Source organism: Zea mays, chromosome 1 (assembly GCF_902167145.1).
Source record: "Zea mays cultivar B73 chromosome 1, Zm-B73-REFERENCE-NAM-5.0, whole genome shotgun sequence".
In the NCBI taxonomy this organism is placed as follows: Eukaryota; Viridiplantae; Streptophyta; class Magnoliopsida; order Poales; family Poaceae; genus Zea; species Zea mays.
The window spans coordinates 1,464,330-1,536,418 of record NC_050096.1 but is presented as its reverse complement, the minus strand read 5'-3'; the positions used below and the strand labels follow the sequence as shown (position 1 = coordinate 1,536,418).

Here is a 72,089-nt window from a genome sequence, read left to right as displayed (position 1 = left end):
CTACATAGCTTTCATATAGTAATCTTTCAGTAAAGGCAGGGGATTAAATTTTTTGTGCCATACTTTTTGCAGCTACATGTGACATCGACCCAGATGCCTAAAGAAGGCTTTTGATGCGCACACTTGCCATTCTTTTCTGACATTCATGTAATCCACTGGGTGATCATCAACATGTTAAAGCAGCTGAACATTGGAATAAGTCTCTAATTCCTGTTGTGCACCAACAACTCTGAAATTTTGAAGGGGGTGTTTTGAGGTGCATACAGTTTTGGTGTATTTTTTCCTTTCATCTTAGCTCTGTATAGGGTCATCTACTGAACCTCAGCTACAGCAAAGAGGGGCTTCTGTCATATGTTATTGTTTAGCCTAATCATCTGTCGAATACCATTTTAACAGTATCTACACTATAGTTAATATATATATTTTCATTCTAACAGCATTGGATATCCCAGTGGTTGTATATTAAGGAAAGGTGAGCAATATAGTTCGATACTTTTTTCTCTAAGCGATTAACATCCTGATGATTTAGTCACAACTTCACATTTCTGAGAGGTGGTCCAATATAGTGACAAAAAAAATTTTGTCATTAAAATCGTCATAGTCTAGAACAACAAGCTGAAGGTGATCTAGAAACTTAAATATAAAGACCTTAAGATCTGAAGGTAGTAGCTTGCTTGCTTTTGGATGATGTTTAGGATGTCCCCTAGCTACACGCTATGCATTCAAATGAAAAGAATTCGACCAAGCTTCTGCAGGATGCTGTAGGAATCGCCGCCCCCACCACACCACAGTTCACAGATGATATTGGACCAGTTTAAAGCAGACGTGTAGACGAACCCCCAAACTCAAATGTATCACAAGACTAAAATAAAGGTTCTCTGACCTCTCTCCAGTCTCCACATTACAAAGCAATCCCTAACTCTTCCCCTTACACTGCACCTGCACAGATTTATCTCGACTGCACAACAGCACAACCAAAAAGAGCAGGGTACTATCTCCCAATCTCAGCCGACGATCCAGACTTCCAAATGGAGTTGTTAATTCGCTCCTTCCACCTTTGCTCTGGACCATACCATCATATTGCTTTGAGAGTTGGGTTTGATCTACATCTACTAAATGTACAATACATGCATCTGTACTGTTGGTTCAATAATGACTGAGTTCAGAGAAGCCATGTTATAATTATCAGTTTTACTTCACTCCTAAGCAGTTTGTAGTTTCATGAGTTTCCTTCTGCGTTTTGATTTTGGTCGACAGTTGATTGAACCACTCTACAAAAAGGGGATTTTGAGTGATAATACTCGATTATTTTGCTAACTGTTGATTGAAAGGTAGGCTGATAGGTGGATTTTGAGCAATAACTCTTAAGCCAAGTGTTCAAATAACATAGCCTGTCACCATACATGTCAAGTTTATCTTTTGATTCAAGAGCACTTGCCACTGGATAACCTTAAATTTATGGACTATCATGTCAATTTGAATAAAGCAAAACACTTATTTCCACAAATATTGTTTGGTTGGTACACTTCTATTTATGCAAGTGAGAAACTGAGAATGCAATTCATTGTTTGCATTTTACTTAACTTTTGACGTTATCCAGGTTCACGTGCAAGATTTTAACTGCGCTGTCCAAGAAAATATTCTTCTTCAGTTATTTCTTACATGATCGTATCCATGACATTACGATAAAGTATTCATTTATCTGTCATCCATTATATTTGGTGAAAATTTATACTCCTTTGCGATCTCAAATTGTTCATGTGCACGTCCAGAATCAACAATGAGTATACAGTGGTCAGATAATTCTATCCAAGTATTGTGCTGATTTACCTTTTCTTTTCCTGGTTTGGTCAAGACTGGCAGGCCAAACTTTTGGCAGTCTAGCATAGCATCCGCTAGTTGCATAGGATATGTATGCACAAAAGTTATTCAGTTGAAATTTGTTTTTAAATAAACTATTACATGTTCTGATGTCTATCACATAGACCTTTTACGTCATCCACCAACGCTTAATCTTTTTCTCTCTCGAATGACACAAGAGAGCTATGTGTCATTAAGATAAGGCATCAACTCTTAATCTCATGTCGTAAGAGAATTTGCTTTTCCTATGCTGGTTTGGCAAACCTAATCTTCTCCATATAATTAGAAAATCTCTGAAGAGCACGTTTTGCAGAAATAATTGGATGTACTGATTGCATGATGCCATGTTAGTACATCTTTATTGAAAACATAATATGAGTACATCCTCCTATTAAATTTGCGTTGTTTTTTCCTAAATGTATCTCCTGTTAACCTATAGTGAAATAAATGAGCAGGTTTTGGCCTTGTAAAATTTTAATAAATGAGTTTGGCGTGTTTGAATGTAGCAATATTTCTGCTCGAAACCTTATGATGAAAATGAATACTTCTCCATTTCTGAAACATCAGAACCTTCTTAATACTAAGGTCATCTGATACCCTTGCTACCTTACATGTGTTCCTTTTGTGCTTCATGCATTATTATACATTTCTCTTTCATCAATGTTAAGCCAGCGCCTTGTCTAAAAATCTACCAGGTCATCTTAACACTTCAAAATCGTTTGAGTTAAATTGCACACTTATCTTTTTTTGTTAAGGGAATAAATATAATACTTAAAGTTATCATTCTTAGGGTACTGTCTCCCAATCTTAGCCAACGATCCAGATTTCCACATGGAGTTGTCCTAACCTAACCAGTGCCTCCAAACTGTACAACGAGAATGTCCGACCACAAACCAAGCCACGGGCCCCATCCCCTGGCACGAGCACCCATTTCACGAACCAACCGCGTGTGCATGGCCAAAGGCCGAGAACCATCGAGCATACGGGGGGATCGCGCAGCGATAAAGCAGTAGTGGCGCCAGCGAAATGCTGAGGACGAGAGGGGAAGGGATCGGGGTTACCCTGTACCGTTGTCGATGACGATGGCCGGGCTTGCGGTGGCGTCCATGGCTGGCAGGTCCGCCGAGTCCCCGCCGGATCATGCCTCCGCTGCCGCCGACGTCGCCGGAGGGGCCGGAATGCGAGGCATCGGGGTCCGCCGCGATTGAGGCCTCGCTCCCCTGGGGCGCCTGATTTGAGACGAGCCGAGGCGGGCGGTCGTGGGCGGCGGGCTAGGGTCAGTCTGATTGATTAGGGATCGGAGGCGTGGCGAGCGGGCGGGCGGTGCTTGGCGCGTGGGCGTGGCGACGGGGTGGGTGGGGACGGTTGAGGTCGACGACCGGTGGGGTGGTGGTCTGGTGGAGGCCGCCGGTGGGAGAGGAGGAGGCCGTTGTGCCGCGCGTTGAAGAGGATGGGGAAATGGAGGCCGTCGGAGTTGGAGGATGTCGTTGTGCCGCGGTAGAGGAAGGGGGTTGGGCTGCGCGATGTGCGCGTGACGCCTCACGAACGCGAGCATCGCGGCGGTGGTAACGGCAGTGGGGCGCCGGGGCCATCGCTCGCACCTCCAACCTCTGGGAGCGGGGGCTGGGCGGCGGGATTGGACGACTGGCGGCGGTGAAATCGGGGAAGGAAGAAAGGTAGGTTCGTGGTGAAATCGGAGTCCGGCGGTGGGATCGGGGGGTGGGATCGGGTGGCAGGATCGGGTGGGATCGGGCGGCTGATTGGCGAGATCCAACAGTTGAAATTGCAGTACAACGGAATGGACGGTTGAGATTGCAGGATGGCAGAACGGCAGAACGGCAGAACGGCAGACTACTCTTACCTTCTTAATAAGTAGTATAGATATCTGTATCACACATGAGCCTGTGATAAACCAGTATGATTGAACCTCCACACAAAAAAATAAATTTAAAATTAAAAGTGAACCCTCCCCACGTAAAACAAATTTAAAATTAAAACTGTACATATGACCCACACACCGAATATTAGATAAATTAAAGTGGATCATCCAAAAAAATAAAATTAAAGTGAACATAGGTCCATATCAGATATTAAACTACATATATTGCACTTTTTCTGAGCCAAAAGGACGAGAAAAGTATGAGTTGAAAAGGAGATATATCTCTTTTTTATAGGTCGCTCGTCCTCTTTCAGCTAGTGAGGTGGTACTATTCAAGAGTGTTGCGCTGTGTGTTGCTTCATGTTATAACACAAAAAATAAATTTAAAATTAAAAGTGAACCCTCCCCACATAAAACAAATTTAAAATTGAAACTGTACATATGACCCACACACCAAATATTAGACAAATTAAAGTGGATCATCCCAAAAAAAATAATATTAAAGTGAACATAGGTCCATATCAGATATTAAACTACATATATTGCACTTTTTCTGAGCCAAAAGGACAAGAAAAGTATGAGTTGGAAAGGAGATATATCTCTTTTTTATAGGTCGCTGGTCCTCTTTCAGCTAGTGAGGTGTTACTATTCAGGAGTGTTGCGTTGTGTGTTGCTTCATGTTATGTTGGGCTTGGGTCAGGAGTAGGTCTAGACTTTCCTTTTTTATTTTATCTGCCATCTCGAGCCGTCTAGATATGGCAACGGGGCCTCGATCCCCGATTCCCCACGGGGAATTCCTCCATTAGGGAATGGGGATGGGGAAGGTTCTTCCTCCGCGGGGATGTAAACGGGGAAAAATCCTCCCCCGATAGGGCAAACGGGGCCGGGGATGGGGAAACATTCCCCATCCCCGTTCCCCGCGGGGACCCGTTAAACTTATATATGATGACGTTTTCATGTAATATATAATGATAAAAATAAATAATTACATTGTTAATAGATAACTCGTTGTACAAATATATTTATTTTGATGTACACATAATGAGTTCTAACATCTGACAATGCATATAAGTGACAATGTTTTGTATTAATAACATAGAAAGTATGTCATAATTATAATTTAAGCGGGGACGGGGATTCCCGATGGGGATTTATCCCCGCGGGGAACGGGGATGGGGAAGAAATACCCCCACAAGAGTTCGTGGGGATCCCCGCAGGGAATTTTTTTTGTCGCAGGGACGGGTACGAGGAGCTAAAACCCGATGGGGATTTCCCCGTTGCCATCCCTAGAGCCGTCACCTCCGTGCTCGATTCATTCGCCTTGTGCTCGTCGTTCCGTGCTTCTTCCCTACCTAGTCCTACATCACCTCCCATTCCGCCTTTGGCCCGCAACCGGCGTCCCTCTCCGTTGATGGACTCCTACTCCTCCCCCTCGGCGGTACCGCCGGCAGCTGCTGAAACGGCACGGTACTCATACCGCCCAAGGCTGCGGTGGCCGCCGGATGTGGAGGAGTACTTCATCATGGCGTACGGCCGCTCGGGTGGTGCTTATGTCCGCATCGGGGGGTGATGGGTGGCTGGACGGCGGGGAATTGCTTGCTGTAGCCGTGCGAATCTGCGTGCCACCATCCGACCACCGGGAGGAAGCCGCCGTTTGCCAAAATTAACCCAGTCGTCGCCTCCATTGTTGGTAAGTGCTCTGCACGCGTGGCCGTTAATGTTCCCTCTTCAGTTTGGCTTGGTCAAAACGTCGGATTGTGCAACTGGGGGCGGATTAGGCTTGCGCTGGCGCCTGCGCCGTCGCGGTGGAGTCCTGGCCGTGGCGGGTCTCAGGGAAGAAGACACGCTCGGGTCGTTAGATCGACATTGGGCGACTGCGATTAGTATCCCCGGAAACGAGTCTGGATGGTTAGATCGGGATCGGGCGACCCAGATTAAGTCTAGCATACCTCTTCGTTCAACAGGATCTTGGCCGTAGATTTATAATCTGATGTATGTGAATGAATCCCGGTATTATATGATCCAAGCCGTTGATCTTGATCCTGCGGCTCAGATCTAATTCCAGCCCAACCTTCCCTTGATCTGTTGTGGACCGTATAGATCGAATCCAATGGCTCATCTCCACCAGTACCCCTTCGCAGCACATTGTCTTAAAGAGTCCTGGAGTTTAGATTAATCAACCCGCCGTCCACAGTAGCAGTTATAGGTGTACATTTGGGCCGGGCCTGGTGGGCCGGCCCGAAGCACGGAAAAAAAGCATGGCCCAGGCACGACACGGCCCGAAATAATTTAGTGTCGGGCCGGCACGGCCCGTTATATCGGGCCGGGTTTGGGCCGAGGTCACGGCCCATGGGCGGGCACGAGCACGGCCCGTTTAAGGCAGACACGAAATGGCCCATATAGAGGCACGAAAAGGCCCATATATGTAATAAAACTACACTTCATTCCACACTTTCATATACTTGATAAAGAACACAAAGCTAGAGATAATGCTAGTTAGATGTTTTTTGTAGCTTTGAATTAGAGTGTGTGATGTAATTTTGCTTTTGTTATGAACATTAGACAATAAACTGAACTTACGAACTTTGTATAGAGCTGATTATACTCTTTTTCCTTCTAACAAAATAATTTATAAACGAGGTAGTCATTGCATAGCTGTGGTAACTTTAATACAAATATTAAGTTTGATTTTGTTCAAATTTATTTGTCTTATCTTTTATTTGTTTTATTATTTTTTGAATTTAGGGCTCTAATGTGAATTTTGGGCCAAAAATTGAATTTCGGGCCAAAATTGAATTTCGGGCTGTAATGTGAATTTCGGGCTTTTATAATTTCGGGCCGCCCGAAATGAGCCCGGCACGTTTAAGCATTTACGGGCCGGGCCGTGGGCCAAGGGCTAGGCCCATGGGCCGGCCCGGCACGGCCCGAAATTCAATCGGGCCGGGCCGGGCTGAAATTCAAACAATACGGGCTTTTTCGGGCTTAGGCCGGGCCGGGCCGGGTCGGGCCGGGCGGCCCGAATGTACACCTATAAGCAGTAACCTGAGTCTGCGAGACTTTTGCGATACTAACCTCGGATGTTTTAGTATTTTGTTGCACTATCCAGAGCTCGTGAAATCAAATAAATAAATTCAGAAATTGATTTTTAATACGCAAATAATTCTAGAAACTTGTATAATTCATATTAAATTCATTCTAACTTCTTTTAACTCATTCTAGTTCCTATAATTTTATAATATTATTGTTTATCACATAGTACCTTTGTTTTGACATGAAAGTCAAATTAAAATTTTATATTCTAGTTAATCTTGTACAAAACACATAGAATCTTTAGAAATTCATAACTTAAAATATTTAACTCTGATTTGATCCGTTCAAGTTGTGTTAGTCCCGTATAAATATTTACTATGCAATAACAATATTTATTGTATCATATCTCATTATTTTATAATTAGATCTTTATTCAACTTATGTGGGTTACTCTTGTTAATCTGCTTATCATTATAATCTACCAAAAATATAATTTATGGTCAATTTATAACTTAGGCTAAAGTTGAGATAATTATTTATAGGATAACCTCTTATATGATTTATACTAATCAATTTATAATATAGTTTAATATTGTAATCACATAAATCCTCTATAAAATCATAACTCCTTAATCGTAACTTCGATTTTAGTGGTTCTCGTTCTCACGATCTCGTAGCAACGCGTAGATTACTATTATTCAGTTTGTACTTATGTTTGGTGTGATGTTAATTTTATCTATACCATGTTTGTTTATATTGATATGACTAGCGTGAGGTCACGAGGATCTGAAGAATCACCCTGGTAACTGGAATCTCAAGTGCGAGGCAAGTTGTGCCCTTGATCACTTTTGTTACCCAATAATATTCTTTATTATCATTATTCAATGCATAGGTTTAATTTTTATGGGACCCAATAGGTCACCCTAGTCTGTTTATCCATTTTACCTTGTTATCTTTGAATCACTTGGGTAGTTTTGCTACTGCTTTGCATGGTTTTGGGATAATATTTTATTATATCCATGTTCCAATTATTTTGTTATTTTATTTATGTTCATGTCAAGATCATTAATGTTAATTAGAACATTGAGCTTAACTTGAGAAACACGTGCCACCACAAGGTGGAATGAGACACCTTGGCTAACTAATTAGGAAAGCTAGTGGAAGACTACCTTACCCGAAAAGGGCAAAGGCAGTAGGGGAGTTGCATGCAAGGAGGTTCTCGGGTTGATTTTGCTGCGATGGCAGTCAGACGAGGGATTCTTGCAAGTGCTCTTCCCATAAACTGTAGTGGGTTTTCGAAAGCTAGTAGAACTTTGTAAAGGCCTCGTAGTGGATCCCTAGCCATTCACCTCGGTAGTGTCTAAGGGTCTAGCTAACCCTGGTGACATGGGATACACGACTTGTGGGTACAGGGTACAACCTCTGCAGAGTGTAAAACTGGTATACTAGCCATGCTCGCGGTCATAAGCCGCTCAGGACTCTCGCATGATTAATTTATGGAACCTAAATTCAATTTGTCATTTGCATTGCATGGGATTATTTATTAATTTTGTTCTATTATTTTATTATGGTTTGATATTTACTTACATTTAGTAATTGCTAATAAAATTTGATCAACTTATTAAAAGCAATGCTCAGCTTTAACCCCTATTGTTGATCAGCCTTACACATCACATGAACTCCCACCTTTGGTGAGTTCATGCCACATTATTCCCCACAACTTGTTGAGCCATGATCAGGTGTGAGCTCACCCTTGCTGTCTCACACCCCCCCCCCCAGGAGAAGAATAGGTGGTTCAAGTGGAGCCACGTATCGAGGAGTTTGATTCGATTTACGTGGCGTCTCCCAGTTGACTTTCTGGCGCCAAGGATGGATTTTAGATCCTGTTATATTTATCTTTTATTTTGTAGGACTTCCGCTATGTAATAAATACTCTGATTATATTGTGACATTTATCTATATACACTCTTTTATTATATATGTTGTCTTCTTTAGCGCATGTATAAGATGCACCCGACTTTGTTCCATAAAATCGGGTGTGACATGCTCAATCCAGTCTATTCGAATGCCCTCTTTTCGGTGCCCCCGCCCCGCTCGTCATCATTGCCACACTAGACTGCCCTGTCCAGTAGCCCCGATCTTGCTCGTCGTGACGATGTGACCCGTCTATGATAGCCGACGAGCTAGAGTGGACCAGCAAGCCATGTCTCTCAACCGAAGACATAGTGTGACACTGCCCCCTTGCACAGTGCCACACCCTTCGAGGAGATAAACATTCGACAAGGTACGCACGACTTTGATTCAGTCAGTAAGAATTTAGTGATATGTTTTCTTATTTTATTCATATAGTTTTATTCTTTAAATTTATATCGTGTATTAATATGAAACTTGAATTCAAAGCAAAAGTAGTTTTTACGATATTACCTTATTTTGTCATGCAGTTTTCTTGGCCCTCCATGAATTTGGCCCGAGCAATTGCAATTTGTCTATCACGACACCAAATCTAGCTTATGCCACCACCCCTTCCTCTCCTCACTACCTGGTTGCCACCACAGGAAGCAGCCGAAAGTCCTGAGCGACTTGCAAGGATGGTGATGACAGGGTCCACCTCACGTCTTCGTGACTTTAGTCCTCGCAAGCATGGTGGCGACGGCACCACGGCGAGTGCCTACATCGGTGTCTCTCTCCTCCTCAAAGAACTACATACTCGAATCGAATTTAACTAATCCTAAATTTACCAAATCAAAAATTGAAGTACATCAATCGATGACCTAATAGCGCTGTTGTGCTGGCACCTGGTAGTCTCGTCTGCACGGGCCATCGTCTTGCTTGCACTGCTATATGCTTGCGTGGGCACATCAAAGAGTTGGGCATGTTGGGTGACCTATGGACCGACACGGTTTAAGCCTGGCCTAAGCACGGTCTAGCCTACTGTCCACTAGGCCCATGCTGGCCCAGACGATCACCTTGTTGAATCTAGACCTTAGGCACGACACACGGGCTAGACTCGCCACAGTCTGGTTTTATTTTTTTCCATATAATTTTGTAAAAAATATTTGCTTAAGTATAAAATATAAGTACAAAAACATGTGTGTTTTGTTGGCTAGGTGGGTGTGAATGTGGTTTTTGGAGCCAACAACCATGGTTCAAACTCCTATTTGTGTACAATTGTCTTATTTTTACCATTTAAATGTTATAGGCTCGTCAGGCTGTGGGCCAACCCACAGAAAGCAGAGAGGACCAAGGAGAGATGCACGGGAGTAGTTGTGCATCATTTTATCTTTTTACCATTGAAACATTTTAGGCCTATGTGGGCCATGGGCTGACCTGCAGAAAAGCGGAGGGGAACAGAGAGAGATGTACGAGGGTGACATACGAATAGAGATGTAAGTGGTACTAATATTATCCGTTTGTATTCGAATTAGATCTGTCTAAGAGGGCTGAGATCTGATCTGTGTTCGAGTTCGAGTACACAGTATCCAATCTGTATTCGTATCTGCAATCTCAAAGTTGGATGTTTAATATGTCGATATCCATTCAAATTTTATCTAACACAACTTGATAATATATGTATCTGATGTGAATCCATAGAGGTAATATGAAGACAAATACGAAACGAGTAATATATGTTTGTTTCCGATCCGATTACATCCCTACATATGGAGAAACTCTTGCATTATAGGAGTAGAGATTGTTGTGCAACACTTATACTTGTAATTGATATAAAATGATAGGTCTTGTTTGTATGCAAAATTTGAAGTCTTAAAAGCATTTGTAGACACCTAAGTGGCAAGCTTTGTCACATATATTTGTATAAAGCATATGCATCATGTGATGATACCATATGGAAGATAGTAACATATACTCAATGAAGGGTGTCCATGTGTCTAGAGATGTCAATGGGGACCCGATACCCGCTAACCCGTGGGGAATTCTCCTATTAGAGTTAGGGTATAGGATAAGAATTGTCTCTATGGGTATAAATATGAAATAAAATCATCACCCATTGGGTAATCGGGTATGGGTTTAGGAAGCAATCAACTGAAGTCGATTACCCATGGGTAATAGTCACCCGGTAAAATTTGATGTGCAGTCTAATAGGCAATAAGCACAACAACTAACCGAACCTCTTCCAACCATTTTAAGCATCCATTCACTCAACCTGGCGACCAACCACCAGTCGTTCCATAACCACCAGTCTGTGTGTCACTTTGTGTTTTGCTTTTTTGTATGGTTAAACAATGTTTTTTCTTATTACATATCAGATTTATTAGTGATGTATTGTTGTTTATTATCGTGTGACTCTTAATGTCATATAAAATATAATATGATAATGCTTTTCTTGTTGGGGATGGGGACCCAATACCCGAATGGGGATGGGTATGGGATGAACCTTATACCCATGATAGGTATGGGTATGGGGATGAGGATGGGGTGTCCAAACCCAATGGGGAATTTCCCATTGACACCTCTGCACGTGTCACACAAAGCTACACCTTGAAGTTCCTCTTTCAAGCATATCAGGGTCTACCTATGGGTTAAGTGTGTATATAACAATAGGTCGATGCATGATAGATATGTTACTAAAAAGCAATGATTATGTAGGGCCTACTTTTAGGTTTGTTAACTCATGCAGGTAGTATCTAACTTCCTGAGTTTACTAAGGATCATCGAAAACTTCATTAAGCTTATTCAGGCCTACCTTTGTTCTTTTGAGTCACGGGCAAGTTTCCTTGATTCATAGGATGGTATATTTTAGGATGTTTGTTATCACCTAATGAACTTGATCTATTTTTTCTAGTGTTTGAGTATGTAATTGTAAGCCTCTTTTAAAAACCATGTTCAGGGACTGACCATTGTTGATATATCAGCAAATTCATTTCCTCGGACATTAGATTGGCTTCACGACTATCTTCTCCAATTACTTTCTTGTTAGCCAATGTCCCAACTGTCTTTTTCGCTAATGTCCTAAATAGTGATTTGTCCAGGTGGAGATTTTTTCCCCATTATAGAAAACAGTAGTGGGCTTCACTAGAATGGAAACATTACCTTGCGATTTGTTGCAACGGAAACGAAACTATCTCGTTGTTCGCTCGGATCTAAAGTCCCCTCCTTCAATCGCCATTGATAGAGATTACCGTCCCTGGATGCTCGTCACAGACGGTTGTCCACTCTCCTATTTCGCGAGCTCCCATGTCCACTCTTGGAGATTGTCGCGAGCGACCTCCCCTATCCACTCTTAGAGATCGCCGCGGACAAGGACGTGGTGGCGAGCGGTGAGGCGAAACACGCCGAAGAAGCTTGTCTCCATGCGGTTGGGCCTCTCCATCGCCGCCCACCACCCGTCATCGAAGTACACCTAGTTGTGGTCCAACACTCTCGCCGCCTCAGCAACTTGGGCCTCTCTGTGTCGGTAGCCAGAACGACACCTTGTTGTGCGATGGGAACGCCGTCGTCTCCATGGGATTGGGCCTCTGGCCTCTCCCGCTCGTGGGCTCGTTGGGCTGATCGAAGTACACCCAATTGTGGTCCAACCCTCCCGCCACCCCAGCAAACACCGCCACCATGTTGTGCGATGGGAACGCTGGAACTTGCAAAGCTCGTCCCTGTCCTCATCATGGAGACATGGAGCGAGGTCTATGGGCGGCGTGTACAGAAAACTGCAATCGATGGGGAGTTAGGCTACACTATAGGATTGTCCTAGAGAGAGAGAGAGAGAGAGAGTTAGGTTACAGTTATGGATGAGGCATTTTCTTCAATGAAACCTGGATCTGTTGTACTGGCGCGAAGTAGCAGCGAGCGATATTGCAAACCATCCATATTGCTGACTAAAATTCATACAAACAAAAGCATTCTCCCAGGCACCTGCTAAGGTTTGGCAGTGCACCGACACGTGTGACTAACAGCTTTACTATACAGACGATCTGTACAAGCACAGAAAATTTCCAGTGCCAGAGAAGAAATAGCACAAAAACAACACTTGAACAAAGCAGATGGCTTTAGTGGCTGCCATCCTGCACGCTGATTCCTTCGTCCACAACTTTTGCGCCACATGACCTTGCCACCGACTCGAACAGTTTCTCTATCTCAGGTGCACAGTGTGTAAAAGACCGGCTCCAAAAGTTGTAACGCGGATTCTAACACAAGAAAGGTGCATTTATTTAGTGCTCGAGCGCCTGCAATAATATTTTAATTAACCACACGAAACAAAGCATACCTTTATCAATTCAATGAAAGTAATAAGTAACCCCCAAGGATGGGGGCGGTTCACTATGAGACGCTCCAGAAGAACCCTTGTGATTTGCTCCTGGGTAATTTCCTGCATACCACGGACATTATTAGAGAACCATACAAGGGGACGTGCAAACAACATTAAACCCATCTCGCAATACCTGGGTAGCCTCGGAAAATAGATACAGAGTGATGAAGGAGTAGTAGTGTGTATGGCTATTTGGATAGCGCAGTTGGTTAGCGATTGCATTCAACAGAAGGTAGCGGCCCTCTGTATCCAAACTTGTTATAAGACTCCTGAATATATCGGTAGCTGTTCCAATCTGGAAAATGTCCATCGGAGATATATGGTTAATCTGCTGTACTGATGCAGACGGATTAGCCTTGTTCAGTTGCAGTTGTTGCACAGCCTATACAAATTAAATTCAAGTACAAGGTTAGAGATGCAAACCATATTTTTTTTAGGAAAAAAAAAAGAACTGCAGAACAAAATGCAACCAAATTAAACCAAAACACACTTCATCGTTAATGCAATTTATGGCGAAGAAACAGAACAGATATAGGCTCTGCTATCTATATGCTGTAAGATACAAGGACCTTAGCAAAAGCTAATTGGAAACATTCAGATAGCTAGCTGGAGGCAGAGATGCTTTGATCTGGCGATTTCAAAGCCTAATTCATCTTTGGATCTTTCTCAAAGAGCAAACAAAGATCTGGTAGGGCAATTTTGGATTCTTCTACAGGAATTCGTGGGATTGTGACCTTGTAATTACTGAAGTGGGGCATGGCGTATCAAAGCAGCACGTCATGGGTGCAAATGATAATAACATGATGAAAATAATAATTCAGAGGATGCTTAAGGTGATGTAATAACAGCCTAACTTTCAGTGCATACTTTTGCATAATATGTTTTCTTTTTAATGAGAACCGACTGGAAGAAAACTCACTTGGATGCCAACATAAAAAACAAGTGAATTGATCAGAGGCACGTTGTAGCGTGTCCCAGCAACACTTGCTTCATTCTGAGGCAGCAGCAATTTTTGGTTCAGGTCACTTAAAAAGGAAGAGCCTTCCGGCCTCTGTGTCATACCAAAGCGAGAACAGCATACATTATCAGCCCATGAATAGCAATCCAAATTCATACAAAGGATAATAACAAAGAAAAATTATTTGACCTTGAGATATTCATCAACCTCAGTCTTCAACTGCTTTGATTTAAGGGCACCATCAACATCCGACATGATTCGTGGTGCTATTGAAATTTCAGCCAACAAATCAATCTGTAAAACAAGAAAAACAACTTAAATATGCCCAATGGTATTAAGACAGAGAAAGCACTGATCCACAGAACGCATGTACCTTTAGATTAGGGGTAGAAGGGTCTGGCAGTCTCATGTTACGTGGAAAAGCACTAAGAATGACATTGCGCATTTGAATGCAACTTGAAGGAATCACATCGCAGAAACTGAAGTGATAATCACAAAGAAATTCAGGAAAGTCATGCAGTAGTACAAGCAGAACTCGCATAGTTCCCTTGTATAAAAGGTCCATCTGCAAAAAAGTATATACAACATAAAAATTAAGTATACCTTGAATCAGGCTAGTAGAGTGCAAAAACTACAAAAACTTACCGCCTCTGGGAGTTCAGCATTTCTCAGATATGGTTCCATGAACTTGAGAAGAGCAACAAGCAGTCGCTGAAAAAATGGCCAACCTTTCTGTGAATTGCACATCAGCAGTTTTGGCATGAAGCTCCTGTGACTCACCAGCTCAAGCCAAGCAAAGCTACGGAAGAGGATAATTTTAATCAGATAAAGATGGAGACATCGATGAGGATGTCAGTCATAGAATTAAAGCTGGATGGTTGAAGTGGCGGCAAGCGGCGGGTGTCTTATGCGACCCCCGGGTGCCACACAAACTAAAAGGCAAATTCTACAGGACAGCAATCCGGCCGGCTATGTTGTATGGAGCAGAATGTTGGCCCACTAAAAGACGACATGTCCAACAACTATGCGTGGCAGAGATGCGTATGTTGCGCTGGATATGTGGCCAAACAAGGAGAGACCGAGTCCGGAATGATGATATACGAGAGAGGGTAGGAGTGGCGCCAATTGAGGAGAAGCTTATGCAACATCGTTTGAGATGGTTTGGACATATCCAACGAAGATCTGAGGAGGCACCAGTGCATATCGGAATAATTAGGTGTCCCGAGAATGTGAAGAGAGGTAGAGGTCGACCAACCTTGACGTGGACAGAGGCTGTGAAGAGGGACCTGAAGGAGTGGAATATTGATAAAGAGCTCGCCATGGATAGGAAGGGGTGGAAGTGTGCAATTCACGTGCCAGAACCTTGATTTATAGTTTCGCTTTTCCTCTTTAATCGTTTGACCTTTTCTTGTGCCCATTTAGATCTTGCTGGTTCTCGTGGGTTTTATCTCTTTTATGTGTTTCCCCGTTTCGTCGTTTTTCGGTTCTCCTTTGCCTTTGTTTCCCCTTTTTTTCTTTGGGGTTGAGCTCTGAGGTTTTCATACGGGGTTTCATCTCTAGCCTACCCCAACGTGCTTGGGATATAAAGGCTTTGTTGTTGTTGTTGTTGTAATACAGAATAGCAAACAAAGCATGTGTTCGAGAAAAGTTAAAAAAAAATTTAGACGATAATGAAGCAACAACGTCAAGAAGCAGGTTAAGTGGTTAACATCAAGTACTTGTATGCTAGTGTAAAAGCAAACACCAAGTAGAGAGAAAGAAGAATTGGTTTGACTTTATGGTGCAAAAAAAACAGTTCCAAGTTTGCAGTTTGAACGTTGAGCTGCCTAGGTGAACTAATTTCTGCTCCTGTCACCTGAGCAGTGTGAGTAGCAAGAATTGAGGGTTGGAACTCTGTAAACAGGAGAGAGAAAATAAGTCCTAGTTTTGTGAGCTCACTTATGATCCCAATCCAGAATAAATGATGTAAGATCGGTTCGTACATCAAAATATTTTTTGGGGCCACAAGAAAATTACTGCTACAATGTAACACATGTTATGGATGCCACCTAAGTGTATAGCTATGCAAAGTGTAAAATAGTAGAAACCCTAACCCTAGGATGGGTTGGGTACTGTGTATTAATAGAGAACAATATTGGGCCAGGCCCATTACAGGGGCCAGGTAGCTAACACCCCCCCCCCTCCCCCGCAGTCACAACTCTATCCAGTACAGATGTTGAGACTGGAGCGAAAGTCTAGAAATACACTCGACGGTAACCCCTTGGTGAAGATGTCGGCAAACTGCAGGGTGGTGGGGACGCAGAGAACCCGAACGTCGCCGGCAGCCACACGCTCGCGGACGAAGTGCAGGTCGATCTCCACATGCTTGGTGTGCTGGTGCTGCACGAGATTGGTGGAGAGGTAGATGGCGCTGACGTTGTCGCAGTAGACGAGGGTGGCACGCTGAAGGGGGTTGTGGAGCTCGTGGAGAAGCTGATGCATCCAGGAGGCCTCGCCACGCCGTTGGCCACAGCGCGGTACTCAACCTCTGCACTGGAGCGGGAGGCGACGGGCTGCCGCTTGGCGGCCCAGGAGACGAGGTTGGCACCCAGGAACACAGCATAGCCCGAAGTGGACCGGCGCGTGTCGGGGCAGCCGGCCCAGTCGGCGTCAGTGTAGATCACAAGCTCCGACGTCGGGGAAGGTCAAAGGAGGAGGCTATAGTCGAGGGAGCCTCGGAGGTAGCGCAGGATGCGCTTGAGAGCGGTAAGATGAGGCTCCCGTGGAGTGTGCATATGGAGACAGACATGTTGGACGACGTAGGCGATGTCGGGCCGGGAGAAGGTGAGGTACTGGATCGCGCCGGTCAGGCTCCGATAAGACGTCGCGTCGGTGACCGGGGGTCCATCGTCCTCAGAGAGCTTTGCATGAGCGTCAACAGGTGTGGAGCAGGACTTGCAGTCTGACATGCCGGCCCGCTCCAAGATGTCGACGACGTACTAGCGCTGGTGAAGGAAGAGACCCTGGGGCCGACGCTCAGTAGTGATGCCGAGGAAGTGGAGGGACCCCAGGTCCTTCATCGCAAAATCCAGCTAGAGGGTAGCTAGAGGGTGGTGATCGTGCGTTGGAGAAGGTCGGCGGTGGAGGCCGTGAGCACAATGTCGTCGACGTAGAGGAGGTAGACGGTGTCCTGGCCTCGTCGGTAGATGAAGAGTGAGGTGTCCGACTTGGCCTCGACGAAGCCGACGAAGCCGTTGCAGTCTGACATGACGTCCATTGTCACATTGCAGGGCACGGACCGGGCGGCAGAACTGGGTGGAGACCCAGGCGAAGAAGTGTGTGGGAGTGGTGAAAGTGTCAGACTTTAATCGCAGGGGAAAAGTCCAAAGAAAATGGGAATAATCGTCCGGAATCACCAAATAATATTTGTATCCAGAGAGACTGATTACAGAGGATGTCCAAAGATCACAATGTACCAAGTCAAAAAGCCTGCTCAGCCCGAGAAGACGAAGTGGGAAATGGGAGACGCATATGTCGGCCTAACTGACAAGCATGACAGCCCTCAAAATGTTTCTGACTACGAGTAGAGTCTAGACTGCTGGAAAGCTTGGTCATGACGTCAGGTCCTAGGTGGTCGAGACGACGATGCCAGGTGGTGGAGGTGGTGGCGGAGACCAGGACGGGAGGTGGGGACGCGCCGGTGGACGAAGGGCGGAGCGTGTAGAGAGGTCCGGTGCTGTCACAGCGACGAGTGGGGTCCTAGTGGCCAGATCCTTCACAGAAAAACCAGAAGGGTCAAACTCAATGGAACAGGAATTGTCGATCGGTTCACGAACAGAAAGAAGATTGTGAGTGATGTGAGGGGCAGCAAGAACGTCGTTGAGATGGAACGGTCCGGGGAGAATCGAGGCACCTACTGAGGTGATCGGGTGAGTGGAACCATTCCCAACGACGATCAAATTGGGGTGGGAGGAATGAGGTGGGTGATAGCGAGACAACATGCCTGCAGTGGGGGTGGTGTGGTAGGATGCACCGGAGTCAACAACCCAATCGGGGGACGGTGGAGCCAACGCCATGGTGTTGTAGGCGGTGGCAAGGGAGGTTGTGTCCCAACCTCCAGCCGGGGGGCGACGAGGGAGTCACCGGAGGCACGAGCTGAGGTGGAGTAGGGGTCGTCGGGGGTACGCCGTAAGGGAGCATACCGAAGGCAGGTGGTGAGGGAGCTCCGTAGGTGGGAGCAGTCAGGAGAGCCGGCGCGTACGGAGGAGGACGGGAAGCACTGGAAGCCTGACCCGGTCACATGGAGATGGTGCCGGTCCAGGGGTTGTAGACCGACGGCCATCCATGGCCTTGGCCGCCCCCGGCCGGTGGAACCTCCACGCGTAGAGCTGCTGCCGCCACGTCCGCCCTTGCGAGGGCGACGACCGGCGTCGATGGTGGAGGCCAGACGAGGGGCAGCCGGGGTGGTGGCAGGAGGGCGGGTAGGGGCCCCGGTCGACGAGGTGCGAGGGCCATGGCCCCTAGAGGGCGTCGGACCATCAGGCGGGGCGCTATAGAGTGCTGGGGCCGGAGCGGGTGCCTCAAGCGTCATGGTGAGCTCCTCGAGGAGAAGCTCGTTCCGCACGGCGTGGAAGGTGGGAAACAGCACGGTCCGTTGATGAGGGCCTTCAGGTGGCCGTACCAGGGGCTGAGGCCACGGAGAATGTTCTCATCAAGCGGACCGTGCTGTTTCCCACCTTCCACGCCGTGCGGAACGAGCTTCTCCTCGAGGAGCTCAACATGACGCTTGAGGGGCTGAGGCCACGAAGAAGGTTCAGCACCAGGGTGCGGTCGACGACAGGTTCGCCGAGGTCACGGAGAGTGTCTGCCATGTCCTTCATCTGGCGGCAGTAGTCATCCACGGAGAGTTCCCCCTGAGAGGTGGAGCGCACGAGCCTCCCGATTCCCGAGGAACTGGTCCTCGAGAGCGAGCCACGACTGACGGCCGGTGTCCGACTGATCACGGATGATGTCCTGCAGCTCGACGGTGATGGTGCCGTGGAGCCACGAGATGACCACGTTGTCCATCTGAACCCATGATGGAGACAACGGGACAACAGGTTCGGCGAGGACGTGGTCAACGAGGGCGAAGGGTGGTGACGACCTGAGCACGCCAGCGAGGGTAGTGGGAGGACGTCGGGTCCAACACGACGGACACGAGGGACCGTATGTTGTGAACCCCAGCGGCCTGGGCATGGAGGGCAACTATGGTGTCGGCGTCGAGTTCGGACGCATGGGGGACCGCGGGACCCCCCCCCCCCCCCCACGGGTGGCACAACGGGAGGGGGCGGTGTGTCGGGGCCGTGGAGATGACGTTGGGCATTGGCCAGCTGAGTGGTCAAGGCCTGCCCCATAGCGCGTTCCTGCTCCCAGGCGAGGGACGCGGCGCAATGACGCTCTTGGGAAGCGGCCACAGCGGCCTGGATGGTGGCGATGGCGGCGGCCAGCGTGTGTTCGGCAGGGGGCGACGTGGGAGCCCAAGTGGCGTCGGAGATGGGGCGACCAGTTGGGAATCCAGGGGGTGGCGGTCGGGAGACGGTTCGGCGACAGGGCTGCGGAGTCAATGGCGAGTGCGAGGGCACCCGCGTCCGTCGGGTAGCCCGAGAGACCGAGTTCGGCTGCACGCACTGTGGCAGTCGCGGCAGCAGTTGCTGCAGCAACAACGCTGCGCACGGGGGCGGTGACCGCGGGGGCAGCGGCGGTGAGGGAGTTGCCGGGGTGGCCATGGGGCGTAGGAGAGGTGGCCGCCAAGGGGGCCGTGGACGGGCTCGTCCGCGTCGAGGGCAGGAGGTGCGCCATGAAGGTCCGTTGTGGGGCAGCGCGGCGGCTGGGGCAGGGTGGCGCGGCCGGGGAAGTCCGCCATGGGCGGGGGCGCGACAGGGACGGTCGGCGGTGGCGTAGCCTGGCAGGGAGGAGGGCGCGCTGGGGCGTCGCGGGTGCATAGGAGCAGGGGCGGCCGACGGCCAGGAGGGAGATGGGCCGCCTTTGGTGGTGGAGGCCGGCGGCGGCGCAGCCTGGCAGGGAGGGCGCGCAAGGGCGTCACGGGTGGCTGCTGCATAGGCCGGCGACTGCTGATCGGGCCGGGGGAGGAGGCAGGGAGCACCGACAGGGCGCGTCCTTGCCTGGGGACTGGGCGTCGGCTTGCTTGAGGAGGAAGGAGAGGAGCGAGCTAGAGATGTGCTCGGCGGCTGTAGGGAGAGGAGCAGAGGGTGTGCGCCATGGTGGGAGCTGCGCATGCATTACTTGAGGAGGGCGCCCGGAGGAAGGAGGTCGCCGGCTCCATGGATGGGAGGCATGAAGCCAGGCCTAGGGGCGAGTGCACAAGCGCCATGGGCAAGCAGCAGCCCTGCACGGCGGCTGGCTGTTGTCCCTAGCGGCTGGGAGGGGAGAGATCGTTGCTACCTCTGATACCATGTGGAATAGTAGAAACCCTAACCCTAGGATGGGTACTGTGTATTAATAGAGCACAATACGAGGCCAGGCCCATTACAGGGGACAAGTAGCTAACATAAAGCTTAGAGTTAAGCATAATAACCAGGATCGTGGATGATTTGGAAGCATCGTAAGAGTCATTTTTTATGGAGGGTCTCTCAGCCTTCCTCTGATTATGGAGCATGCAGATGAAGAAAGAAGAGGCTGGGAAATTGCTGGAGCCAAAGGGCTCTCCTTCTTGGCTACCCTCCTGCATAGGTTGATGTAGGGAGTGTGGGTGTTCTTATGGATCCTTTCATGTACGAGTGTTACTGGCCTCCATAGGGAGTGTGTTGTTGTTTGTTTGGGTCTCTTAGACCCTTGTCTCTCTCTTCTTAATATATATCTAAAACGCAGTCCTCCTGCGTTTTTCGAGGAAAAAAATAATAACCAGGAATTGCATACATAGCACATGATTTTAAACATCATATTACACAATAACTGAACACATCAACGTTGTAGGAAGGTCCAAGCGTGATGGACAGACCTCCAGGCAGGAACTCTCAAGGGTTGTAGCATGTGGAATGCATTTGCAAATGCAGTCAAAACCTATCACCAATCAATATTGTTATATTATATCACAGATGTCACAATAAAAGTATTAAACCACACATATCTAACGATGTGTACCTGAAAATTAGAACTATCATGGTGACCATCGGTAGTAGTAAGATCATAGAGCCAATTTATAAACAATCGGAAGTATGGTCGAGGATTAAATGAAGCTTTCTTTTCCTCAGCATCTTTCTGAATGGACCTCACTGTAACAGATAGGATCTGGACAGGACAAGTTGGAAAACACTTGTTTCATGAACTATCAATACATGTATATGTTCCAAAGCCATAACCAATTTGTAAAACGAACCTTGGAAAGTATACTGGCTTTATTTGGTGTTATCTCCACTGAGTACTGAGTACAAACAACAAGCAAGAAATTAATAATACTTGACATAAGTTTTATCAATCTTAGCAGGTATACCATTTGCCAATAACTCAAGGAGAATAAGGAATTACCCTTCTAGAGAAAAAATTAACTTAATAATTAAGCAATATAAAGGTCCCTACCAGATATGACTCCAATGATACCCAGCTCAACTAATAGCTCAAATGTTACTCAAGTACCATGATAATGCAGCTAAATAGAACAGAACGGATTTGACACTATAATACATCAATCATGCCGCACAACACAAACCTCAATAGCAGAAAAAAAAATAGAATAAAAATTAAACACAACAGAATGCAGGGATCAAAATCTGCAGTTTGATCCAACATGACTAATCACTTTCTGATAACTTCAGAAGTTCAGATATCCAAAGATCCCCGGTTCTCATGAAAACAACACTTACAGCCAAAATACATTTTACTAAATTTTAAACAGTTATGATGCGTGACTATAATGAACTCATCAACACTGAAAAACTGCAGTCCAAAAGTTACATTTACTACATGTAGAAAATCCTTTAGGTACCTTGAGAACCATAACCACAAGCTTTGCATATGAATCAATGGAGAAATATGAAATGTGAGGTTGCTGTGGTGATTGCTGAGATGATCCACCAGGAGCAACGATCTGCTCGGAGACTAGAGAGTGTGTAACAGCAAGTTCCTGAACGATTCAAAATAAGTATCTGAGTATGACAAAGTGTACTGCATAACCTGGTACAAAGGTAGATCCATCACCGTGAGAATACGGAAGAAGCGTTCAGAGATATCATCCCCCTTCAGCAGACCATCTTGCTGCAACTGTGTGACAAAACGAGTGTATGCCGCATCACTAGCACTTACATGATTACACATCTGACACCATTCAGAAAACAGGACTGCCACCTGTACATCGAACAATTTAACAGATTAATTAACAGTCCAGCAAATAGATTCAAGGTATAGTTGTGAGAATGGCTTGAGCAAGAACAGCAACAAAATACAGGTAACACCACCATTGGAAATTAACAGTCCAGCAAATAGATTCAAGGTATAGTTGTGAGAATGGCTTGAGCAAGAACAGCAACAAAATACAGGTAACACCACCATTGGAAGACTACAACTATCTCCTAGTTGAACTAACATGCTAATATGTGACCACATCACCGCAATCATGAGAGGAAATTCTATGAGTAGAAAAAGGAACATCCAAGATACAAACAAAATCGTTGCTTATTTATACTAAGGAATTCTGATCCCATACCCAACAAATTGAAAAATGGAATCAAAGAAAACAGAAACAGAACCAAAACCAAAACATCTAACTAAAAATAAAGAGAATAGGTTTATGTAAATTAAACAAAGGTTCTTGTAAATCTGTAGGATTCATGATGCATAAAACTGAATAAGTTCCAGCATGTCAACCAAACCTGATTTGGATCAACTAGTGTAATTTCATTAGCAGTGTTTTCCTCCTTGTTTGCCCGGGTAGCTAAAACCTACAAGAGAAATGCAATTGAATAAACAGTGCAGACATTTTGAGGACAGGAGATATCAAAGAATATTCATAGATGTGAAGGCAACTTATATTTTTTAAATCAGATCATAAACCTTTTTATCCTTCGGCAGTTTGACCTTTTCATCCTTCACAGCAACAAAACCAGTAGTGGTGCTCACATTATTCCTTGCGATTTCAATCAATTGTTGCAACGATTCAGGTGAACCTGGTCTCTTTGTATGCTGCAAACCAACATTTCCTACTGTTGAACCAGGTCCTTGGATAAATATTAAAAGAAAATAAAAGATCATGTCCAGAATTATACATACCTTCGATAGTGCATCAAGAACATTCTGAAACTCTGTGAAGCCAACAGGATCATGAGCAAACAATGCTTGGACAAGGGACATTGCAAACTCCGTTGCAACCTCTGAGCAGGACAGAAGAAAACAGGTAAATTTAACTAACTGAAAACAATAACAATCACATTCAGAAAATAAAGAATAGTACAAAATAATACAGTCCATGAAGCCCTCTGATTTACATGTGTGAGACAGTGGACTAGGGGAGTTGGTGATAGATTATTGAGAGCAAGGCTCGAGCACATATAGGCAAGGATGCCCACTGGAATAGGAAACAGTCCAATCAGGAAGATCCTTGCCTAATACAATCAACTAACCAAACAGGGAGGAGGCGCACAAGGTACCAAGCCTGTGCTGCCATCCACTACCCAAACCCAAGGGACCTACCAAACATTATCTTTGCCTAATATAGCTCATGCTACCCCCCCCCCCAAGTCAGATCGTCAGCCACAGCGCACGTTCAGAATGGTCCTGAATTCGGTGAAGACAGAAGATGGGAAGCCCTTGGTGAAGATGTCTGCATATTGTGATGTCGTCGGCACATGCAGGACAAGATCACCGGCAGCAACCCGTTCTCTGACGAAGTAAAGATCAATCTCGATGTGCTTGGTGCGTTGATGTTGGACGGGGTTGGAAGACATATAGACAGCACTGATGTTGTCGCAATACACGAGAGTAGCGCGACGGAGAGAGACATGGTCACATGGGGTTCCAAGAGGAGATGGCGCTGTTAAGGCCCATTAGGCCCAGGTCTACTGCCTATATATATATATTATATAGTCCTTAGGGACTAATCATCATTTGTCAATCCTAAGGTTAGTAACATGGTATCAAGCAGGTTACGATTAGGGTTTTTCCTAATTTTTTAGCCGCCGTCGCGGCCTTCCCATCCTCAGCCGCCGGCCGCCGTCGCGGCCTTCCCATCCTCAGCCGCCGGCCGCCGTCGCGGCCTCCCTATCCTCAGCTGCCGTCCGCCGTCGCGGCCTTCCATCCTCAGCCGCCGTCGCGGTCCCCCCATCCTCCGCTGCAGTCGCGGCGCCGCCGTCCCTGCGCGGATCTCCGTCCCGCGCTGCGGCCCGCGCGGATCTCCGCCCTGCGCTGCGCCGTCGGCTGCTGCGGCCTGCTGTCGCGGCCACCCATCCTCCGCTGCAGTCGCGGCGCCGCCGTCTCTGCGCGGATCTCCGTCCCGCGTTGCGGCCCGCGCGGATCTTCGCCCTGCGCTGCGCCGTCGGCTGCTGCGGCCTGCTGTCGCGGCCACCCGGTGCCGCCGCTCCTGCGCGAACTCCGCCCCGTGCTGCGCCGTCGGCTTCTGCGGCGGCTCCTGCGCGGACTCCGCTCCGCGCTGCGCCGTTGGCTTCTGCGGCGCCATCTCCTGCACGGATCTCCGCCCCGCTGCTCTGCGTCATCCATCTGCGCTGGTCGCCTGCACCGTTGTGGATCTGCCCCGCCACTCTGCGCGGATCTCTGCCCCTACGCGGATCCTTCTTTCTGCGCGGATCTCTGCCCGTCTGCTGCGCCGTTGCTGTCGCTGCAGTCTCCTGCGCGCTGTCCCCGCAGGCTCCTGCACGGATCCGTCCGGACTCCTGCGTGCCATCAGCCGCACACAGGCCTGTGCACTGTCTGCAGCGCCGGTCAGATCTGCTGCTGCAGCCCCGGCCAGATCTGCTGCAGCAGCCCCCGTCAGATCTGCTGCTGTCCTGTGACTTCGCACAGTCTCGGACTCTCGGTACCATCAAGCCAGTTTTTTTTCAGATCTGCTAATCTTCAGCATTTTATTGCTATTCACTATGTCGACCAACGCTATTGTTGTCAATATTGTGCTTGATGGGCAGAATTATCCAGAATGGGCTTTTTGTGTCCAGACTGCATTAAGAGGTCACGGATTACTATTTCATTTGACTGAAGATTCTCCAGTTTTAGCAGCTGATAGAAGCAATGCTGCTGCAATCAAGACTTGGCAGATAAATGATGGCAAGGTAATGGCTGCAATGGTCAACAGCACTAAACCAACTATGATTATGAGTCTGTCCAAATTTACCACTGCTAAGGCTATCTGGTCACATCTGAAGGATCGATTTGTTCAGGATAGTGGTGCTCTTCTACATACCCTTATGCAACAGACTCATGTGATTGAGCAACATGATATGTCCATTGATGAATATTATTCAGCTTTTGATCGGATTATGAGTGCATTGACCTCCATGGTGCCCGCTTGTACCGCTGTGCCTTGTCCAGCCCACAAGTTCATTGACAAGTTCTTTACCTACAGATTTGTTATGGGAGTTCGACCTGAATTTGATTCCCTTCGTGCAAGGCTCCTTCACAGTTCAGATACTCTCACCATGGCTCAGGCTTTGTCCGAATTGCTTGCTGAAGAGACTCGTCTGAAGTCTATGTCCTCTATTACTGGTGTGAGTTCTCATAGTGTGTTGGCTGCTACTCAGAGGTCTAGGAACACTTCCTTTCCGCCTTGTGAACACTGCCAAAAGACCACTCATCGGTCTGAGAACTGTTTTGCTAAGTTTCCAGAGAAGCTGGCTGATTTTCGTGTCCGTCGTGCTACTCGTGGTCGTGGTATAGGACCATCTTCTAGAGGCTCAGTTGCGGTTGCTGCTACTTCATCTGCTGGTGCTTTGTCATCATCTTGGGTTCTTGATTCTGGAGCTTCCTTTCATGTGACATCTGATAAGTCAAGGCTGACGTCTACTACACCTGTCACCGAGGGTACTTCTGTTCAGACTGCTGATGGTACTTTATGTCATGTCACCCACAAGGGTTCTCTTTCTGATTCAACTTATACTGTCCCAAATATATTTTTTGTACCTCAATTATCCATGGATCTACTATCAGTTGGTCAAATTACCGATCACAATTGTTTTGTTGGATTTGATGACTCATCTTGTTTTGTACAGGATCGCAAAACAGGGGATGTGATTGGGACTGGCCGTCGCCGTAAATCTTCGCCTCGCCTTTACATCTTGGACACCTTGCGCCTTCCTTCATCCCCTACAACTACACCTCATGTGCTCGCTGCTTCGGGCCCCACGACGTCATTCGCCCAGTGGCATCATCGTCTAGGTCACTTATGTGGATCCCGTCTGTCTACTCTAATAAAGTCAGGATGTTTAGGCTCTACTCATGTTGAGTCTAGTTTTCATTGTAAAGGTTGTCATCTTGGAAAACAAATACAACTTCCATATTTTACTAGTAATTCCCATTCTGCTAAACCTTTTGATCTAATTCACTCTGATGTTTGGGGTCCAGCTCCGTTTGTTTCTAAAGGTGGTCATAAATATTATGTCATTTTTATTGATGATCATTCTCGTTATACTTGGCTTTACTTCATGAAACGTCGCTCGGAATTGCCTTCTATTTACAAGTCCTTCACTCGCATGGTTCACACCCAGTTTTCTGCTACTATTAAAGTTTTTCGTTCAGATTCTGGTGGTGAATTCCTATCTGATCATTTTCGCCAGATATTGACCATAGAGGGTACTCTAGCTCAACTTTCTTGTCCTGGTGCTCATGCCCAAAATGGTGTTGCTGAACGCAAACATTGTCATATTATTGAGAGTGCTCGTACTCTTTTGATATCTTCTTTTGTGCCTTCACACTTTTGGAGTGAAGCTGTTTCCACTGCCGTGTATCTCATTAATAGACAACCTTCATCAAAACTTTCTGGTAAATCACCGGGTGAAGTTCTTTTTGGGACTTCTCCACGATATGATCATCTTCGAGTGTTTGGATGTATATGCTATGTCTTGTTACCACCACGTGAGCGGACTAAATTGACTGCTCAATCTGTAGAGTGTGTATTCCTTGGATACAGTCCTGAACACAAAGGCTATCGTTGTTATGATCCATCTACTCGTCGTATTCGGATTTCTAGAGATGTGAGTTTCAATGAAAATCGCCCCTTCTTTCACAACCAGTCTACTCACTCCACCTATTATCCCACAGAATCTACTTCTTTCATGTGTCTTCCTTCCATTCCTCCATCTGAACCATCATCTTCTACATCCACATCTGATATTCTCATTCCCATAACACCACCTTCCACCTCCACGTCATCCACCTCTTTCTCTTCCAAACCACCTATCATCCAAACCTACATTCGTCGTTCCCGCTCTATCCCTACGGCCGGTCCTGATACTGATCCTGTACCTGAGTCTTGTACTAACAACTCTGAGTCTAATGATGTTTTTAATCAGGGATATCGTCTTCGTGATCGTGGTACTATTGAACCTCCAGATCGTTATGGTTTCCCTCGGACTGCTGTGGCAATTGTTGAACCCACTACTTATCAGGAAGCTTCTGGGATTCTTGAATGGCAGCTAGCAATGATTGATGAATTGGCTGCTCTTGAACGCACTGGTACATGGGATATTGTTCCTTTACCCTCACATGTTGTTCCTATCACATGTAAATGGGTCTTCAAAGTTAAAACAAAATCCGATGGTTCCATTGAGAGGTATAAAGCTCGTCTTGTGGCTCGTGGTTTCCAACAGACTCAAGGACTTGATTATGATGAGACTTTTGCACCTGTTGCACATATGACTACTGTTCGAACCTTGATTGCAGTTGCAGCCTCATCTTCTTGGACTATCTCCCAGATGGATGTTAAGAATGCTTTTCTCAATGGTGATCTACATGAAGAAGTTTATATGCATCCTCCTCCGGGGGTTGATACTCCATCAGGGCACGTTTGTCGTCTCCGTCGTGCATTGTATGGGCTGAAACAAGCTCCTCGTGCTTGGTTTGAGAGATTCATCTCTGCCATCACAGCTGCTGGTTTTTCTTCTAGTGAACATGATCCTGCATTGTTCGTTCATGTCTCTCCAAAAGGCCGCACTTTACTTCTATTATATGTGGATGATATGCTGATTACAGGCGATAACTCAGAACATATTTCTCATGTCAAGCAGCATCTTAGTAAGGAATTTCAGATGTCTGATTTGGGTCCACTTAGCTATTTCTTGGGCATTGAAGTTCAGCAGACTCCAAAAGGTTTTTACCTGTCGCAGTCCAAGTATATACAAGACCTTCTTGATCGCTCTGGAATTACTGATACTCGCACAGCTGCAACACCAATGGATATTCATTTAAAACTTCGTCCGAAGGATGGGACACCTCTAGCAGACCCCACTCGATATCGTCATATTGTGGGTAGTCTTGTTTATCTCACCATCACCAGACCTGATATTGCTCATGCTGTTCATATGTTGAGTCAATTTGTATCTACACCAACTTCAGTTCATTATGGTCATTTGCTTCGGGTGCTTCGATATTTACGTGGGACACGATCCAGATGTTTACTCTATGCTTCTGATAGCCCCCTTCGGCTACATGCGTATTCTGATGCCACTTGGGCAAGTGATCCTGTTGATCGTTGTTCTACTACTGGTTACTGTATTCTTCTTGGATCCTCTCCTATTGCTTGGAAATCCAAGAAGCAAGCGGCCATATCTCGTTCCAGTGCGGAAGCCGAACTTCGTGCCCTTGCTACTACCACTGCTGAAATTATTTGGCTCCGCTGGCTATTGGCTGATCTTGGTGTCTCTTGTGACACTCCTACACCTCTGTTATGTGATAACTTGAGTGCTATACAGATTTCTCATGATCCAGTGAAGCATGAACTTACTAAACACATTGGTGTTGATGCATCATTTACTCGGTCTCATTGTCAGCAGAAGACTATTGATCTTCAATATGTACCCTCAGAATCTCAATTAGCAGATTTCTTCACCAAAGCACAAACAAGAGCACAACATCAGTTCCACTTGATCAAACTCAATGCTTCAGATCCTCCATTTCCACATTGAGTTTGAGGAGGGGTGTTAAGGCCCATTAGGCCCAGGTCTACTGCCTATATATATATTATATAGTCCTTAGGGACTAATCATCATTTGTCAATCCTAAGGTTAGTAACAGGCGCAACCACATAGCTTCGGCAACTCCATTCGCCCCACCTCGATACTCAGCTTCAGCACTAGACCTCGAGACAGTGTTCTAACGCTTGGAAGACAAGGAAATCAGGTTGTCACCAAGGAACGCAGCATAGCCCAAGGTGGACCTGCGCGTATCCGGGCAGCCAGCACAATCAGCATCAGTGTAAACCACCAAATCAGTCATTGTGGATGGTCGTAGCAGAAGGCCAAGATCAAGAGTGTCGTGAATGTATCAAAGAATCCTCTTCAAGGCAGCAAGGTCTGGCTCCCAGGGAGCATGCATGTGAAGACAAACTTGATGAACAGCATAGGCAATATCAGGTCGGGTGAATGTCAGCCATTTTAGGGCACCAGCAAGACTGTGGAAGCCTGAAGCGTCGGTCACCAGCTCACCATCTGCAGAGGCAACCTTCGGGTTGATGTCAACAGGTGTCAAACAAGGCTTGCAATCTGACATCCCTACGCAATCAAGAAGCTCAACCATGTACTACTTCTGAGAGAGAAGACCATCTCTTGAGGGTTGAACATGCATACCAAGGAAGTGATGCAGAACACCGAGATCCTTCATGGCAAACTCCTGCTGCAGGGCCGAGATAGTCCGGCGTAGGAGTGCAGACGATGAAGCGGCGAGGATGATGTCGTCGACATATAGCAGCAAATAGGCAGTGTCAGAACCACGATGGAAGACAAAAAGTGAAGTGTCTGACTTGGCTTCAACAACCCCAATGGAGAGCAAGTATGTGGCAAACCGACTGAACCATGCACGAGGAGCCTTCAACCCGTAGAGGGACTTGTTCAATCAGCAAACAAAATCTAGATGTGTGGGTCTTCAAATCCGAACGGCTGAGCACAGTATAATGTCTCGGACAGAGTGCCATGCAGAAAAGCATTCTTCACATCAAGCTGGTGCATGGGCCATTGTCGGAACAGTGCCAGAGAGAGAACTGTGCGAACTGTAGCTGACTTCACCACAGGACTAAATGTCTCTGAGAAATCCACACCTGGGTGCTGGGTAAAACCTCGAAGAACCCAAAGCGCCTTGTACCGCTTCAGTGTCCCGTCTGCATGAAATTTGTGCTTGAAGACCCGTTTGCCTGTCACCACGTTGGCATGAGATGGTCGAGGTACGAGGTCCCAAGTATGATTCTCCAGAAGAGCAGCATGCTCCTCCATGGTGGCACGCCAACTCGGGTAAGCAAGGCCACCATGATAGGTCTTGGGCATCGAGGAGAGGTGCAAAGCATGGATCAGGGCTGGAATGCAAAAGCCGAGCTTGGCCCGTGTCGCCATCGAGTGCAAGTTGGTCACTAACTGGACATCAATTGCACCCTTGGGTAGCGACGATGGAGGCGATGACGGTGGTGCTGATGTTGGAGATGGTTCAGTCGCCCGCGGGGAAGAGGTATGTGAAACATTGTTGGAAGAAGTCATGTGGGAAGTAGCACCCGAGTCGAAGTACCACTCGGAGGTCGGCGCTGCTGCAGCGTCTCCGTGCTGAAAGCAGAGGCTAGCAAATGGGTGTCCTAGGAGGGCAGGCTGACCATGGGGTGATAGAACCCAAGCGCAGCCATGGGTCAACCCCCTCAGTTGGTGTTAGAGGAGAAGGTGTTGTTGGGCGATGAAAGCATGCTGCTGAGGACGAGGTGGCGCCAAGGGAGGACATGCGCCTGGCCACATGTGGATGGTCCCTGTCCACAGATTGTAGACAGAGGGCCAGGGACCAGCTGGTGCGCCGCAGGTTTGGCACCGAATTGCAGCTGTGCACTGTCCTGCAGCTGCTGCCCACCGTTGGGGCGGTGCTGCTGTTGTTGTCGTCCACCACTATTATTACCGCCACGCTTGGTGCGAGTTGGCGTTCCCGTTGGCAGCCCCCACGGAGTTGAATCTGGATCGCTGCGGGGACTGCTGCAAGGGCTCAGTGGTGGCGGCGAGAGCGACGGCCGGAGAAGGTTGTTGGTTCGTCATGGTGAGCTCCTCCAGAGTGAGATCCTCGCGGGACGTCGAGGAAGAAAGGGAAGGGTCGAGCACGACGAAGGAGGGCACCGACGTGGGTGAAGCACTCGTTGAGACCCGGATCACGTTGAGGACGAGGGTGCGGTCGGAGACGACTTTACCCAGGGCGTTGAGGTCATCAGCCATCTTGAGGCAACGACAGTACTCGACAATGGGAAGGTCGCCCTGGATGAAGTTGTGAAACCGTGTCTCAAGCCGGATGGCGTGTATCTCCCGGTTCCCAAAGAACTAGGACTCGACAGCGAGCCAGGTGTCCCGAGCAGTGCCACCCTGGGAAACGTTCTCGGCGAGGTTGTCGGTGAGGGAGCCGAGAATCCAGGACTTGAGGACGCAGTCCATTCGATCCCAATCCGGGGAGGGGACCAGAGCGTCAAAGTGGACGTGAACCTGGAGAGAGAACTTGTAGAGGGTCAGTAAAAATTGATCGCGCCAACGGTTGAAGCTGACGGAGTCGATGTCGAGGACGATAGGGACGAGGCTCCGGATGTTGTTGACGTGATGGCCTGGGCATGGAGGCTGAGGAGGGCGGCTGCCTCCTGCAGCAGCATGGCGTCGTGGAGATCTGCTAGCAGGTGCAGGGGAGTCGCCTTCATCGGACAAAGTGAGGGCGGCGGCGACGACCTTAGCGACGGCCCGCTCCCGATCGGCACGCGCAAGGGCGGCGACACGGGCTTCTTCCTCTGCGGCGGCCAAGGCGTAGGCATGTTGCCTCTCCAGAGCGGTGGCGCTGGCCGCTTCCAAGGGCCGACGAGTGGTGGCGTCATCCGACAGAACGCCGGTGATGGTGGCCGAGGCGAGCTGTTGGACGAGGTTGGCGGCAGCGGCTACCTTCTCCTTGGCAGGGTCACCCTTGGGCGATGGCGGTGTGGAGCCGGACATGGCGTTGCACGGTGAAGAACCGGCGCGCTAGAGGACCAGAAGTAAAATTCGAGGTAGAACTCGAATCTTTGATACAATGGACTAGGGGAATTGGTGATAGATTAATGAGAGCAAGGCTCAAGTACATATAGACAAGGATGCCCATTGGAATATGAAACAGTCCTTTCAGGAAGGAGGCGCACAAGGCAACAACAAGCCTGTGCTGCCATCCACTATCCAAACCCAAGGGACCTGCCAAACATAGGAAGATCCTAATATAGCTCACGCTAAGAACATGAACAAAAACATGGAACAGTTACACCACTCCAGAAGGTTAAACAGGGATCACCGTCTAAGACTTGCACTAATCCAGTGGGCAACTGATGCTAGGCCAAGGGAAAAGTAAAGATTTATGTTATTAACATAAACTATGTTTTGCGCACACATTTGAAAGCACCCATATGTTTCTTCCTTCTCCTGTTCTGTAGGTCGTTTCTTCCCTGTTGAACAGTCATGTATTTTTGTTGCTTTGTTCATGCCTTAATGGACATGAACGGCCTCAGCCCCCCCCCAAAGAAAAAGAACACTCATGCGCACCTTATCACTCTTATCGTGTAAGATTCACATAAATCGTCTTGCTCAATTGCAAGAATGATGAAATCCATTTCATGTGTAGTACCGCACTTTCTTTTTTTGGAAAGCGCATGAGAGCTGTGATTCATTAATTATAGAGGAATGGTTCCCAAACAACCTACCCTCTCATACGGGAGCCAAGTATGAGGCGTGGAAATACACTCCAACTTTTTTTTCTCGAACACGCAGGAGAGCTGCGTATCATTATATTAAAAGAAGAAATAAACAAGGTCTAAAATAAATCGGGGTACAACTGACGCCTTACGGCGGCCTGGACGATACTAACATAGACTGACTCATCTATATAACTCTAGGCTACATGAGAGAGGGAAGCAACAAGGGAGGTCAACCCCTTGGCCCCGGCAGTCTCCCACAGACGGCGCTCATCCCCAACATGGATTAGGAAATTAGCAATATTATGGGAAAGGCCATCAAAGATGCATCTGTTCCGGTGATTCCACAAAATCCAAGCGTCCAGAATAATGAGGGAGTTTAGGCCATCTCTGAAGGACCCCTGAATAGCTTCATTTGCTTGATGCCACCACTCCATAAAATTAATATTCGTTGGTTGGGGGGCCAAACCCTGCAGCCCGAATTGCCTTAGAAGGAGGAACCAACATTCTCTTGAGAAAACGCAATTCACAAGCAGATGGTCAATTGTCTCCCTCTCCTGATCACAAAAAGGACATTTTTCCGGATGATCCAGCCCCCGCTTCTCAAGTCTATCTGTTGTCCAACATTTCTTGTGAGCCACCAGCCACAAGAAGAATCGACATTTGGGCGGAGCCCAAGTTTTCCAAATCCGCTCAAAAGGTTCAAACTCCACAGATCCAATGAAGAGCCCCTCATAAGCAGCTTTTAGTCGAATATTTGCCATTAGCAGCCAGCCGAAAAATATGTTTGTCCTCCTTTTCGGGGTATAGATCAACTTGGGCCACCAAATCCCAAATACGCAGGAAGTCTGCAAGTGCACCAACAGATAAACTCCCAGGAATATCATTAATCCAGCCATTATCCTCGATCGCCTCCTGAACTGTCCTTTTGTTAATCAGCTTCTTAGGAATGGTCTCAAAAAGTCGGGGAGCGATATCCACAATCCGCTGCCCACCCAACCATCGATCACTCCAGAAAAGGGTAGAAGCTCCACTTCCAATCTCAGAATACAAGGCCACTTGTAGAAACTCTCGAATTTTTTCGGGGTATGCAAAGGCAGGGATGCCCAGGGCCGACCTGGCTCAGTTTTTTGCAGCCAAGCCCAACGCAATTTAAGGGCCCAACTCAGTTCAGTGATGCTGAAAATACCCAATCCACCAAGCTCTCAAGGTCTGCACACTCTGCCCCAGGCCACTGCACAATGGCCACCCATGGCATTTTTACAACCACGCCAAAGGAACCCTCTTCGAATTTTATCAATGTCCTTCAAAGAAGTAGAAGGCAGGTCTATAGCCATAGCACTATAAATCAGCACCCCTGTCAAAACAGATTGCACCAATACACTTCTTCCTGCTTTAGTCAACAAATCAGCTTTCCACTCAGGTAGTTGATTAGCTATTTTATCCACAATGGGTTGTGCACCTGCTCCCTTCTTAATTTATGTAACGACAGGGGCAGCCCAAGGTACTTGCAAGGAAAGCTAGATACCTCACAAGGCCAAAACTGTTGAATAATCTCTAAATTGTCTTCATGGCATCTGATGGGGTAGACACTAGATTTCTGATTATTATTATATAAACCAGAAGCCTCACCAAAAAGCTGAAGGATGTTTGAAACCATAGTCATGTCCTCCGCCACAGGATTAATAAAAAGAACCACATCATCAGCGTAAAGAGAAACCCGGTGTTGAAGCTGCCTAGTAGAAAGAGGTTGTAACAAACCTTCCTCATCTGCTTTAGAGACAAGTTGACCAAGCACATCCATGACAAGCACAAACAGCATCGGAGAAAGAGGATCCCCCTGTCGCAGCCCTCTTCTATGAGAAATTATGCTTCCCGGATGACCATTAACTAACACTCGAGTAGAGGAAGTGAGAAGCAGCCCTGAAATGATATCTCTCCAGATCTGCCCAAACCCTAGATTCTGCATGACCTCAATAAGGAAGGGCCAGGAAACCGAATCAAAAGCTTTAGTAATATCCAGCTTGATCATCAGGCAAGGATGCCTTTGTTGATGAAGTAATTTAGTCGTCTGCTGAACCAACATGAAATTATCCTAGATAAAGCGACCCTTAATGAAGGCATTTTGGTTTGGAGAGACCAAATCGTTGAGTCTTGAAGCCAATCGAGAAGCCAATATCTTTGTGATTAGTTTTGCAAAGCTGTGAACAAGGCTGATAGGTCTAAAATCTTTGACCTGATCAGCATTATCTTTCTTTGGGATTAGAGTGATGAAAATTATCAAATTTTTTGTTCCAAATCGCAATCACCGCAGCCATAAGATCCTCTTTAATAATGGACCAGCAAATTTTGTAAAATCTACCGGTCTAGGAGATTTATCAGAGGGCAGAGAATTTATAGCATTGCACACTTCTTGCTCAGTAATGGGGCTGTCCAACTCGAGCAAATTTGGAGAGCCAGCAGTTTCCAGAGCCTCAAGGTTAATCGAAATATTTCTGTCTTTACTAGCCCCAATCAAATCAAAGTAAAACCGATCCACTGCTGCAGCTATGTCGTTATGAGCAGTAAGGACTTGATTTCCAACAGTAAGCTTGGATACACTATTCTTCTTTCTGTAACGTGCAAAGGAATGGAACAGCTTAGAATTTGCATCTCCTTCCTTGAGCCAAGAAATTCTTGATCTAAGGCGGGCAATGGCACGCTTGGTTGAGGCCAAAGCCAGAGCGAGTTTCTTCAATTTACTTAACAGCCACCTTTCCAACACAGACAAAATACGACCATCCTGCGCAATCTCAAGTTGATGGATCAAATCTCTAGCAAGATGCAGTTGAGTCTCAATGTGTCCCACCTTCTTGCTGCTCCATCCTTGAAGGGCTTTGGCTGTCCCTTTGAGTTTTAAATCAAAAGTGGAAAAAGGGCAGTGGCCAACAGGAACCAAATTCCAGGCGTTGTGCACCACTTCGTGAAACCCTTCAATCTTCGTCCAGAAGGATTCAAAATGGAAGCGCCTTTTAACACCTTTGCAATCTTTGAGACCCAATAATAAAGGACAGTGATCAGAATCTTCAGAAGCCACACTTTGTAACAATGCACCAGGAAACAGCTCCTCCCAATCAATAGAGCACAGAACTCTATCAAGTTTGACAAGAGTAGGCTGATTCTGCTGATTAGACCAAGTAAACTTGCGCCCATGGAGTGGAATTTCTTTAAGAGCGAGATCATCTACCAATTTTTTGAATCGACCCATCATAGCCCGATTAATATGCGAGTTGTTTTTATCCTCGACATGCAAAATGAGATTGAAATCCCCAGAAATCATCCAAGGACCCTGACAAGCTGCTCTAATATGTCTCAGCTCTTGCAGAAATTCAATCTTGGCTTCATTAGATTGAGGTCCATACACACAAGTAAGCCACCACTGGTGTCCCTCCACTGAACAAAACTGCACAGAAATACTATGAATGTCTGTCCTGGTAGCTCCAGTTATCCCCAAATGTCGTCTCCAAGCAATAAGGATTCCACCCCTCGAACCAGTAGAAGGCAGGGCCAATGAACCGGTAAAATCAGATCCCAACATAGAGAGGAGAGCACGCGGAGAAGGTTGTGCCATCTTAGTTTCTTGAAGACAGATTATATCCGCTCCATAACAATTGAGGAGCTCACGGACAGAATTCTGTCGAGAGAGTTAAGACCTCTAACATTCCAAACAATTATTTTTTCCGGATCCATGTAGTAACAATGAGAGGTAAATCGACAAACAAGAACAGCAACACCGCCAGCTAAAATATGCTTGCTGCGGTAATATCCCCAGTCCCATTGATATATTCTAAATTATCTGGGACAGACCACCCAAAAAGGGCAGCAAGAGCCTGCACATGACTACGAGAAAGAGTATTCTTGAAGAGCTTGGCGTAGTCGTCTAAAGCTTGACGGCTGAATCCTTCATTGTCCTCAATAATATTAAGAGCCACCATAGCTTGTTTCTTATACCTTTTTCCCCAATCCTGAATTTTAAATTCAACCCCAACCCCTGCCACACGTCGGCTGCGCCTTGGAACTGCCAGGGGGGTAGAGGACTGACGTCTGACAGATTTTGGGATTGGTAATACGCGTGTGATCTGGTTTGACAATCTGCTGATGAATTGCTCTTGAGCACAAATCTCCACAGAATCTTGTGTTGTTGCTGGAGGGTCCTTAGATGGAGCAACCAACTCAGCATGTGTTGTTGCTGGAATGTCCTCCTCAGATGGAGCAGCCAACTCAGCATCAACGTCTAAGGCACTAGCCTCCGACGGAGCCGCGTGTGCTGCTGCCACATCTGACAGGGAGGAAGGTAACGTTCCAGACGGAGTTGCCAACACAGCGTCAACATCTGAAACAGGATACTCAGATGGAGCCGTGTCAGCAGCTGCCACGTCTGTGGGGGATGGAGGAAGCACAGTGACAGAATTGGGAGCTCCAGCTTCCTCCAGGTTCAGGACATTCTTGAATCTTTGACGAAAGTAAACTTTCAGCTGCTTCGCCTTCACCGGTGAAACAAGAACCCTGTCATCAGTCATCTCTAACAGCCTAGGAGACAAGGTCCCCCCATCAGATTCCAAAGTTCTTAAATCTGAAACTGCCACCTCCGAGCTAATGTTCCGCTGCTGCATGTTCTCATCTCTTGGGCCCAAACGTTCATGAACTGAGAGACGTCCCGAATGACCATGTTCTCCCCTTCTCCTACTCGAATGGGGGGGGGTCTTCAAAAAGGAGGGGATCCCTGCTGCACATGACCAGAACCATCACCGCCCGAAGTAATAGCATGAAGCTTAGGATCGGATCCATCCCTCCGCGGGGCAGACGAGAATGTGATGCGGATTGGATACATCAACGTTCTCCTGCCAGAAGACACCCCATCAACGGCAAAGGGAGGTTCGACGATCCAAAGCTCCCTTGAAGCAGGCACCAAGGACGAGTCTAAACACCAAGCAGAACACCGGTAAACAGCCACATCCTTTAGCTCCAGGGTGTCAGGATGAACCTGGTGAACACTAGCTACAGGACATAAACCACATGACCCGGTTACAACCCAACAGATTAGGTTGCCCTTCCTAGACCTAGGCCTTGGAGCTTTTTAGCTCCTGCCATGAACCACAGGCTGTGTTCATCCCTTAGTATACTCATGATCGAGTTAACTGGAGGAGATATACCATCAAAAACACACGAGTGAACTCACTGATTGTCTTAGGAGCTTGGTGCATTTGGAAGCATAGTACCACTCTTTCAAGCTAAATTTCCCTGTACAAGACTATAGTTTATTGAATACTGACACGTTGTACTAACTAAATTGTAAAAGATCCAAGTTGAATATTGAATTCAGCATTGTATGCTCCCTCTGCTCACACTTTGATGATTTATGATTTATGCACTTATGCTACAGGATTTCAAGAGGAATACCTACAGCCTCCTAAAAGCATAATGCATCTATCTCAATTGGTTTGTCACTACAGTTTACTAGGTTGTATAATCCAGGTAAACATGTAGCAACAGATATTACAATAACAGGTGCAATGAAGTTCGAGACTCCAGTAACTTATATTGATAAATGTGCACAAGTATAAAAAATGAAAGGAAATCTTTTGTATCTCAACATACTATTTCTTCCCCCATCAGTTAACTTTGGGTGCAATGAACTTTGAGACTCCAGTAGTTTCTATTGATAAATGTGCACAAGTATAAAAAAATAGATATGAAAGGGAATATTTTGTATCTCAACATACTATTTCTTCCCCCATCAATTAACTTTGCCAAATGAACATTGTACTCCCCAATATTCAGCAACTCCGAACGAATAAGGCCAAAAATGATATCAATGTTAAACTTCTTCTCTTCATCTGAATATATTACCTGAAAAAAGGATAACAATTAACAAATAAAGGAACTTAGTTCGCTTCCAAATCCCTCATGATGAACTAAGAAACAAAAGAATCAAACCAAATTAGGGCAACATCAAGCTAATCAACTTCATCAAAAAGGAAAATGAAACGGTACTATAGTCTATAATTGAAACAAAAAGGTACAGACTAGAGTATGAGTTCCATATTTAGACCTCGCACTCGCACCAAATCATAGCTCAAAGGTTAATATTTGGTGCTAGTGTTTTATATTGTTGATGTGCTGATCACACAATTAAACATACAAACATAAAGAAGCAATACTCAAACAAAATTTGAAGTGTCGAAGACCCAAAAAAAGCTTCACTCTAATAAAAAGAAACCTATGAACTATCAAATTTCAACATCAGCCATAGAATGTGTGCACAGTATAAAAATATAAAATGGAAATGGAACGACACAAAATCAAAACATAATTAAGTAACTCAGCTTGTCTCAACGTGAGAAAAATTAATGTTAACAACTATACCACAATAAAGAAGATAACATGGAATACTAAGGTTGAATATAACAATGAAACATACCCAACTTGTTAACTCTTTGACAACAAGCTTGCAGACATCTCGTATTGCAACTAAGGTTGCTAGAAGCCAGGAGACATAAGTGGTATTTGATGTGTTATCGTACAAACTCTTGAAAACCTAGGACATAATGCACCAAAACAAGCTTATCATTAAGAGTCAAAACAGTAAGTTACAAAGGACAAACAACTGAGAAATGTGTATATTCCTAATCAAATAGATCAATTACCTTTTGTGCTACTGCTAATGCAGCCTCATCACGGCTAACACACCTACGCAAGATATCAGGAACTTCCATAATAACAGACTGAACACAAACATTACATTAGGTATCATCAGATAAGAAGATATGAAGCAGAGCACAATAGCATGCCACATTTTGCTAAGCAAATAGGCCATGAATCCTACAAGAAATATAGATGTACTTGAGCAGTATAAACAAAACACTGACTGACCTGAATTTCCACATCTTTGCCATCATTAGCAATCAAGGCTTCCAGCTGTGGGGAAATAATACAATACTTTAGTCTACCAATAGGTTGCAAAAGAAAACAAAACCATCCAGGGTAGATTACAGGGAAAGCAAAAAAACTGGATGGACCAACTCAGAAATAAAATAGGATACCAAATGATTGTAGGCATATTTCACAAGACGATAACATCTGATCTTTAACTTCGGAACCATCATATAGAAGGCTTAATGGCTTATATCAAATTTACCGACTAAATATGCCAACATAAAACTAAGTTATCCTTTACAACATATAAAAAAACTCGGACGGAGAGGGAAAGACCGCCCTCCCGGTATTATATTAAGAAGAGACCAAAACAATGGTCCTGACTGGGAAAATCCCCGAACCCTGGCCCCCATCACTAACGGGTCGGCATCAACCGTCCACTCTGCAACGGCCCAACCGGAAGGTGGCGCACAGGACATCGTGGGCACAGCAAGGAGATTTTTTTAACCAAGCCGAAAGAATCACCCCCGAGGGGAATCCAACCCAGGACTTGGAGGTGCTACTCGAAAGCCTTTAACCACTAGGCTAGAGGCCCTTTCGCTCCTTTACAACATATAAAGATGGTCCACAGCAGTAGTCAGTGAAGCGTAAGGATTTAAAAGCAAAAGCATGTTCATTTCAATTTAGTAATTCCAATTATATTATGTTTAACAAGCACAAAAGGATCTTGGTGACAAGCACGAACCAAAATTTCAGTACCTTTTGGGCAACCTGTTGGTATCTCTCCAAAGCATCCCCAGTATTCAAAAGTTCAGGTAAAATAGATCCTAGGCGATCCGCAGCAGATGTTGATGGAGGTGGCACCATAGCAGTTATTTCCTGACAGAAGGTTAGAAAGTTCTTAGAAAATAGGTAATATATGGCAACATAGTCATGAGGTCAACAGAAAAATTACATTGGTTGTGACAGTCGTTGAACTGACAGGAAGGTCGTTAGATGCAGCACCAATCGTTCCACCAAGTAGGACAGAAGACTCGCTTACTCCAACTTGGGCAGGATTACTGTGGAGTACACAAGATATTGATCAGTCCAAAACAAACAACAGAAAACAAAATGATAGTGAAAGCATGTGTACCTCAAAAATTGTGCAATACCAGTAACTGGTTCCTCAGACCCCAGTTCCATTGGCTGAGTTATAGATGTTAGTCCACTCATATGAATAGTTGACAAATTAATGGAGGATACTGGTGCTGAATTTGGGCTGTAAGCTCGAGGCACACCAAGTGTGCTCGAGACAGTAGCACCACCAGACAGACCAGAACCTGTAGCGCCAACATTTTGACTATGGGGATGCCACACATGAACGAAATCCTGAAAAGAACAGACTCGGTTCATGTGTCCAATATAGAAACAACATGCATAATTTCAATTCAGACATATATTTTCTGCTGTTATACCTCATACACTCTTTGTTGGGAAGCAGATAAATGCCCAGGTTTAGGACGCAGTGCTTCAGGTACACGAGCAAACGGCCCTTGAGCATAAGCAAAGGTATCATGATATGCAGGACCACCAGCCTCTCTTTGTTTCCTTTGTTGTGAAAATGGCTGTGCTATTTCTACATCAATCAATTCAACAGCCTGACAAAAGCATGTTAGTCATGAGCATCAGGGGAAAGAAAAAAAGTGGTCGGCTACTTATCCATTATCAGAATAGAGGTAGTGAATTTGAATAATGCAAAATCCAAATGGACTCTAGTTGCTTTGGATGCACTTGGATAGGATCCATTTGGATCTGGAGGTCCATAATCATTCAATCCAACAAAATCCAAAATCCATTGAACATTAACTCAACCTGAGAGGTAGACCAGCCTTTAAAGCCGGGTTTTAAAGTTTATGACAAGGGACCCACACATATATCTAGTCATACCGATCTGCAGAGTGATGAGCGATCGTACTAAGTAAATTTCCAAAAAAATCTCGAACGCGTAGGAGAGCTGCGGATCATTATATTAATAAGTGAAAAGGAATAGTCCAAAATAGACTCTGAATCTCAGATACAAGGAAACCCTCCTAAGGAGGCCTAAAACAGAGATACCAGCTTCAGTTAATTAAAAATAATAATTTTAGGGTCTGACTTCTGAATGGGGCCCACCATATCTATTCACATTGATTTACACAAACGTAGTGACTAGTGAGCAATCGTATTATCGTGTCCAAAAAAAATTAATCGATGTCAATAAAATTTTAACATGGGAATGCAAAGTTTTTAGTTAGGGGTGTTTGGCATGACTCTGCTCTACCCAAAGCAACTCTGAAGTTTTTAGGATTTTGGAACAGCAAAGGAGGTACTCTAAAAATTATACTGCAGCTCTCAAAGGGTCTACAATCTTGAATATTTTCACCAAAGGACTGCCATTGTCAGTCTTCACTGAGTTTAGGTTCAGTCTGAACATGTGGAGTGACTGACGATCAGACTGCGGGGGGCGTGTTAGATTGTGCTGATCAGGCATGCCACTATCATATGTGCTGATCAGGCCTGCCATATGTACCTTGATGTTTATGGTAGTTGATCATAGAATAGGCAAGGATCTCTCATTGGTGCTTTCTATAAACCATAGATGATCATTGCCTATATATTGTACACCCCATGTACCTCTATATTCAATCTACTATACCCCAAGCCAGATCTACTTCCTATGGTGATCAGACAGAAGATGTTAATAATAAGTAGACCCATCCTGAAATATAATGTTTTTGAGTTGCTCTACGTCAAACTATCCTAAATTTGGCAAATTTATAGAGAAGAATAATATTTACAATAATAGATGAACACCATTTTCAACTCATACATTTATGAAATATATTTTTATAGTTGATCTCCTCAATGCCACTAATACTTAATACTCTTTTCTATGAACTTGGTCAAACTTAATGTAGGACAAACTCAAATCGATTACATTTCAGGACAGTGGTAGTACCCAACTAGCCTTTAACACGATATAGTTTATCTTTGAGTAATCATTGTCAGATGTCCAAAAAACTGACAACTCCATTAGAATTGTAAAAACAATCCGGGATTGTAAACCTTAAGCTTTTAAATCTGCTTAAGGAGAAGTCAAAGGTGTACTTAGTTCAGCAGAATTAGAATTGTCAAGAAGCTACCTGACGTGTTGCCACAGCCTCAATGATGGCACAGCCAAGATCCAAGTTATCATTGATTAGCGTGTGAATAAGTTGCTCGATAGTTTCACTGCCGCTCATAAGGTTCTGAATGAGATTCCGAAGATTAGAATATAGTGCAACACGAAGAGGTTCCTATAGCAGAGAAAAAGAGAAATACGATTATTAGTTGTATTCAACAGATACAAAATGTTAGGGGTTAATAGAATCAACAAGCAGGTATAGCACTGCATCAACAGTACAAAGGCCTCAAGCAGAAATACCTTGCAAGTAACATGTGCCAGACTTCCGGCTAATGTTCCAACCATCAAATGTGCGGATCGAGTTATCGTATTGTTATCAGACTCCAGTGCATAATCCTTCAAGAAATATGTGTCAACAGTATCATCACACTAACATCTTAAACCAAAGAAGGTAAGAAAGTAACCTTCAGAATAAGTTCTTTTGTAGTTCGGCTTGCTATGGTCACACTTCTTTGAATAACAGGGAGTATTATCTCCCTGTTAGCCTTATCCAAAGCCAAATCCATAATTCTAGATAAAGCAAGTAATTTATCAGCAACAAAAGAAGTTCAGATTAAATACGAAATGAAATATAACAAATTCCTTTCAGAAACTTGGAGACATACTTGCTATATTGCAGTTGTGGACCAAGGGAGCCGAGCTTTGGATTTATTTTGAAACGTATCTCTTCACGTGGAATAGCCGCCATAAGCTACATATCACAAATGAAAACAAATCATATAACATAATCTAGTTGTTTAGATAAATAATAGCAGTTAAAACATTAAGTTAACCTGGTTAACAGAAAATGGAGATGGTGATGTTGATTGTGTTTGTGCTGGCGAAACCTGGGTCAACGAGGGCACTTGCTCAGGCATCATCAGAGCAACTTTGTCATCTTCTACCGTGCTGTTTGTAGGTAGACGGACAGGAGCAGCATACTGCAAAGAAAATATATTCCAACTATAATGGCAGAAGAGTGTACCACATATTCGATACAGAAGTTCAAAGCCAACCTGATTAAGTATATTTGGAAGGCTCATAGCTCGGGATGTGATATTGATCTCAGGTTGTTGTTCCATATGAGTTAGTGAAGGGATGGTCCCTGAAGGGACTTCTGCAACCACAGGGGTTTGAGATGCAGTAACATCTTTATTTGAAAAATCTGGATTTCCCTCGACTTCGCGCAGACGATCTTTGAGCAGGGAAGTTGGTTTCACATCCTTTATGTCAACAGTAAGGTTCTTAAATAGCACCTGAAATCCCAAAAGAACATTTAGCATGGCCATGGGTAGCTAGGGCAGATACAAAGTCAATAAAGAAACTATCAAAAAAAGGAATGTTGAGGACCTCAATATCAAATTTCAGATTCATCTTGAGGTTTGGAAGATTATAAATTTCAGCAAGTAGACTTAGAATTCCCATGGTCCAGGGATTTGGAGGTCGATATGCGATACTTGACTGGCAAGGTTCAAGGATCTGCAGAGCAGCCAATGGTCATGACTCATGATGCACCCAAGTTAATAATTGGATTTTCTTTGAGCTAGTTTAATCAAATTGTAATCTTTGGAGAAATATTTTACAAAAAAAGTTAGCAGGAATGGACACCTTTGAAGTGAATGGTATGACCGCAATCATCAATCCTTTCTCATATGCCTGAAGAAAAAATTCTCCAAAGATTATGAGCAGACAAATTGAATCGATTGAAGTGAATTGTACACCTCAGGAAGCACATAAATTTTACCAAAAAACACAGGTGAAACAGAAATATCATATTAAATAATATAGAGCAATACTAAATAAAGGATCTAGACAGCCTAAGGGAGCTTTTGGAACTCCAAGTCTCCAACTACCAATGAGTTTAATGCAGAGAAGCAGTACCTCCACGATAAGAGATTTTGGATCAATCTCCTTAGCCCTTAGTGCCTGATTCCTACCAATGGTGAACTTTCCCAACCAACTGCCTAGGTTTTTTAGCAAGGAGCGCTCCTCGGAACTAGATTTGATAAGGTCTGATCTTAACAAGACCTGCAGCAAAAGTATCCAAGTTTAAACAAAATGGCTAGCAAAAAATAAAAACAGGGCAGACGAATTGGAGAGAACAAAAACCTTGCAGTTCTCATATGTGGCTTTCAGTATTTCCTTGTTCAAGGATTTTGAGTTTACTTTATCAAAGAACTTCAGATACAGATCATGGAAATTTGGTTCAATGCTTGCCCTGTTAAGATGAGCAGTGATTTGTATACCTCAGCATTGTCAGACAAATCTATACAAAATCAGTAATTGAGAATGATACCTTTTCATGACCATGTATTGTGCAAACCAAGGATAATACTTTTCCTGTATGACCTCATTAAATTCCTTTGCCTTAGCTTCCATATTTGAGATGGATATATTGTTGATCATAAAAAGAATCTTGTCCTGAACTTCAGGTGGAGGTGTCTAGGTTAAGAGAAATCCATTAGCACGGGATGAGTTATGTATTAACCCAAAAGAGGAAACTCAGAAAACAAAACCAACCTCAATTGGTGTATCTCTTTGTTCCGCGGCAGCAACAAGTGTCTCTATATTTAAAGCAGTCCCAAATCCAGTAGTATATGAAGGTTGCCTAGGCAATCCTATAAAAGACAGGCATGACAGTGTAACTGTAAATAAAAGGTAAAAGGCTTGAGTAACTAATGTTATCATGAATGTGTTAAGCTAGCAAGCCACCTGAGGTACTTCGAGAACGCAGAAATCCAGTATGCAAACTCGTTGACACACTGGTAGACTGATGAGGTGAAGCTAGTAACGACGGTGTAGCAGTTGTCTGTGTTAAATATATATATATAGATGAGGGGAACAAGCAAACAGGAATCTCGGATACAGATATTCCATAAAAAATGGAAACAGCCACTACATCAAAGTGTCTTGCTATCAGAAATTAGGAGGCATGCATATGAGAATTTCCTGATACCTTTGGAATAGTCAAATCAGCAGATGATGAAACAAGGGGCGGCTGACTGGATACAATGTTCTTGTTCAGTGTACTCATAGAAATCTTAGACCTCTCCCCAAGAAGACCCTGCTGCCTATGTTGCAAAGGAGAAGAAAGAGGCCTTCCTAGTTGACTTGGGATGGTACCCATCAGCCATGATGATTCAGACACCTACATAAATTCAGTAACTCAGCATATCATTTAGAAAAATGTAGAAGGAATCATGAAAATCGGACGATTTTGCATTCAAGGGACAGTTGATAACATAGCAAATCAGTCAGCATGTAGCAATCTCCCCATAATCCTAAATTGCTAACAAAAGGAAGCCAATTTGCAAGAGCAATTATATATTCAGCCCAAATTCAGAGCCTGCCACCAAAATATGGTCTCCTTTCCTCAAGTTTATGCGATAAAGTTACCTCTGTGCCTTCCATGGATGATGAACTAGAAACATGTTGCTCTGCAGAAAGCAGGTTGCCAACATTTGGCTCGTTTTGACTTGATGATATTTTGGCAAGGGCTCTCTCAATAGCAGAAACCATTTCAAAATGTGTTCCGCGAAGATGCGAGATCTGCAATATGTGATTACAGTATTGTGGCCACTCTATGACACGATCCATAAACTGCTCCAGTGCTGTTGTACCAAACATAAACATCTGCAAGCCAACAACACCATCAGCATTACATGTTTGAAGCATCAGTGAACAATTAGAGATGTAAAAGAATATCAAAGAGGGCCTAGAAAACCTTTGAATCAACAGATTTGCGCAAGGAGTCGAGGACACCACGTAGAGCAATTCCAAGCGCGAGGTGAGCCACAAGTTGATGTTTAATAAGAGATCCTATTTTCAGGAATAGAACTGTATTAGAGAAAGACATTTTTAGACGAATAATAATTCATTCCATCAGCTAAATGGAACATCGGCCAAACCAATGGCCAAAGGGCATGTTTGGATTGGAGCTGGCCACTCTTAGGGGCGGTAATGGATCATGATCCAAATGTTTCTTCATGATCCATTTGGGCCCTTAATTAATTTTAGTTCAAAAATGAATAGAAATAGAGCCCGGTCCGAATACGATCCGATCCTTAAATTTTATAGTGTAAAATTTAGAGCCCATTACCACCCCTGGCCACACTCCAAGGCATTTGATTTCAGACACCTGTGGCTGGCAGCGCTGCCTGAGCCAGGGAACAAACCAAACACACTCCCACATACAAAAAGAGCAACATCAAGCCATAGGTGGTTCCTGTCTTCAAACTCGGCATATAACTGGCAAGTATGTGGGCTACATACTACATTACAGACTACCAATGACAAAATCACAACCAAACCTTAAAAATACAATCATCACAGCTGATGCAAATGAACTATTTTATTTTTTTATTCGATGCAGCAAACTCAAAAAATAATATTGTGATTATCACAATTAGTAATGGGGCTACGACTCAATTAGGCCGATTAGTTTTCTGGTCGTCCAATTAGTTGACTAATCATGATTATTTGGATAACTAAGGGGTGGATGGCCAGAAAAAGAATGGAATTGCTGTGCAGAAGGACATGGACTGCATCTGGGATGGCATAGGCCACTTGGGCTCATGTATTCCAGGCTCCAGCCCAATTTGCAGCCCTACATGCAGCCACCACCCTAGAGTTATCTTCATGCTTGATTTGTACTCTAGAACATATAGTATATTAGTATATATTTGGTAATCTATATATGTATGACGACAACTAAGACCTGGTCGGCGACTAATCGCAGTTAGTCACCTGATCAGTCCTATTGCGACTAGGATTGACTAGACAACTTGTTAACACTGATCCTGCCTATACCAAAATCACTCACAAGAGGGGAAAAAACAGCCACGCATGCTTCCAGTTCAGACTCACTCCAGCATGACATGTTTGATCCTTGGACTTCCTTTTTAGACAGACTAACATTGACTTCAGTTTTGATGTAAGCACAAATGAACATAGAGCAAAACTACAGAAATGGCAGACTGAAAAACAACAAGAAAATAGAAGCTTCATTTCAGTTGGAATTTCCCAGAATGGGAGCTTCTACGATTGTCAAGTAGAATAAATATCACCCTGGATCATAAGCCAAGAGCATTATTTTGTAAGAGACTAAATTTAGATAACCTGTCATTGAATTGAAAAGAGTGTTGCATGAAAAAAGTAACATCAGGTTACAATTACATGCAATAAACAGCATGAATGTGTTATGTGGGGCAAGCAATACAAGCGGAGAGGGAAGATGCCAACTGGCCTGGCAGCCAGGAAAGTGGCTAGCCACGGGTTTGACCGTGATTGCCGACCTGGAGCCGAACCTAGTCTATTGGTTAAGGAAATAAGCAATTAGGATATTTATTTGATTGTGACAATTTAGGCTTCAGTTAGGGCCAGAGGCCTATGTAAGCCATTTGGCAACCTGGAATCAAGATTAAGCAATGAATCAATTTATTGCCTTCATCTTCAAAATAGGGAGCCAAGAGGTAAAACCTCGCTTGGATTCTGCCGGCGAGTATAGCCTGGAAGCCAAGGAACTCCGCCTACACCTTTGCTACCTCCTTAACGACACCGTAACAGAATGTAATCTAGCAAACTACCTGTAACAAATCATCTTCGTATTGCAATTTTACGCAGTTCCATGCGTGCTTGAGAGAACATATATACAGTAAAAGGCTTGTGAACACCAATCAAAATAAATATGTGCTTACCAAACAGAACAGCTGCTATCTTAAGCTGCTTATCAGGATACTTGGGGAAGAATTTATATTCTTCAAAAAGATTTGAGATCATACAGTCGAAAATTGATACCTCCCTGTCAACAATAGCATTCAAATAATACAATTATGAACTGGGCACAGAACAGTGTAAGCAAAATTCTACTGAAGCACACAGATGACAGATCTACATAAGTTATTGCAAAATAGAACAGAGTACTAATCAGGCAGCAACTTTGAAGGCAAAGGAACTAACAGTAAGCATTGAAACTTCTAGATTATCCTAAGCTTATGTCAAAAAAATGTGATCCTACCAAAATACTGCCCCAATTTGGAACAAATAATGTCTATAAAGCATACGCATACCTTAAATAGAATATACAGCATAATATCAACAAACAAAAAAGCAAGTTTCAAAGAAATGATCATGGCTGTCAATTAGCACTCGGGTTAATTAAACTGTTGAGCATATATCTTCTTCAATATTTGGTAAGCTGATCCAAACTTATTTCCATCAACAAGTTTTTGCAGCATGTTGTGAATGATTGTCCAAACCACAGGATGTCAGAAAAGCAACAAAAATCAGTCCAAATTAATTCCAGTTATAGCTTAAATTTGCACCTCTTATTCGTAGATTCTTTGAAGCGCCCGAGCATTTGTATCATGGAATCAACGCTTATTTGTCCAGAGAACATGTGTTGAAAATATGCATTAGCCTCTACTTCAATGTCATCTGACCCTCCCTCTGAATTAGTAAGTTCTCTCACAACAGAGCTAGGTTTCCTCGATTCATACAGAGCACACAATTTCTTTATTTCATCCAGTATTACATCTGACAAGAGCTGCCCCGAGTGAGATTGAAGAACCTGAAAATGTGCATGACATGAATCCATACTTGTCCCCCCCCCCAAAAAAAAATCCAAAACAGCAAAACTGAAAAAAATAATAACCATGACCATACAGACCTTTATGAAGACACAACAAGACTCCCAATATAAGTTTTTGACAATAGATTGAGGTTGTGACATGCCCTCTAAGACATTATCAGTGTTGCTCATAGTTGCTTTCAGGAAATCAACACATTCCTGAGTGTAGGCGAGTTGAGTTAGGAAAGACAAACCTTATAATCAAGCATTGAAATAAACGGGTAGTTTGCTACCAGAATTGAACAACATGATGGATGTGGGAAGAGGTCAGCTGAAATGTAGCAGCTTACAAGAATAGATTATGCATATTACCTCAACGAAACCTTTTCCATATAAAGATAACTTTTCAGTCAGCCATTTCTCAAGATGACTATAGTCTTTCCTCAAGGCAGCAGCAGCCAATTTTATAGAAAATGCAAATGGAGTAGAATCAAGGACAGAAGACAGAATCTGTTTAAAGTAGAAATAAAAGTTGAGTGAAACAAATTTGTGAGAAAATAGTGTTACAGCATTGAAGTAATATTGTAGCATGGTCCCAATAACAAACAGATGAAAAAAAAAGTTACTTTCATGTGGATAAGTTTTGATACGATACAATTTCAGAAAATAAAGTGCATTCCTCTTATACAAACCTTCAAGTCATGACAAACATCAACAGTTCTTAGCAAACAATCTGGATCACTATGAGCATCAACAAAACCTCGAAGGGTGAAGTATGGGTTTGTATGCCAGAGATAATTCATAACATTGTGCTTTGTTGGATCCTTCAGTAGAGCAGGAAATATGCAGGACAGTACTTCATACTGAAGGAGATTATACACGGTCTGCAAAGAGACAAGGGGAATTTATAGCACTGCTAAAAACAAATAAAAATAGATGCGACTCATTATGTGGGACCAGAAATGCATACGTCGATGCAGCTAACACCAAAAAGAAAGAGATAAGGGGAACTTAACACTATTAAAGTCATGAAACTAGAGGCAAACCCATTAGGTGGGAATAGAAATACATACAGTGACATGGCTAACACCAACAAGTAAGAGTTCAGGGCAATGTCCCAGTGGATACTCAAGCATTGATCGTACAGATGTAGCGTACCCAACTTCAGCTAGTTGGCATAAAACTTCTAAAAGGTCAAGGCAGGACCAAGCATGATTGCCTTGACTAGGACCTGCCAAATCCTGAAATTCCTACAGTATATGACAACTGTTAGGTGTGAATTGGATAGAATTTTATCAAGATGCCAGATGTTGTCAGAATTACCAAGTGCCTGGACGAATGAGCAAATGTAAATTTATCAGGTGAAGCAGAAACTGCATGCTTCAAGAACGATATCTGGCCTTCTCTGTTTTTCCACAATGACCCACAAACAGCATGAAGTGGAAATGGATCCTGTATAATCCAATTAATTTATTAAGCAGCTAGTTGATTTTCCAAGAATAGAAATGTTTATATATACATACCTTGCAAGCACGCGTGTATATAGACATCAATAGGTAAAAGCCTGTTTCATCAGGTATATTGAAACCCTCGTGATCAAGATATTCCATTACACGCACCCAGTTTGTACTTGGGGCCTGCGTGTTAAAGAGAGATAGAGCGTAAGGGTGCAAGATAAAAAAAAGAACATCCAATAAAAAAGCAAGAAGTCAATAGCTTACGAGTTCATTGATTGAATCCACAAGAACATCTGCGTTCCATTTAGTCAGCTGAGATGAGTCGTTCGTGTGGCTATTAAGAATAGCAGATACAAATGTTGCATATCTGTTATGGGCATCTCCAAGACCACTATGAGTGCCAACAACAGCCCCAAGCAACTTAGATATGGCGACATCATCAAGAGGCTCAACAATGGAAAGTATTTCCTTACAGCGAGTGTTGTCAACAGTACATCCATAACCCAACTCAGCTACAATGTCAGCCATGCTTATTTCTTTCCCGATTTCAGACAGAAGTGACTCAAAATCATCATTTGTGCTACCCAAGTACATATCCAAATGTCTACATGGCACAAAAAAAGAGGGGGAGCATTTGTGAATAAATAGGAATGAAGAAGTACACATATTCAGAATTTGATTAGTCAGAAACTGAATACCTTGAAAGATTTGGTTGTCTATCAAAATCTCCATTAGTGACAGGTGCAAAAAACGGCCTCTCTGTGACTTTTAGTAGAGATACAACATTATTTAAAGTGTCCAGATGCTTCAACAGGCCATCATACTGATGCAGAAACACGACAATTTCATGAATTTGATCATTTGATACAGATTGGATAGGATTCATGCACAGCTCTTCAATTTGAGCAATTGAAAACCATTGCCCTGGAACAAGAGGCAATGTCAATGATCATCTGAAAATAAGAGAAGCGGATATGATATCACTAGACTCACAGAGAAATGTCTACCTTTCTGCTTTATCTCTGAGTTCTCAGAATCTGAGAGCGCAAGCCCAACACCAATTTTCTCGGCAACTGAGAGTTCCAGCAGATTTGACAGACTTTCAAGAAAATCATCCGTCAAGGCTATTGTTGTCAGCACCTCACAAAAACTGGTTGTGAAGCATGTCTTGCGCAAACAATATCTGAAAACATCAGATAAAAGCCTTTGTTGCAACTGCAACTGGAGGTTCTTGACCTCCCCAGCATTCAGCAACACTTGATTCAGACATACTCGGAGCACCAAAATGCATCCATCCAGGCCACTGTCAACTAACTGAAAAGGTGGGGAAAATAATTGGAATTAGAAAACATCGAGCAGACTCAGTATTCAGTAATTAGAACTAAGATATGATCGAAGCCAAAGAAGAAACTCATTTTATCAAGCAAGTAGGTAAACTGCTCTATTTTGCGAAACTACAGTAGGTGGTTCAACGAGAATTTGAACTAAAACTGCCAATGAAAAGTCACCACGAGCTCTGTGATTGAGGAAATGAAATAGATCAGCTAGTGAATGGAATGAGTTTTAGCTATTCATACAGAGTTTAAGCGCGGTCATAAGTCCAAAAACCCACTAGGTGGTTCAACGAGAATTTGAACTAAAACTGCCAATGAAAAAGTCACCACGAGCTCTGTGATTGAGGAAATGAAATAGATCAGCTAGTGAAGCGAATGAGCCTTAACTATTCATACAGAGTTTAAGCGCGGCCATAAGTCCCAAAAACCCACTTGTGTTAACCTAGGTCGCTAGCGCTGAACTTGTGGCCTGCAACTCTAACAAATCTAAACTCAGAATCGACAATCGTACCGTTAAACGCTACCATATCCTAAGCTAGGGAGGAATTGAACGCGCTCACAAGAATGCAGGCGACGCAGCATTGGCGAGAACGCACTAGAACCCGCGGATCCAGACTGGGAAGCTAAGAATCGAAGAGAGGGAGGGGGGCGTAACGCTGGCAGGAAGCGGGAGGGTCCAGCAGTACAGATGGGTACCTGGCAGATCTCGCGCCGAATGGAGTCGAAGTTGGAGTCCGTAGCGCATTCAAACAGGAGGCGCAGCTCCGCAGCGACATCGGCACTGACGGGGATCATCTCGCCGGCGGCGAGGGGCAGGGGCGGGGAGCGCTAGGGCAAGAGGGGTTTGGGGGTCGAGCGAGTTCTTGTGAGAGCGTAGCAACTCGCGGCAGATGGGAAGAGATTGGAAGTGTGCAAAGTGAGGGCCGGTAGTCGCTACATTTTATTACTGGTTTTGCTATTCATCAAATTTTAATAACAACGGATTCCTTTTTATGGATCCCTCCTAATTTGCGGTCATCAAATCAGTTGAGGGTGTGTATAAACTAGTTCGGTACTTGTGCGTTGCAACGGAGACATATAATATCTCGATAACTTATATATGCACATATATGTTATATAGTTATGAGATAAAGGATGACATATACGAGCTGTCTGAGATAACATCGAAGAGAAACTCGGGCATGTGATGCACGGGCACTCACCTAATGTATTATATAAGATAGGTCAGTGTACGTGCATTGCATCTAGAACATATAATATCTCGATAACTTATTTCTATATATAAAAGACGGATGCAAAACTCGCTCCCTAGAAGTCCACGTCGTCCTTCAATTTTGCAGCCATTCGATCACATCTCGACGGCCCCGCGCAGCCTCTCCAATCCCAGGAACCTTCTAGGTGCTCCCACCCCCAACGTCCCGGATAGCGGCTAGCGGTCGCGGTGGCAGCCTGCAACACTGGCGCCTCGTCCGTCGTGAAGCTTCCTCAATCCCTTGTGCCGCCGACGCAGCCCTCCCACTCCTCGTCCGTCGTGAAGCTTCCCCAATCCCTTGTGCCGCCGACGCAGCCCTCCCACTCTCTCCATTACGCGAAGCTTCCAGGAGCTTGAGCTCCTCCCCCGTCCTCCCCCTCCCCCGCTGGAAGCCGCCATGAAGCAGGTCGATGCACAGATGCTAAGGCTTGCGACCGTCTGCCCATGAAGGCCAAAACCGAGTGCGACACGTCTCCGATCCCCACCCTCGCCGGCGACGGCTCTACCTCCGTCAAGCGCGGCCACCGTAAGCTCCCCAAAGTACACCCCGTCGTGCCCAGCGAAACGGCGCAGCTTGATGCCACTGCGGGTACCGGTGCTCCCATTTCCCATTTCTATTCTGTATTGTATTATATAGTAATCCTATGGATTTTGTGATTGTTGCCTATCATCGCTTTGCTTTTCTGCTTTTTTTTTGCTTTTCCATATGTGTGTGTGTGTCCTTAGTAGAAGAGGTAGGACACGGGTTAATGTGTGCTGTCAAATTACTGTAGTTCTGTTTATCTTCCAGTTTACATTTGATGTTTTGGAGGCATAGGTTACGATTTTCATAACATGTGCAGAAATTATCTGTATTCTTCTAAATAGCATAGGTACTACATTTTTTTGTCGATACACTTTTGTGGCCTCCTTGATTCATGTGATCGTCTTCGATCAGACCATATGTCTGAAAAAACTACTAAAACAAGCAAATTCTTCCAGTTATTGAAGGTGGTAGTGAATCACAAATTATAGATGCTGCCACTGCTACCTCTCCTCTATGGCATTCAGTTACTGTTTTACATAAATCTTAAAATATGAAGCTCTCTTTATCTGGGTTAGACTATGTTAGTAAAAAAGAGCTTTCCGTGCTTAATAAATGGCCACTTCATACTGGTGATGAGAAAACAGAACCCAAGACCAAAGATACTAAAACAGTTAAATATTGGATAAAATCACTCAGAATCTTTTTCTGTTGCCTGATCATGATGATTTGGGTTCTGTTTTCAAGCATTGAATACTTAAATGAGTGTGCAATACTTTCTCCAATAAATCAAACTATACACTTTAAAATAAATAGTTATATTGTAGAAATCAAACTGTACACTTTAAAATAAATAGTTATATTGTAGATACCATTTTTAGAGAAAGAAAGGAATGTCTTAGCATAGATAGATTGGCAAAACGGTGACCTCGCTAACGCCCCTCCGCGCGCGCGACACCACCCAATGCTGGTCCACGCCCCCATGCCACGCGGTGCTGATGGTGCGGCGCTGCTGCTACAGAAGAGGGAGGCGCTGCTGGTGGCATGGCCACAAGTGTGGTAGATCTCGGCGGAATCGTTGGCGTTAGCGCGCGCCTGGAATTTTTCCTCAACGGCTCGCATACCAATATTAACAAAAAATATTTAAAATAATAACCACGATATACAACTTATATAAATGTTTACCCAATACCATGGTATAAGTTTAGCGCATATGTAATTTTCTGATATGCAAAAAAACAAGAAATATAGATACGTGAGGGCAATTGATGTCATTTGCAGATAGCTACATCTTACTAGAATTTCAGATTTCTTTGTAGCAAATATTCATTAGAAGAACAAATATTAATATCATCTCGAGGTTACCAATACTAACCATTATAGATCTCCAATTATTTATTTTGTCTCTTTGACATATTAATGTGTATACATAGAATCTCCCGGTAAAACCATCTGGACCCGAAGCTCTATCTGAAGGTAGGCAGAAAACTGCAGACCGGACCTCATCCTCTGAGATGGGGAGGTCCAATACACCTAGATCGCCCATGTCCCTGTGGCAAGATCCCAAGTTTAGTGTGAATTCTCTATGTTTAGCCACCCAGCAGGTTGGTATAGAAATCATTCAAAGCTTCATGCTTCTGCTCATGAGAGGTGACCACCCGATCTCCGACTGTCAAACTAGAGATGAAGTTTCTTTTCTTGCGGTAGCAAGCCTACAAGTGAAAAAAAGAAGTGTTTGCATCCCCCTCCTTCAGATGTCTAGATATCTAACACGGGATCTGAGAGAAAAGCACTTCTTAGTGGTACCATTGGCTTCATCTTAGATTTACCAATTACTAGTACATGTAAGTTTTCTTGCTTTTCAATATTAGATATCTTGGTGATGAAACAGTAACCTTTCCCTTGTACATTTTTCTGAAAATTATTACGTTATTATTCATTTATGAAAGTGATGCCCAAAATAAGGTGAACGATCTATATTTTGTCACCTGGACATCACAATTCACAACCTATTCATTTGAGTGCATTTTGTAGCCAATGCCTATGAGATAACCATGTTACAACTTTCTTAGACACCATCTTGGTTTTCTATTAACTAACACAATATAACTTTCCTAATTATTAGCTTAGGTTCCTGTTAACTAGATCAGGAAAATTGGTGCAGGTGAGACAAAGTTGATTCCATTGCAACCAGTAGTTACAGTAATCAACTATAAAATTATTCATTTGTGAAGAAATATAGAATCATGCTTCATGACCGGCCACACTCAATTTTGATTGAGAATACAGAGGGAGGGATGGAGGGAGACTAATACTCTTAGCTTACAGATTTCCATATTCAAAAAGAAAGAAAATTCTTTGGTCAACTTGAATTTGATGTTTTCCTTTTTGACACATTATGACGACAAACTTGAATACAAAAGTAGAAGGCATTGAGTTTGTAATACCACCTCAGAATGCTCTGCAAACCATAGTGTAAGCATAATATGAACATTTGAACTTAAGTGAAAAAACTACCATTCAGAAGCGCAATGTTGAGCCCAGTTCCTACAACTGCAAGGATGATAAATGGCTTTCTAAGAATGTTTTCCATGCTTCCATATGTAGTATGCAGTTATGCTTTGGAGGAAAAATTTAGGAGCCCTTAAAACCAACCTAGCTGTCTTCAGCTATTTTTTTTCTCTTTTTTGGTTGTTTAACGTAAAATGGACAAGCTCAAATGATCTAACCATGCTAAGTGTCTGTGACAAAATATCTCATGAATGTAGCCTAAACACTCCATGATGTTAGCTTACTGCCCTTCACATCCAAAAAGAAAAAAATGTTTGCTTGCAATTAGTGCTTTGGTGCTGGCTAGAAAATTGGAATGCCTATGTTAGACATTGTTCAGTTTGTCGATTGTGTTTCAATATTTTTAATGCATTATTTATATCAACTTCCAGGTTTGACCCTATATATTTGGATGATGATGTACGGTTTGCCAAGGACATAAGAGAAGACTATTTAAAGGTTGAGCATGCTCCATATTTTTGGAATGGGTAGTTTCTGAAGTACAAAGGTGACCAAAAGAACGTTTGAAGAACCTTATGCTTTCCTAGCCAAGTATTCATGTCTTACTATTATATTTCTTTTCCTATGGTACAGTAAGTCTGATTCATGTTGTACGTGTACATGTTACATAGTAGTTAATTACCACTAACCTTTTCAAATCCATTTGTGTTGTACTTGAAGGACATTTCCAGTACTAAAGCGACGTTTTAAAGAGATGGATTCATATAAAATATGAAAGTTTCTACTATTTTCTTTTCCCTTACCTAACGAACTGTCACTTGCATTAGTGTTTTTTTAAATGCAAGCGATGGAAATCTGAATGTTTCTCATCACTCTGTGACATGAACATCTTATTGCTCTACTGGTCACCCGAAGACAGCCACATTGAAAAATAGGTACGCATTTCAATATTACTTTTACATTTATTCCCTTTTTCACGTGATCGTTTTAAATCTTTTTCTTGGAATTACATTCATTTTCCTTTTTTTATATGGTACATAAATGACCAACTTTTTATGTGTTTACTCTATAGTAGCTAATTATCAATTGTTCCCTCTCTCCGTTTCTTATATCTAGCCACTTACCAATCAAATTAGGTGCTGTTTGGTTGGGTGAAAGGAGCGGTAACGACAATGGAATCAGCAGCCGTTGTTATCCGATGCAGAGTAATGATTACCGCCCTTTGTTTAGTTATTGTGGGCAGCGTTTTCTGTTTTTATGGTATTGGATGACGATAGGTGGGAAGTGGGAATGAGATTCTACAGGCTTGTATCCGATAACGCTGTTATCAATTACGGAGTGCGCTAACCAAACTCCAAGGAACGGTATCAGCTGTCCCAGGGAATGGTTACGAGTCTAAAATGGCTGAACCAAACAGCTCCTTAGTATCAATTCAAAACACGTTCGGCAGGGCGCCCCGTTACACTTTTTTCTTGGCGCGCGGGGCGCGCGCTATTTACTAGTATATACAAATATGTGTTATACGATTATGAGATGGATGACAATATCCACAAGCCATCCGGAATGATATCAAAGAGAAACTCAGGCCTGTAACGCACGGACACTCACCTAATAGCGTATTATATAAAAATTAACAAGAAGATTTAATGGCAAAAATTCAAAATCAATAAATATAAAATAAACATAAGCATAACTATCTATTTCATTTAGTTTTTTTTATAATACGATCAAGGTACTCTTGTATATTTCCAGGACTGTTAAATCGATGTGTTCCTCTCGTATGTCAACAGATCAATAAATAAATTTCTACGCAGAGTCGCACCATCATGTAAAGAAATGTTATAAGTAATATTATCCTTAACTACAAATTACATATATGCTATTATTCTCACCATACTAAATTGCGCTACTAAACCACTGTCCCACCACTCCATAATGTACAGAGCAAAATGACCAGCATTAAGACTGAAAAAGTTGCCAACTTTGTTATATTATGAAATTATAAACATAACATCTATATATATGGCATAATAATTTTAAGTAATTACCCTTTTAATTCGATTGGAGCATCAGGTCGAATTGAATGTCACCACATATAAATGTCATGTGACCATCCAATACGTTTGACACCGTATGTAACCTTATATTTCCTCGAAATAAGAAGAATAGTTTCCCAAAATCTTTTTAGTGGTATATCTTTGCACCATTCTGGAGTAGGTGTGAAATTAAACACAGACACAAATTTGTTTGCATGATTAATACGAAAAGTACATAGTCTGTAGAGTATCTCCATGGCATAAGAACCTACAAACCATAAGACATTAGAATTATATGTTTGCACAATTTATTTAACTATATAGATCAAAGGAATTCTGACTTACAAATTTGCAAAATGTGATGTAATAATTCATTTGAGGCCAATTATTTTATGTTTTTACCAACTCTATCGCGCTAGGATCCTTATATGACTTCGCTTATTCGTCAAAACCACACATTTCCTAGAGAAAACATAATAATATAATAGAGAAGTGCCTGTGCGTTGCAACGGAACATATAATACCATGATAACATATAATAACACGATAACTCATGTACAAATACGTGTTATACCGTTATAAGAAAATGTTTCGTAATCCATTTGTGATCCTAGTCATACATAAATTTTGTTATTTTAATCTAGTTATTTCACCACTATATTGCAATATCATACAAACTTCTATATATGACAGTACAATACTCGTGTGTTGCAATAGCATACAAATATTGGATGAAATGTTAGTACGCAACGATAAATAAACAATACATATACTATCATCAACCCCAATGTGTGTAAGTGTGTTATATGCAAAGGGAGCATTGCTCAATCCAGGCCTAAAGAAATGTAGGAAGGTCTTATTTTATTTTTGATAACAATAAACCTATAATTTCAGATGATATGCGATTATATTTTATAATAAACATATCTTATGTCTCCTTTTTAGATGAATTAGATCCTTTATTCTTTATTTTTTCTATTTATTAGGCTTTGATAACGAGAGTCATATATTCATATCGATGCCTTTATCGATTGATCCATAGATACACAAAAGATGGAAATAAGAAAAATAAAAGTACTCATGTAATCAAACCACAAAATTGCATGAAGACTCTATCCGATGGGGTACAATATATTGCAAAAAAAGTGCAAGAGTGCGGGGCTGCACCAACAAAATAACAACTGTGTGAAAGAGGAGCCACCTAAAGATAAATCTTGTACAAGAAATATGAGAATACAATCATAGACCAACTAATAGAATAATCATATAAAAATAACTTTGGCCAGCAAGAAATGTTCTTAATTAAATATCCTGATGTTTGCAGCCATATCATTTAACACTATGACCAGATAAGAAGTGACTCAGTACCAGCAGTGGTGAGGTCACACGTTTCTCAATGGCGAGAACAACACCATCCTTCGTCTTCAACCCAATTGCAGTGGATCCTAACTGTATTAGCAAAACAAACAGCAACATAAGCATCACTTCGTCACGAACCCCCATATGAATCCTGCAACTAAAAGGTCCTAACATTTTAATACAAGTACTTGTCCTTGAGCTATTCTCTACTTAATGCTAGTGGCACACAACAACCTGACTGACAAGGGATAAAAATTAAAAAAACTTGGCATTACATCTCAGATGACATAGTACCAAACTAACGAGACACACAACCACAAAACATTGCAAATAACAAACTTAAATTAGTAAGAACAAGTGAGACATCTCCAGGGTCCAGACTTCATCATACAACACCATCCATTCATAAATCACAATAATTTGTTAATCATAAGAAACCCACCTACTCTTTTTCAGGTTTTGCACTCACACAACTGCCAAACCCCCAAATCTGTCCCGTCCAACCACAAAAACACATAACTTCTGCTAACACACAACAAACCCACACACTGTAGTCGACATCTTGGCATCCTCATTGCTCAGATTCAATCGAGCGCCTAAACAGCAAACAATGGAAACCTATTCAGTTTAGGCCAATAGGCCATAAATGACCCTGCAAACAGTCAACACAGACCATGTGGACGACGCACTGGGCAGTGTAACCAACGATCTAGAAACGAAGTGTTTTAGAGTCCTTGGAAATTTAATCACAAACCAAAGCAGCAAGCGAGGAGGCGAAAGGGCGCGTTGAGAGGATACCAGCTTGGTCGTCTCGGGTAGCACGAGCCACTGCGAATACAACACATCAGCGATGGAGTTCTCATGAAGCGCGCCTGGGGCAAGCTCCACCAGCTGTAACAGCTCCGGGTCCAGCGCTGCCGCGTCCCTCCTCGTCGGTCCCTGAAAAGGGGTGGAGGACATCAGACAACACGACGACGACCCAATGCGCACGGGAGGCTGTTGGCGGCGGTGGAGGCTCGACCACGGCAAAAAAATATTTCACATAAGAGTAGACCTAGAAACATCATTCATTCAATCGGTCAAATGGAGAGCAGCGGTTGTTTTACAATGTACAAATAACGCGAGACAGCAGGCACCACTACAGCTAGCTACACATCACCATCCCTTGTAATCTTAGCAAACAAACGAACAAATCAACCAGCGTATCAGATTATCACTACAAATCAAACTCCAGCTAACATGCTAGATTACTAATCAAGTAGCATACAATTCACGTGGTATTTAAATCAAGAAAAGATTCTACAAGGTGATCAGTTTTTGTTACCCCTTGATATGATAATATTGGGAAAATATTATACAAAATCGGATAGATTTAGTTTCTCAACAGTGGCATGTGCATTTGCTTAAGACAAAGAATAGTCTCATATATGTTACTCAGTTTAAATGCTGACCTGATAAATAAGACAGAGTCACATGCTTTAAGCCGTTTCGCACCCACAAAAAGACTCCATCCAATTGTTAGAAGATGTCAGTTTGGCTTGCCTACAAGGAACATCATAGCAAGAAAAATTTAGACATTATGTTTAACTATTTGGTTATATTGATTTTTACAAAATACTATTCAGTAAATGGTAAGCACCTTGTTCATCATATTCCAATGCCCAACTCTAGGCAAGCAGTCATTCTCTCTGCCAGTTTTATTATACTTGAGCTTCATCATAAGTAAAATATAAAAGACTAAATATGTTGCAAGAAAATACGACTGGTGTTAGTTATCAAACCCACAAAGAGTTGCTCCAGTTTATAAAACAGGAGTTCATCCCAAAACAGGAGTATATTAACTATGACAAAGAAGGGTAATATGAACATTAAAAAATGCTTCAAAAGCCACTGTTGCAATAAGAGTGGAGCGACATTGGACCTCTTATGATAGTAGACGCGACACGATCTTCCGTGAGATACGATAATTTGATTGAGTGGAGATCTCGACGTTGATGATCCAAGGCTCCGAGCGAACGGTTCCTCGCAATCACTACACCACGGCTCCATTGGTTATCACCCGTGACACACAAATGACCTCGCCACGAAGGCTTATCCCTGCAAGCGCAATCAAGAACACAAGCAAGAACAGGAAAGAAACGCAACCAAAATTGTATTGATTACGGGATGGGGTCTCACAAGCCGATGACGGCGACACTGTTCGATGACAGAATTGATCTAAGCAAAATCCAAACCTAAATGTGGCGGCGGCTACTGAATAAATAGAGTATTAGGGCGTGCGTAACCCTGGACTCGCCCCTAATGGGCTCCGACGCGATACACGGCACAACGGCCCAACAGACGGTGTCGCAGCACCAAAACAAAATCTGAACGCTGACTTGTTTCGACGATTCCTGTTGACTCCGGATGAATTTTAGGGTGGAACTAGTTGGGTTGGTTAGATAATCTCGTTATCTTTCCAACCATATCCAATCCGTCTCAATCGGAGTTCGGATGCATCTTGGGCGTCCATTTTAGTGCAGACTGGTCCTGGAACCCGAGATGGAGTCGCAGCCGAATCGGACTTGATCTCCTTCCTGTTGTGGACGCCCTTGCTGCTCCTCCTCAACACCTTGGCCTTTCCCAAGTCCTTGCTGGTCCTCTCCAAGGTACCTAATCATCAAAACATCTATGGCCCCAAGCGTAAGCTCTGAAACACAATTGACTAGGGTAGAACGTACGTGGAGATTTAGCTGTCGTGCACGAGATCGTGTTATCGGTCCATTCATTGTATGTTTAGAAGTGATGTCCTCATCATCCTCCTCCTCTTGAATTGGAGTCGTCCTCGACTCGGCCTCGTCTTCGTCACACATATATGGCTTCAAATCTGAAATGTTAAAGGTGGGACTAACCCCAAAATCTGGCGGCAACTCAAGTGTATATGCATTATCATTAATTTTTGCAAGAACTTTATAAGGACCTGCAGCTCGTGGCATAAGTTTAGACTTTCTCAAATCAGGAAACCTATCCTTTCTCAAATGAACCCACACCAAGTCACCAGGTTCCAATCTCATTTCCTTCCTACCTTTATTAGCAGCAATACGATACTTTTCATTCATCTTTTCGATTTGCAACTTAGTTGTTTCATGTAACTTAAGAATGAATTCAGAACGTTGTGTAGCATCCAAGTTCACTATTTTAGAAGGTGGTAAAGGTAGCAAATCAATTGGGGCACGAGGATTAAAACCATATACTACCATAAATGGACTAAGCTTGGTTGTGGAATGAATCGATCTGTTATAAGCAAACTCAATATGTGGCAAACATTCCTCCCACAACCTCAAATTATTCTTCAAAATAGCCCGCAACATGGTAGATAAAGTGCGATTAACAACTTCTGTTTGCCCGTCAGTTTGGGGATGACAAGTAGTAGAAAACAACAACTTTGTTCCCAATTTAAACCACAAAGTTCTCCAAAAATGACTTAAAAACTTAGCATCCCTATCAGAAACAATAGTATTTGGCACACCATGCAAACGCACAATCTCAGTGAAGAACAAATCAGCAATATGTGAAGCATTATCAGTTTTATGACAGGGTATAAAATGTGCCATCTTTGAAAAACGATCGACAATGACAAAAACACTATCACTCCCCCTCTTTGTTCTAGGCAATCCCAAAACAAAATCCATAGAAATATCCTCCCAAGGTGCACGAGGAACAGGAAGAGGCAAATAAAGACCATGGGGGTTAAGTCGGGACTTAGCTTTGTTGCACGTGGTGCAACGAGAGACGTAGCGCTCAACATCACACCGCATCCGAGGCCAATAGAAATGAGTAAACAACACATCCTCGGTCTTCTTAACACCAAAATGTCCCATCAAGCCACCTCCATGTGCTTCCTGCAAGAGTAAAAGACGAACGGAGCTAACTAGAACACACAACTTGTTAGCACGGTAGAGAAGGCCTTCACGCAACATAAATTTTTGCCACGTTCTTCCCTCTCTGCAATTTTCAAAAGCATCTTTGAAGTCCAAATCAGCAGCATATAATTCCTTTATAGTCTCCAAACCAAATATTTTATGATTAAGTTGGGACAACATAGTATAACGTCTAGATAAAGCATCAGCAATTACATTATCCTTTCCTTTTTATGCTTAATAATGTAAGGAAATGATTCTATGAATTCAATCCATTTAGCATGTCGTTTGTTTAGATTAGATTGTCCCTTAAGATACTTCAAAGATTCATGATCCGAATGTATGACAAATTCTTTAGACCATAGATAATGTTGCCAAGTATGTAAAACTCGTACTAAAGCATATAATTCTTTGTCATATGTAGAATAATTCAGAGTTGGACCATGCATTTTTTCACTAAAGAAAGCAACAGGTTTACCTCCTTGAATGAGCACTCCTCCAATCCCAATGCCGCTCGCATCACACTCGAGCTCGAATGTCTTGTCAAAATCAGGAAGTTGCAGCAGTGGTGCTTGTGTGAGCTTCGACTTGAGGGCATCAAAGGCTTGTTGTTGTGATGGTCCCCAACGAAACGACACTCCATCCTTCGTCAACTCGTGGAGAGGTGCTGCAATGGTGCTGAAATCCCGCACAAATCGCCTGTAGAATCCTGCAAGACCAAGAAAACTTCGAACCTGCGTGATCGTGGTTGGAAGTGGCCAGCTCATGATGGCAAAAAATTTTGCCTCATCCATCTCAATGCCCTGTGATGTCACAACATATCCAAGAAAAGACACACGATCGGTGCTAAAGGTGCACTTCTCAAGGTTACCAAATAAACGTGCATCACGCAAAACATCAAAAACAACACGTAAATGTTCAATATGATCATCATGAGACTTACTATAGATAAGAATATCATCAAAATATACCACCACAAATTTACCAATGAAAGCACGTAAAACCTCGTTCATCAATCTCATGAAAGTGCTAGGCGCATTAGTTAACCCAAAAGGCATGACTAACCACTCATAAAGACCGAACTTAGTTTTAAATGCAGTTTTCCATTCATCACCTAAAGACATACGAATCTGGTGGTATCCACTACGCAAGTCAATTTTAGAGAAAACAATAGAACCACTTAATTCATCAAGCATGTCATCCAATCTAGGAATAGGATATCTGTACCGAATTCTGATGTTATTAATGGCTCTACAATCAACACACATGCGCCAAGTGCCATCTTTCTTAGGAACCAAAAGAACAGGAACAGAACAAGGACTAAGGCTCTCACGAATGTACCCGCGGTCCAGAAGGTCCTGGACCTGGCGCTGAATCTCCTTAGTCTCCTCGGGGTTGGTCCTGTAGGCAGCACGGTTGGGCAAGCTCGCCCCTGGAATTAAATCAATCTTGTGCTCAATGCCTCGCACAGGTGGCAATCCAGGGGGTATCTTAGAGGGAAACACATCCATATACTCTTGCAAAAGGTTAGCAATAGCAGGTGGCAAGACAATAGATGTATCATCAATGGAATAGAAATCATTTTTGCACACTAAGGCATAGCAAAGTCCAAGAGAGACATGTAACTCATCAAGATCAGATTTAGTGGCTAGCAAAGTAGGAGTTTTAACTTAATAGGTTGCTGATTTTCAGAGTTCAAAACACCTTTTTGCTTAGCATTAGTCTTTTTTTCATGTTCAAAGTGGACAATCTCAGTGGGAGTCATAGGAAGCAACACAATTTTCTTTCCCTTATGCATGAAAGTATATTTATTAGATCTACCATGGTGAATAGCATCAGTATCAAACTCCCAAGGACGTCCCAGTAAAAGAGAGCAAGCATCCATAGTCACCACATCGAAATCAGCAAAGTCATGGTAAGAGCCAATAGAAAAATGCACCCTTGCTGTTTTTGTTACCTTGAACTTACCGCTGTTGTTAAACCATTGAATGTGATAAGGGTGGGGATGCTCTCGTGTGGTCAAGCCAAGCTTCTTGACCACCTCAACGTTCACTAAGTTGTTGCAGCTACCACCGTCAATGATGGTATGTACACGACAGTCCTTGACGATGAGGAACATGTTGAAAAGGTTGTGGCGTTGTCTGTTATCGTCGTCACTAGCCGTGGTACTCAAAGCTCGTTGCACAATCAAGGCCTTATAGGTCTCGGTCGTTGTTGTACCAAGAACCTCTTCATCACCATCATAAGTCTCTGCAATGTTAGCTCCAACAGTATCTTCATCTTTAATATCAGAAGCACTAACATACCCACCATCACCAGTAGCAATGTATGCCCGTTTGCTGGGGCAATCTCGCTGAATATGACCAAGTCCCTGGCAGCGGTGGCACTTGATGTCGGAGGAGCGGCCTGTGGAAGAGGTGGCCGTAGCAGGTTTTGCTGCAACACCCGAAGGTACAGTGGAAGATGTGGACGCCCGTACGCCCGAAGATGATGATGCCTTGGCTGGCGCCGGTGGCTGGCGTGGAGCGAAAGTGCTGCTCCTCCGTTGTTGACGATCATGCAATGCTTTTTCTGCCAACATAGAAAGATGGAACAAGCGTTGTATAGAATGATATTCTTTATAATCAACAATATCCTGAATCTCCCGCCTCAATCCTCCATAAAACCTAACCATTTGATCCTCCGGATCCTCAACTACCCCACATCGTAGCATACCTTTCTGAAGCTCTTGGTAGTATTCCTGTACCGACATGTCTCCCTGATCTAAGCGTTGCAATTTTTTCGAAGATCACGTCTATAAGAAGAGGGAATAAAGCGAGCTCGCATCTCCTCTTTTAACGCATTCCATGTTTATGGTGCAGCACGTGTGTTAACAAGTTTATTCCACCAAATGATAGCAAAATCTCTAAATTCACTAGTGGCTTGTCTAACCCTATGCTGCTCAGGAACAAGATGAGAATTAAATTTTTGTTCTACCGTCATCTCCTAGTCTAAGTAAGCTTCAGCATCATAAGAACCCATGAACGGTGGAATAGAAAACTTAATCTTAGCAAATGGATCATGGTCTGGTTCAGGATTATGATGACAACGTCTACCATTACCTCCCATACCTTGTCGATTACGTGCGAGGCGTTGTCGCAGCGGTGCATAAACATCGTCGTCATCGTCGTCGTTGTCCACAGGAGAGTGAGCTGGGGCTGGAGTTGGTGGTGGGGGATGAGCCTCCAGTACGTCCATGCGTGTAACAAGTTCAGCAACTCGTCAATCAAGCTGCTCATAGGATGTCGAGGCAGAGTCCTGGTATTTTTTAAAAGCTTCAGTCATCGCGCGCATCATCTCCTTCAATTCCATTTGAGAGACACACTCATCGTCATTAAGTTTAGGCCCCTTGTCCTTGTCCATTTGATTCTTTGGTCCTGTCATTGTTAGCACAAAACAGAGACAAAAAAGGCAACAAACAATGTGAACCCTACAACTATCTCTCAGGGTGGTGGTGGAGGTGGTGGAATACAAATTATGAAGCGTCTTACCCCGCTCTTACAACGTTCTTACCAGCACTGTAGGTGACAAACGGTGACCGGTGTGACTGTCCAACGAGCGTGGGTGTGATTGCAAAAGAGTACCTGTTCTGCTCGAGAGAAAATTGGAGCTATGGGAAGGCTGGCTAAATATATATATATATATATATATATATATATATATATATATATATATATATATATATATATATATATATATGTGGCACACAAGTCAGTAACAGATAGCAATGCTGAATAAGTGTTCCAAGTACTCGTCCTAGTTGCTGGCCTAGAAAATGTAATAGAACAGTTGGACCAAAGCACAAGAAAAGGAGGTACACGTATCTAGTGGGAATGGCAGTTCTGTAAATAAGGCAGATTTTTTAGCACTAGTAGAAATCAAAGGGCCGTTTCAAAAGGAGTACCATCAAAAGAGCTCGAAATATTCTGAATTTTTTACCACTGATCCAAAAACACAAAGGATGGAAGCACACAAAAATTTACTTGAAACAGAGTTGTATTGTGGCCTAGAGAAATTCACAAAAGATCTCTGAAATTGCTGAAAACACTTAAACAATTTTTTTAATTATCTTCCCAAATTTTTTTGATTTTTTTGACTGAACCAAACAGGCCATAGGCGAGTTTGGGTCACCCTAGAATGGAGTCAGGAATCTGCTGTAAAAATTTGAGCTCAAACGGAGTACCGAGCGAAAAGTTATGCCCGTTTTTATAGAAGGTACCTCAAGTTATGGTTTTCAAAGGCACAAATAGGCAGGAACCAAAGCGACGGCTATGGAGCACAGGGTCAGTTTTAGAGATAGGATTTGTTTTCTGGATATGGTCGGTTTAGATATAGGATCTGTTTTGTGGATATGGTCGGTTTTAGAGATAGTATATGTTTTGTGGATATGGTCGGTTGTAGAGATAGGATCTGTTTTGTGGATAGGATCGGTTGTAGAGATAGGATATGTTTTGTGGATAGGGTCGGTTGTAGAGATATGATCTGTTTTGTAGACAGGGTCGGTTTTGTAGGATGGAAGCGGATGGACACAATGAAACTGAACCAAAACAAATCTAATCCAGCAACCAAACTCAACTAGTACACGAACTCAGAACTGCGGACTCTAAAACTGAATTGTGCAAAGGTTAAGGCGATGGTTTTAGGTCAGAATAAACTGATCGTAATTTTTTTTGGCTTTTTGTGGACTATGGGACGAAACAAAACTAATCTAAAGATAGGATTATACCTCACGGGCAACCTGGAAATTTGATACCAATTGATAGTAGACGCGGCCCGATCTTCCGTGAGATACGATAATTTGATTGAGTGGAGATCTCGACATTGATGATCCAAGGCTCCGAGCGAACGGTTCCTCGCAATCACTACACCACGGCTCCGTTGGTTATCACTCGTGACACACGAATGACCTCGCCACGAAGGCTTATCCCTGCAAGCGCAATCAAGAACACAAGCAAGAACAGGAAAGAAACACAGCCAAAATTGTATTAATTACGGGATGGGGTCTCACAAGCCGATGACGGCGACACTGTTCGATGACAGAATTGATCTAAGCAAAACCCAAACCTAAATGTGGCGGCGCCTGCTGAATAAATAGAGTATTAGGGCGTGCGTAACCCTGGACTCGCCCCTAATGGGCTCCGACGCGATACACGGCACAACGGCCCAACAGACGGTGTCGCAGCACCAAAACAGAATCTGAACGCTGACTTATTTCGACGATTCCTGTTTACTCCGGATGAATTTTAGGGTGGAACCAGTTGGGTTGGTTAGATAATCTCGTTATCTTTCCAACCATATCCAGTCCGTCTCAATCGGAGTTCGTATGCATCTTGGGCGTCCATTTTAGTGCAGACTGGTCCTGGAACCCGAGATGGAGTCGCAGCCGACTCAGACTTGATCTCCTTCCTGTTGTGGACGCCCTTGCTGCTCCTCCTCAACACCTTGGCCTTTCCCAAGTCCTTGCTGGTCCTCTCCAAGGTACCTAATCATCAAAACATCCATGGCCCCAAGCGTAAGCTCTGAAACACAATTGACTACGGTAGAACGTACCTGGAGATTTAGCTGTCGTGCACGAGATCGTGTTATCGGTCCATTCATTGTATGTATAGAAGTGATGTCCTCATCATCTTACCCTTTATATTGTTCTTTTCTCTATAATTTATCTTCATACTCGATAGGATTTTCTCCCACTGTTTTCGCTAAAAGAAACACGAGTGGGTTTCAACCTACCCGAGGAGCAAGTAAAATTCTTGCCTGGATTGAAGCCAACGTTCAGCTGTAAAAATAAAATAAACGACCACCATGTAACACAAAACAACTGTAGTTGGCTTGGTTAAACGTGTGCTTCTCTACCGAATCGGTCACAGTTCGATTCCTGCTCGCCACATATTTTTGCCGCGCGGGAGGGAGGCCACGGCTGGTGGCAGAACATCGAGAGGCAGGCTATCCTTACGGCCTTAATAACTCTTATATCTTCTACTATAACATCAAAATAAGATGTGGTGTGGTGGATATATTGTCTTTAATCTAGCAACAGGTCTTGAGTTCGATTCATAATTCTTGCAGATTTCATTTTTTGAGCCATAACAGGGATGAGGGCAAAACAGGAAATGAAAAAAGGCAGAACGGCAGGCTACCCTTACCGCCTTAATAAGTAGTAGAGATTTTAACATTTCTCACATTTTTATGGAGTTAAAAATATTAAATATAGTGTAATTATAATATTAATTATATAAATGAAAATTAAATAATAATAGATTCTATTAAGACTATTAGTCAATGATTCGTTTACGTGTTGCTACAATAAACATTTGCTAATAATGCATCAATTAGGCTTAAATTTTTGTTTCAATGCTTAGTCTTTAATTGTGCAATTAGTTTTATAATTAGACTATAATTGATACTTGTAATAGATATTCAAACATCTGACGTGACACCGCTATACTTTAGTCTCTAGAACTAAACACCCCTTTAGTTGCCTCAGATTGATCATGCGTATGGTCGTGTAAAACATTGTTTTCAATTGTAGACTACACTATTTATATTGTAGTTTAAAATAAAAGATGGAATGTGAGATAAGATGAGCAAGCTGCTCGATGTAGCCTTACACTATTTAGGTTGTAAACCATGTTTGGTATAAGCATAGTTGTTACGGTGGTAAGGCGAGATAATGTGTTTGTACCTTTTAAGTGATAAGGCAAGACAACATTTTAGTAATATATATGAAGATAGTTTTAGTAATATATATAAAGATATGGAAAAATAGGATATAAAGTATAGCGGTGTGCTAGGCAAGGATAGAAATCAGTCTTGTGATGGTAGGAGATATTTTGATTGGTGTAGGGATCAATTTGTATCATCCCACATTAAGAAGGTTCGATCCTATTTGATCGAGAAGATCACACTATGTAACACTCTGAATTTGGGGTATAAAATTTCTCTTCTAATATCCACCAAATTCAGGTGTCTGTGTTACCCTCTCCTTTCTTTGCTTTCCTTCTTTTTTTTCTAAATAAAGGTGATTCACTTTGTTGTATATTGACGTAAGCCTAGTGAAGTGAGCCCCAAAGATGCTTTGGTTGTTGCATTCATGTCGTGGCATAGTGTTTCTATATGCAAAAAATGTTTGAGGTACTTAAAAACTTTTTATGGTCGTGTGTTGTCCGCGCGTTGTGTCGCGTATGTCGCCCGCAGCATCCATGTGTTGTCGCGCGATGTTTCGCGCGTGTCACATGCCGTTAACATGTTGTTTCACGCGTGTCGCGTGCCGTCAGCATGTTGTTTCGTGCATGCTGCGAGCGTTGTTTGCACATTGTTAAGTTGTTCGCTTATAATTACTAATGTCAGTTAATTAACTATTTATCTAATCGTCCACTATTAAAATAGTAAGTCAAAACTAAGTAGTGGTATTAGTTTACATTTGATAAAGGTCAACTAATATAATTATGTCGAATTAAATATTCTAATTAATATTGTTTAGTGTAAACACGATTATTTCTCGACCGTAGCTCTGATTATCGCGTTTCTTTTCTTTGCGTGACCGTAGCAACGAGCTATATTTCGTATTGCGTGTTCTTATAATGTTTCCCTTTGTATGGTGTAATGTTCTTATGCATGTATATGTTTGTATGTCTATGTCTGTTCGTCTTCGCTGCGCGTCGCGAATAGATTGCGATCCATTTTCGAGCTTCGAGGAATCGACAATCAAGCTCCAACGACCAAGTGAACAAGATCCTCGAGTTCTGCAAGGTTGAAGACCCTGAGCAACTGTTTGGTGAAGACAAATGTCCTCTGAACTATTTATGTCCTATTCACATGATAATTAATTTCCTCGCATTACATAATTGAAATCTAAGAATTGGCTAGCTTTCTATTTACCTTGTCCTTGATTACCTTTTGGGTCATTATGGTTAGCTTTATGCTAGTGCTATGCTTTAATCAATAAACATGATGAGATACATTTATGATACAATGATTTTATTCTCGATATGATGCTGAATTTGTGGCATTTTACGGGACTCGGGCTGTTTCTTGAGTGCCTCTCTGTAAGGACATGTTCGTTGAAAGACCATCCGGGAAAACAGTGCAACCATGAGGGTGGTATGGGAAGCCCTTAGCTGATTGATTGGAGGAACATGGGGGTGTAGTTTGCTTCGTCATTGTGCCATCAATGGGGGCTGGGGCATAG

The 72,089-nt window shown here is 43.6% G+C and overlaps 1 protein-coding gene across 2 annotated transcripts; it reads right to left on the bottom strand.

Annotated features, from left to right (window-relative positions):
* Positions 1-12,570: 12,570 nt before the first annotated feature.
* Positions 12,571-53,246, bottom strand: LOC100383837 (uncharacterized). 2 transcript variants are annotated; one of them, XM_035959643.1, is made up of 51 exons: positions 52,979-53,246; positions 51,956-52,262; positions 51,647-51,872; positions 51,213-51,552; positions 51,015-51,128; positions 50,815-50,943; positions 50,565-50,741; positions 50,184-50,375; positions 49,864-50,001; positions 49,591-49,710; positions 49,247-49,491; positions 48,620-48,723; positions 46,648-46,742; positions 46,320-46,556; positions 45,880-46,071; positions 45,636-45,732; positions 45,444-45,541; positions 45,220-45,365; positions 45,033-45,141; positions 44,805-44,951; positions 44,532-44,579; positions 44,274-44,402; positions 43,940-44,179; positions 43,718-43,864; positions 43,550-43,635; positions 43,349-43,454; positions 43,185-43,280; positions 42,904-43,056; positions 41,197-41,379; positions 40,875-41,110; positions 40,695-40,800; positions 40,499-40,618; positions 39,737-39,781; positions 39,511-39,588; positions 39,285-39,401; positions 38,587-38,713; positions 23,227-23,327; positions 23,011-23,139; positions 22,830-22,898; positions 22,159-22,305; positions 21,947-22,084; positions 21,341-21,385; positions 21,106-21,252; positions 20,963-21,024; positions 14,632-14,785; positions 14,360-14,551; positions 14,176-14,280; positions 13,948-14,079; positions 13,162-13,410; positions 12,987-13,088; positions 12,571-12,906 (listed from the first exon to the last, which is right to left on the bottom strand). In XM_035959643.1, the coding sequence occupies exons 1-51, from the start codon at positions 53,075-53,077 to the stop codon at positions 12,769-12,771; spliced, it is 7,239 nt and encodes a 2,412-aa protein (XP_035815536.1). In that variant the 5' UTR covers positions 53,078-53,246; the 3' UTR covers positions 12,571-12,768. The 2 variants fall into 2 exon arrangements, with proteins under 2 accessions (XP_035815536.1, NP_001349390.1); NM_001362461.1 differs by having other exon boundaries at positions 12,577-12,906; positions 50,565-50,732; positions 52,979-53,190.
* Positions 53,247-72,089: the final 18,843 nt, after the last annotated feature.

What these genes read in the sequence shown, in the direction of transcription:
- LOC100383837 (XM_035959643.1), bottom strand. Translation starts at nt 53,077, where the DNA reads ATGATCCCCGTCAGTGCCGATGTCGCTGCGGAGCTGCGCCTCCTGTTT. An exon ending in AAAGAATCTACGAATAAGAG is followed by an intron (nt 48,724 to 49,246) that starts GTGCAAATTTAA and finishes TATTGTTGACAG; the next exon opens with GGAGGTATCAATTTTCGACT. An exon ending in TGGCACATGTTACTTGCAAG is followed by an intron (nt 43,057 to 43,184) that starts GTATTTCTGCTT and finishes TCTCTGCTATAG; the next exon opens with GAACCTCTTCGTGTTGCACT.